The sequence below is a fragment of the Elephas maximus genome, chromosome 24 (assembly GCF_024166365.1).
Source record: "Elephas maximus indicus isolate mEleMax1 chromosome 24, mEleMax1 primary haplotype, whole genome shotgun sequence".
Lineage (NCBI taxonomy): Eukaryota > Metazoa > Chordata > Mammalia > Proboscidea > Elephantidae > Elephas > Elephas maximus.
Genome location: NC_064842.1, coordinates 32,426,550 through 32,498,638, shown reverse-complemented (window position 1 = coordinate 32,498,638; position 72,089 = coordinate 32,426,550). Strand labels below are relative to the sequence as shown.

Here is a 72,089-nt window from a genome sequence, read left to right as displayed (position 1 = left end):
TCATCTGGCCCTAATCCCATTCGCCTAGCCCTACCATACCTTTTCCAACTAAGAAAACTGAACCTCAGAGAGCTGAACGAACTTGCCCAGTCACCCAGATTGTGGCACTGTTACCGGAATAAGGTTCTTGCTTCTCACTAGTCAAGAATGAGCAGGTAAGGCACACAGAGTTTTCCACACAAGCAAAGCTTTATTGAAGAGGCTTGCAAGCAGAAACGAGGAGGGCCTAAAGCAACACATACCCCCATCTCAGAGAACAAAAGATGGGCCTGGGTTTTTTTAAGTTCTTGGGTGGGAAAGGAAACCCTGGTGGCATAGTGGCTAAGTGCTACGGCTGCTAACCAACAGGCTGGCCATTTGAATCCGCCAGGAGCGGAAACTTCGATGGGGCAGTTCTACTCTGTCCTATAGAGTCGCTATGAGTAGAAGCCAGCTCGACGGCACTGGGTTTGGGTTTTGGGTTTTTTGGGTGGGAAAAGATTCATGTTTATTCACAGGCATAGGCGGGGATATGTTAACTACGGTGCATGCGCAGCAGCTTTCCAAGATGGCTTCTGTCCTGGTGGCCTCTGGGGTTCGTAGCAGGACTTATTATGGGGTGTTGCGCCTGTGCAGTCTCTGGCTACTGCTGCAGCCCCTCACTGCCCCTGGTGGAAGGTCACCCAGCAGTAAGAGGTGGATGTTCTGTGCATGTCCCTGGGGCTGTTTTTTTCCAGCTGCTTCTGAAAGACAACTTTAAAGAATTTTGCGGGCTATTTTCTGATACCCTGCCCCACTGTTCTGGGGAATGGCTTTGTTTCTGTGCCCTGGCCCATTTCTTGTTACTTTGTTTGCAGATTTCGGGGCCCCTCAGTTTCCTGTCTTAATAAGTCCCTAGGTTCCACACCAAACCCCCTATTACCTCCCTGACAGTATTGCCTATCTCTGTTTTACTTGTGTCTCCTCTAACTACACCAGTCTCTTTGCTATTCCTCAAACAGGCGCCCTCCGATCTCAGGGCCTTTGCTTCCTGCCTTAGCAGGTTCCAGGATAAAATTCGGGTGAGACTAACCTTCAGATGTCCTAGATATCAAGAAGTTTGTGTGCCCCCTACACCAGTGCTCAACTCCCCAGCACGTGGTTAGCCGTAAACATGACACAAAATCAAATAAATCTGAAGAAACACAACACAATTTTGACCTTTCTCATGGTAATGACTATGATTCTTTTGTTTGTTAAGATTTTAACTATTGAACTCAGTATACCTGGGTAACTGGCTTTACTGATGCATTTAGTAAACACAACCTGTCCTGCAAAGGTGGGTGGATTACCTTTCATCCGTCCATTGCGTTCATCCAAAGCAGGCTTCCTTGGAGGCAGTCCTCCCAGGCTTCAGATTGTGGTCCTTATTACAACTTTTGGTGGCCCTCTACGTATCTCTAGACTTCCTAATTAGCAGAAGTAGCACTAGAAGCTTCATTTTCATTGGAAGAATTGTTTGTCCTCCTTAGCTTCCTTCTGACCATTCCCCTTCTTTCCCTCTCCTCTAATGTATCTTTATGGAGGATGGCAGGGAGACCAAGTATTAAGGGTGCATTCTGAAGAGGTAGTACCTTGTCAGCAATCCGTATGGAAAAAAAAAATGAGCAAGGAAGAGGTATATAAAAGTTTAAAATAGCTCAAATATTAAAACACTATTCCTCCTTCCTTCTGCTAAAGACTTCATGACAGTTTGATCTGGGGCAGGTACTGAGCGCGAAGACTATCCAGGGCTACAGAACTGTGAGGCCACAGGTGGGGGAGGGAAGATAATCCACCTAAGCCCACCATGATGTTAAGCAACCACAGAAAGAGCAGGGGAAAAGAAGCTTTAAGTCCAGACTTCTGAGAGGATGTCACCCTTTGAAGATCCTTTCAAGTACAAAGCACAGGGGGCTGAAATGATTCTGACACAGGTGAGGAAATAAATATCTACAAACACACACATCAGCCAAAGACAGGCACGTGAGGCGCCCAGCAGAGCAAGTTTTTCTAGGCTTAAGCTCTTCTATTTCCCACACCCAACCTCAAAGCATTGAACCATAAAAAACCAAATAAATAAACTCACTCTAGCTTTGTATGTGACTTCCATTCAACACTCTTTGTCACTAGGTAACAAAAGAAAAGTCTGGAACAGTATAGCAAATGCCTTCTAAGTAATGATTTGCTCACTATTGACGTAGGGCCCAGGGAAGGCACCTTCACCTGGAGGGTAGGAGGGCAATAGCACCCTATGCCTCAGCCAGGATGTGGGTCCTGCAGCATTTTTCAAGAAATTGGAATTGTTGTTGTTGTTAGGTGCCATTGAGTCTGTTCCAACTCATGGCAACCCCATGCATAACAGAATGAAACACTGCCCGGTCTTGTGCCATCCTCATAATATTTGCTATGCTTGAGCCTATTATTGCAGCCACTGTGTCAATCCATCTCATTGAGGCTCCTCCTTTTTTGCTGACCCTCCACTTTACCAAGCATGACGTCCTTCTCCAGAGACTGATCCCTCCTGATAACATGACCAAAGTGTATGAGACGAAGTCTCACCATTCTTGCTTCTGAGGAACATTCTTGGCTATACGTCTTCCAAGAGAGATTTGTTTGTTCTTCTGACAGTCTGTGGTATATTCAATATTCTTTGCCAACACCATAATTGGAACACATCAATTCTTCTTTGGTCTTCCTCAATCATTGTCCAGCTTTTGCACGCATGTGAGGCAATTGAAAATACCATGGCTTGGGTCAGGTACACCTTAGTCTTCAAAGTGGCATCTTTGCTTTTTAAAACTTTAAGAATTGACAACTTCTGTCATTTCTCTATTCATCATGATGTTGCTTATTGGTCAAGTTGTGAGGATTTTTGTTTTATATTGAGGTGTAATCTATTTTGAAGGCTGTAGCCTTTGCTTCTCTTCAGTAAATGCTTCAAGTCCTCTTCATTTTCAGCAAGCAAGGTTGTGTCATTTTCATAATGCAGGTTGTTAATGAGTCTTGCTCCAATCCTGATGCTGCGTTGTTCTTCACATAGTCCAGTTTCTGGGATTATTTATTCAGCATATAGATTGAATAAGTATGGTGAAAGGATACAACCCTAACACACACCTTTCCTGATTTTAAACCATGCAGGGTGTCCTTTTCTGTACAAATGACTGCCTATTGGTCTATGTACAGGTTCTGCATCAGCACAATTCAGTGTCCTGAAATTCCAAAGAATTGGCAATAGCACTGAAGTATAATGGTTAAGGAAACCCTGGTGGCATAGTGATTAAGAGCTACGGCTGCTAACCAAAAGGACAGCAGTTCAAACCCACCAGAGTGCTTCTTGGAAACCCTATGGGGCAGTCCTACTCTGTCCTATAGGGTCACTGTGAGTCGGAATCGACTTGACTGCAACGGGTTTTGTTTCTTTTGTTTTTTAATAATGGTTAAGCATTCAGGCACTGGAATTCCAGCCCAGTCACTTGCGATCTTGTTACCTCATTTGTATGCTGGGGATAAAAAGAGTGCCTGCCTCATAGGGTTAATGCAAGGACTGAAGGAAATCTGATGGCGCGTGTAGGGTACATGACATACAATAAACACTTGAATGCTTGCAGCTTAAATGTTTGAGATTATTATCTGTCTTCTTTCCTCCATTCCCAATCAAACTGCATTGATTAAATCAATGTCAACACGATGACTGAACAACCTATCGATTTGGTCAGGTCAGTAAAAATAATCAGTCAAGCTGGTTGCTTGACATTTAGTAGATGAAAGTTGACCTTTTTCCCCTCATATCTCCAGTTATGATGTCATCTAGCTACAGTCTTCAAATTCATGATTTCTGCTGAGATCAGATGAAATGAATCATCTGAAAGCACTTTGTAGGTGGTAAAGAGGGCTGGACAAACAAAAAGTATCATTATGCCTTGATGAGGGAGCTTGAAAGCAATGGTCCAAAGGAGCTTATTTGCTTGCTGAGGCCCCACCTTCCACAAATCTCCCCAGACCAGAGGACCAGCACTTCAAAAGAGCTGGGTCTAAGCAAAAAAAAAAAAAAAAAGAAAGAAAAAGGAGAAGGGAAGGGAGGGTTTGAGAAAATTAGAATATGTTCTCCTTGTAAATAATAACTTGAGAGTTCTTGGTTCTGCTTCAGATGAGCCATGTGCAGGACCTTAAGCAACATCTCTCCTGTAGCCTAGGGAGAACTGTGGGGAAAAACTGAAAGGAAGTTCTGAGGTCTATAAAGCCTTGCTGACTGTGGTCATACCTGACTAGTGGTTATGAGACACTGATCCTAGGCTGGTCACTGCCTGCCTGGGTAAAATTGCCCTAGTCCCTGGGTGGTGCACATGGTTAAAGTGCTCAGCTGCCAACTGAAAGACTGGAGGTCCACATCCACCCAGAAGCACCTTGGAAGTAAGGCCTGGTGATCTACTTCCAAAAAATCAGCCTTTGAAAACCATATGGAGCACAGTTCTACTCTGATACACATGGGGTTGCAATGAGTTTGAGTCAACTGGATGGCAACTGGTTTATAAGGAAGGCAAGTCCACCCGATAGAACTTTGTAGTGAGAATGAATTAATTACACGACTATGAATTATTTCCACCCACAAGATTTTATGATTATTTATGTAAAATGTTAATCCAATAGACTGAGTTTGAAAGGTCACACATATATGTTGACTTGAAATCCAGCTCAGTTACTTGTAGTTCCATGGTTTTAGGCAAGGGAATTATTCCCACTAAACCTTAGTTTTCACGTCTGTTAGTATGTGACCTCTACGAAGCATTTGACTCTTGTTGATAATTATGCTTGAGACCCTTCCAAGTCATGGTGGAACCATTGTGCTAGCCTGCCACCCCCACTCTCCCCATCTCTAATCTCTCTTGACATAGGCCTATTGGACATTTAAGTATGATCATGTTATTGCATCACTTAAAATCAAATCAGAGTCTCTTTTAATGCTAGAGTGAAGCCCACCCATCCCACCACTCCTTGAGGGACCTCTATGTCTTCTTCCAGGAATGTCATCCGTCTTTGCATATCTATGAATGCTACCCATCTTTCAACCTCAGTTGATAAACATTTTCTATGAAGCCTTCACAGATTGATGCTTCTCTCTACCCCCAAATCCTATCCTCCACTCCCACAGCCCGCTCCAGAGGGTTAGAGACTTTTATTTCTGAACCAATATATACCTCTGTCTATAACATCTATCTCAAAGTCCTTCACCGATTGGTTTACAAGTCTGCTTCCCTCGTTAAACTAAGATTTTCTATTGCATTCACTACTTTTTGTATTTTCACCATTTCATAAATGCTCAATAAATGTTTCTTGAATAAATGAATGAATTGATGCATGAATGAGTTTTAATTGACTTCTGGAGCTGAAATAAATTTTTGAAGTCATCCATTTTAAGAAAAAAAAATACAAACTCTCAAAGGTTCAGACTTTCTGTCAGAACATGACCATTTATTCATAAAGTCTATAAATACTTATTGACTTTCCACTGGCTGCTGGCATTGTTTTAGTTGCTTAGAATATATCAGATAAAAAAATAGACAAAAAAAAAAATTCTCTGCCCCCATGAGGCTTGCATTTTAACAAGGGATGAAAATAAACATAAAATAAGCAGATAATAAGCATAGCAAGTAAATCGCTTGGTAGGTTAATGACAACAGGTGCTGTGCAAAATACCAAGCAAGTTAAAGGGAAGAAGAAGTGTAGGGAAGAAGGCAGTTATTATTTTAAGTAGGGTGGTCAGGGTAGGTCTTTTGACAAAAAGACACTACTTGAGCAATGACTTAAGGAGGTATAGAAATGAGCCATGCAGGTATTGGCAGGAGTTGACCCCAGGGAGTGGGACCAGCCAATGCAAAGTCCCATAGTAATTTGGGCCTGGCATGGCCCAGGAGTAGCCAGGAGGCTGTTGCTATTTAAAAAAAAAAAAAAAATTAGCATAGTGCACTTATGAAAATACCTCCTGGAGGATTACAAATGCAGAAGATCCACGTTATTTGAGTAAAAATATGGTACCTGTGATTAGCATTTAAATCATTTGGTTTCAAGTGAAGCAGATTATCCTCCACAATGTGGATGGGCCTCACTCAATCAGTTGAAGGCTTTAAGAGTAAAACTGTAGGTTTCCTGAGGAAGGATGCTGCCTTCAGACTATAGATAGACATTCTTCCAGAATTCCCCTCTCTCCTCTATCACCTGGCCTATTGATCTTGGGACACAAGCCTGCTGCCTGACCTATGGATTTTGGACTTGCTAGTCCCCACAATTCCATGAACCAATTCTCCAAAATAAACCTCTCTCTCTGGTTCTACTTCTCTAGAGAACCTCCAGTGAGATAGGAGGCTATAGAAAGTAATCTAGGTAAGAAATGGTGCATTAGACTAGGTGGTACTGTGGGGGCAATGAAAAGGGGTTAGATACTGAATATATCTAGACAGTAGAGCCAACAAGATTTCTTATTCAATTGAAAGTGGAGCAGAAGGGAGAGAACATTTAGAGACTATGATGTATCAGACACTGTATTAAGTGCTCTGTGTAAATTATCTCAATTAATTCTCTAAACAACTTGAAGAGCTGGAACAAATCAAGGTCTCTTGACTACATGCCACCATGCATTCTATTCTCCTGCAATGTTTCTTTGAACTCATTTTGTTTTCATTTGCAGATTTTGGGGACAACAGATCTCAATGATCAATTTCAGTTTGGCACATGGAGTTGTGAGCGGTATAAGATAAACTTTCCCATCTGCAAAATGGGATGAGAAACTCATAGCTACCATTTGTGGAGTGTGAATGTGTGCCTATTTTTACCCTTCCAAAAAAAATGTTGAGTGTACATTGTTCTTTTCCATGTCACATGTAAGTAAATTGAGGATGGTCATGATGAAGTAATTCACCCAAAGTCACACAGCTGTTAAGTGACAAAGTGGAGATCTGGACCAACATTTGCCTGGTTCTCAGCCCTTGCCTTTCTGCAAGCCCCCACATTTTCCTGAGCTATGCATTGGGTAGGCACGGAGAACTGAAATGGTGAATGAGATGGTGTGCATGAAAGTCTATAGAAACAAGGTAGAAAGACCCTGTGAAAGTGAAAATTCTGTGACAATATGCGTTGTTGCTGTAACTATTACTCTTGTGTAAGACACAAGCCTGCAGGAATCTCCAGCTTGCCATCTGATCTATGGATTTTGAAGTTACTAGCCCCCACAGTTCTGTGAGCCAGTTCTCCAAAATAAACATTTGTCCACATCAGGGAGAAAATGACTGATAATTGTCACTTGTAAAGGTTGCTTGAGTTCTCTCAAGTAAGTTAAATATTTTTTTTCTCCCAACTGGCCAGACCAAGTCTCTTACCAAAATCATCTCTTGGTTCTTTCCTGCTTCTCTGCCTACCCTTTGTCAAACTCTCAGAATTTTCTCAGGCTCTTTTTTCTTCACTGTTTGACCTGAGTCAGCTTAACTCCTTTAAAGGATCTCTCCTCCCAATTCCCAGGGCACCCAACACATTATCATGGAGTGCTAAAGAATGCATATAAATAACACACTGAGTCTGAAGTAATTTTTCTCTCCACCCAAAGTCTCTAAAAGCATAAAAAGATTCCCCTTCAGCCATATACATCTGGACCCCACATGGGCTGGAAGAGCGACATCCACAGTGCAAATCCAGCAGCATGAAATGCAGCCTTAGAAATAACTGGGCTCTATGGCCCCCGGACACCCTTTTAACTCAGTACTGAAGTCACTCCTGATGCTCACCCTTCATCCAAAGATTAGACAGGCCTATAAAACAAACAGTAGCACATGTAGTTCAACCATATATAGAGACTACATGGGCACACCAGCCTAGAAGCAAGGATTAGAAGGCAGATGGGGACAGAAAAGCTGGATGAATGGACATGGGGAACCCTAGGTTGAGAAGGAGAGAGTGTTGACATGTCGTGGGATTGGCAACCAATGTCACAAAACAATACGTATATTATTAATTGTTCAATGAGAAACTAATTTGCTCTATAAACTTTCACCTAAAGTACAATAAAAAAAGAACAGAAATAACTGGGCTCACGGGATAGGGAAGGCTCAACCATTGCCTCACATCACTCATATAGCCTGAGTAAGGGAGTTGGGACTCACAAATGCGACAGTCTTCTATCAGATGTCAATGCCATTCCTGGTCCTCTCCTAATGAGAGAATACCAATACTTTCACCACCAAACCCATCAGCTGCTGCTCTCACAAATGCACATCTGACACAGGTGACAATATGACTATCCATGCCTACAGTCCTTAATGACCCTCTGGCCTGGACCCTGGAAGAGTGAGTGCTGACTCTGATCTGCTACAATGAGCAGTGGAATCTAGTGTTGACCAGAGAGCCCCAAGGAGCTGACCAGGAGGCCTGGAGTGAGAAGTGGTGACTTGTGGGAACCCTGTCCAGATGCTATCCTGCCTTTTACCCTCCCAGCTGTCTGAACCATTTATATCCTCAGACCCCAGCTCTGAATCACTCCAATCTCCTGTAGAACACTCTGGACCAAGAGCCAGGAGCCTAGCAGGGGGGTGAGAAGGGAAGACACTTCATCATCAACTCCTTGCCACGCTGTGTCTGTGTTTATGAATGGGGAAATGAGCAATAATACTCTGAATGACCTAATAATTTGGTCAGAAAGGGCTAAAATTCTGCCTCATGAGTATTCTTTGACCTGGTACAAGAAATTTCACCTGGGAGAGACAGATCAGATAAGTTGAGTTGTCACTAAGAGGTGAAAATGATCAAATAAAACTCAACTGGTCTGCAAGGAGGTCAGGCAGGACTGCGTGACTCGTATGGAGATGGAGGAATTGGGAGTAGATGGGGCCTTGGCTGCTCTCCTTGTTTAGTTTCTGGGGTGACATTCAGCGCAGTAGACTGTGCAAGGGATGGGGAGGGAAGAAAGGTACCACCAGAACTTTGGAAGACCAATAGAGAAGGTGGACTTCACTTCGAGGGGGAAGCTGCTTTGTCTTAACTCTTTGATATAAACACACAAGATGAAAACTTCAACCCTTTCTTCTCCCAGGCAGGCTATTAATATTAATAATAGCAAATATCAATAAACTGAGGAGGCCAATGACATGTGGACATGAGTTTGATGATTGATATGTATAGTCGTAGAGAATTTTTCTTCTAAAATTTTCCTGGGCATTTTTTTCCCCCAAGTTGAATTTATTTCCTATTACCTTATGCAAGGAATCTTTAAGCCATGCAGGCTGATAATTGGTAATTTAACGTACAAAGCCAGGGACTGTTTATTCCAGTGAAAGCTTTGAATTCTCTACTAATCCTAATTGTCAATATGAAACTGGTAAGTGAATTAATGAGGCAGGAAGCTGTGGATGGGCTGTGACATCCCAGGAGGGTATCATCCTCTCCGCCAAATATTTGGATCAGCAACCAGCCGTCAGCCGCAGTGTGATGTAATTACGTTGGAAGAGCTTTGGACAGATGGCTGAGATGTTTCTGTTTATACTGGTAATTCTTTCCTTCTAAAATATATATTTATCTGATTTCAGGCTAAACATATTGAAATGAATAGCCTGTTCATCTTTTTTTTCTTTCCTGGGGCCCCCCTCCCCCTTTTTTTAACCCCTTCTTATCCTGAATTTTTTAAAGAGAACATACATAGATGTAAAGGCCAGAAAGTTAGCTTGTAAACCTGCCGGTAAACCCAATGAACCAACCAGCATAAAGAGAGAGGGCACAAGGGCATTGTCAACCATAATAAGATAATCTCAGAAACAGAGCCTGCTCAAGTTCAAATTTAATATGGATGGGGATTTTTAAAGTAAATTATGCTGGGAAAGAGAATGACCTTAGTTGACCTAACTCCAAAGCAAGAAGTAGGATCTGGCCCAAATTCTAAAAATAGAGAACTCTCCAAGAATAATAATATTATCTTGCTGGGAAAGACGTTTAGCTTAGTTAGTCAGGAAAAAAAAAAAAAAAAAAAGAATGTAAGGCTTTTCTCAGTCTTTCTACCCCGACATTGGGAGCCCTGGGTCTTTACTAGGCCCAGTAAAACCTAAGCCATGAGTAGGAGTAAATGACCACGGATGAACTAAGGCAAGGAGGAACTTGGGGCAGGTGGAGAAATAGCTGCAGGAAGGGTAAATCAAAATTGAGGCCACAGGGATGGATTAGAGTCCTGTAAATAGAGTCCTTTCCAGAACTACTTATAGTTCCCTAAATAGCCCTGCTCAGCAATAGCACCATGTCCTGGTCTTTGCACATGATGTGGCCTCTGGTTGTGTGTCTCCTTGTCCATCCACAAAGTCTGACTTCTTTCCCTAAATGCAGTTCAGTAAGAACCTTCTTCAGAAAACCCCCTTTATTTCTGCTTGAATCAACAACCATTCTTCCCTTTGTGACACAACTGTACCCGATATCTCACCCCTGTCTCAGCCCCAGAGTGGGCTCCTGCTGACTTACTGTCTTGGTGGCAGGGGTCGTTTAACCAGTAGGCAGGGTAAGCACTACAGATTAGTAAGTATGCACAAGTAAGCCCGTGTGTACCTTGCTGCTGGGTAATCCACCCCTGCTTGGAGCAAGTTCTTGGAGTGAGTGCTGTGAGTTTTTTGAGAGCAGGGACCTGATCCTTATTATGTCTGGGTCTCTCATGATGCCAAATTGTAGTGGGCGCTTAGTGAATGGTTACTGAATTTGACTGAATTAAACTTGAATTGAGAGTTAAACCCCTTCTTCAACAGCCTCCATAACTGAAATGCTAGTGTGATGTGTTGAATTTCTTCTTTACCTGGTCTCTGTTAGGCCAGGGGCTAAGGTGCCCCTGCTGTTGTTGGTTGCCAACAAGTAGACTCCAACTCATGGTCACCTTATGTACAACAAAACGACACAATACAGCATCCTCATGATTGCCATCATGTTGGTGTCCATCATTGTGGCTACTGTGCCAATCCATCACACTGAGGGTCACCCCTCCCTTGCTGGACACCAAACATGATGTCCTCTTCTAACAAGGATGATGTGTCCAAGCAAGTGAATCAGACAGTGTTCTGTTGTGATCCATAAGGTGTTTATTGGCTACTTTTCAGAAATAGATTGCCCTAAAACCCAAAAGTAAAGTAAGTCTCTTTCCTTTCAGTCAACTGGGGTATTGAAGAGCCATGAATCACAAACTGCCAGTCTGTGGCTCAAGAATGACTGAAAATGTAGCCCATAAATATTTAAAGGCCAAGTCCTTGATGAATGTGATTACCGGTGTGTGTTAAAGATTTCTTTCTTTCTTTCTTTCTCTTATCCATAGCTGGTCAAAACCTCGGTGAGAAATCTTAGAGATATTTTAAAAATTCTAACTTTTAATTACACAAATTACTCTTTTAGTTCCTAAGTATATTTCATTAAGATCAGACTGAAATTTCGTTTCACTCCCAACCTATCTAGGAGATAAGCATATTTCTCACTGTGGCCTGAGAGGCTGTAGAACGGGGTGGTTGTTAAGGATTCAGACCATGAAGTCCAACTGACCTGAGTTCAAATCCTGACTCTCCCACATGAAAGTATGTAATCTTTCTGTTTCTTTCCTTGTAAATGGAATCACTCTAAAACCAAAAAAAAAAAACAAACCCAGTGCCATCGAGTCGATTCTGATTCATAGCGACCCTACAGGACAGAGTAGAACTGCTCCATAGAGTTTCCGAATCACACTAAGTAAAGCATTTATCCCTAGGCCCAGCACATTGTAAGGCTTCAATTTATGATCATCATTATTTCTACTATCTACTACCAGAAATTCTGGTCTAAGTGGGTAAGCTTAGGCAGTTCGCTGAGCATTTTCATTTATTGCCACCTTGTGAGTAAACTTTACCCTTTGGACTCCTGATGTAACACTTACAGTCCATTAATAATACAACATGGACTGAGCATCTTAGCTACCAAGCTATGTTTTTTTTCACCATCTGGAATTTGATTATGAGATTTATTAGGGAAACAATTACAGAAGACCAGTTCTTCCCTAAAAAAGATTAATGAGTTATCATTTTAAAAGATCTAACTCGTGCCTCACTTGGCAACGGTATTAACTCAACTCTCAGCAGGCAGCAGAGCAGGTTCAGAGTGAGGTGACAAAATGCCAAAGACTTAAAAACCCATTGAAATCTCAAGATCTCCCCAAATAGCTCATTCTGCTTTTTATTATACCAGTTCCAATGAAGACAGGGCATCTCTCTGTTGGTAATACGTAATAAACGTATTTTTATGCCATGAAGTTCAGAAGGGACATACAAGAACATGGAAACAATAATTAAATTAACAAAAGACTTCCCCAGAAATGAAAAGGCTCATGGTTAATGCATTTGCCTGGTCTTGGACAATTATTTTGAGACATATTTCCAGATAAGGTTTACTTTGTTCTAGATCCAGGCATAGGGTTATAAAATAAAGAGAAGACATGGTGAGGCACCTGCTGTCTAAATAATGCTGTGAAACCACCATGAGCATCAGCATGACTCATTATACATGAGACTGCATGAGTAATGCCAAGATTTAGCTAACATCAGGGTTACCTGGTAATCAACATGACATCAGGAAACATATATTCCCCAAATAGAACCAGATACTGTCCTCACTGGCTAAATAAAGGCAGTCACCAGGTTACAAACGTCTGACTTACACATAACCCACAGTTATGAACCAAGCCCTGTAAAGCCTATTATGTTAAAAATTTGAGGTACGTACAATGGTTCATAATAACAAACAGGCTCTACTTTGCGACCCATCAAAAAATTATTATTACTCTATTAGAGATGTTTTAGTGTATCTGGCAATGTTGCTTTAAGTTTTTTATGTATAGAAAAGTACACTATATACTACACACTAAAACAAACACTAGACTTTAGATATGAACCATATCTACTTGTTCGAATTTACATACAAATTCAACTTAAAGACAGACTTAGGAGCGGAACTCTTTGTAATCCAGGGACTGCCTGTGATGACATTAGCGTTAGCCAGCTAAAAACGATATTGTTTATTTCTTTTTCCAGGTTGGATAGTGACAAAAGTGCAACTGATTTTAAAATACCTATTGAAAGAGTGGTATTTTCCTAGAAAAATATATTTCTCTGCTCTGTGGGCTGACAATGATAAGCTCACATTGTCAACTATAATATTTTATATTGTTCCTGGTAACTAACCCATGTGATTGGTTAAGTGCTTAAAATGAATTCCACTAACAAACTAAAATAGCAACCTGTGAAGTAATTTGCTGATTTACATTTTCACCTTTGTGCCATAAAATATAAGCAATCACAAAAGAAGCCAGGAGAATTTAAACAACAAGAATGCAGCTCTTGATAGTTGCCTGGCTATGGAAGTCTATGAAAAATTCAAGCAAAGACGGGTAGTTAGTAATGAAATGGGAATTCAGAGAATTGGACCTTGTTCCAGTTCTTCTTTTATCCAGTTGAGTAACATGAGGTACATTCCAGTAACATCTCTGGCTCTGTTTCTTCATCTGGCAAATGAACAGGATGGACTTCATCAATGGTTTCTGAACTGAGTTTCATATATAAAGAGGTTGTGCATCGAGAAGGAGTTCATGGGGAGAAAGGAGTTGGAGGGATTTCTAGGCACTCTGCAGCATTCAGAGAGGTTTCACCTTTAAATGTGTTCTATATTTGAGTCTCATATAAGGTTTTATGTGACAATATGATTCTGCTGCTTTAAAAGTTTGAAACCATTGAATTAGTAATTTCTAGTTTTTTTTTGTATATATATATATATATATATATACACATACATATTCTGTAATTCTACCAAACTTCATAGCCTGGTTTAGGAGAGGATTGGTGATTAGAAGATTTTAGGGTGATTCTTCTGTCTACCAAACCAAAAAACCAAAGCCAGTGCCATCAAGTCGATTCCGACTCATAATGACCCTATAGGACAGAGTAGAACCGCCCTATAGTTTCCAAGGAGCTCCTGGTGGATTCGAACTGCCAACCCTTTGGTTAGCAGCCATAGCACTTAACCACTACGCCACCAGAGTTTCCCTTCTGTCTACAGTCCTGAGATTTTAATAATGCCTGTCATAATTCTCACTTACAGAAAGGAGGTAATAATAATCATCTATGTACTTCATGGAGTTAGAAGACAAATAATATCAGGAAATAGACGTAAAGTCCTTTGAGAAGTTAAAAGTGTCAGGCAAATGTAAGATATTATCAACAGTCATTAAAGCACTTGACTATGCCAGTCACAATAAGTCTGGAGTCTGGGAATATTAAGCTGGTAGGAAACCAAATAAAAAAGTTCTCATTTTCCAGGATGAATCGGTCTAATGTACCATATGAACCCTAGTGTGTCATTGCCTGTTTGGCCTTCCTTAGCCATGTTGGTCCACTTGACTTAACTATTCAAGTTGTTCTGAGAGCAGTTCCATAGGTGTAGAAGGAAGGGAAAAAGGCAAGGACAAGAGAATGAGAAGCCTCCAGGTGAAAGTGTTTAATTCTCTTTTTGACTTCTGACACTCTTTTGCCTACATTTGGACACATGTGGCTCTTGCACGATCTTAATTTTCATTCCCTCTCCATCTTTACTGATCATGTCCCAAGCTCTGTGACCTTGCTCCAGGCCTACAACCAGACTGCTGACCTTGCTCATCAGTTGAATGTCCCATGAGATCCCCATAACAAGATGCTTGCTTCCATTCTCTTCTGGTTGAGCTTTCTCTCATCTTAGCAGCAGTCACACTTAGTAATCATATTTATAATCATATAAGTAGGATAACCAACTTATCTTGGTTTGCCTAGGATGTCTACAGTTTTAAAACTGGAAGTCCTGTATCTTGGGAACTCCCTCAGTCCCAGGCAAACTAGGATAGTAAAAGTATTAAAAGAAAGCTATTAAGAACAGAGATAGAAATCTATAGATCAAAAGCTTCTGTTTTTTTTTTTTTTTTGAACAAATATCCTGCTTTTTAATATAAACTTTCTGGTTGGAGCTAATTAATGTAGACATAATATAAAAAAAAAATCATTAAGTCTGATTTACTCCAAATATTATACACGCTTTTTTGAGTGGTCAGGAGCTAAAAGAACCAATTCTATTGCTTTGGGGATGCCCTTTCTCGGCCGTCACATATCACAGAAAGCCGGTTGTCATTGATTCAATTCTAACTCATGGCAATCCCATGTGTGTCAGAGTAGAACTGTTTTCCATAGAGTTTTCAATGGCTGACTTTTTGGAAGTAGTGTCAGGCCTTTCTTCTGAGGCAACTTTGGGTGGACTCGAACCCCCAACTTTTTGGTTAGCAGCTGAGAGCGTTAACCCTTTGCACCATGCAGGGACTCCATATACCACACTCACTATGTTTTCCGTACATATTGAGCCTACTGTGCTCAGTAAATGTGTAACTATGTCTATCACCAAATACCAAGCAAAAGCCATATGAAGTATATAATGACAAAGGAATAGTAGACATGAAGAAGTAAAGGTAGGGAGAAGAACATTATTAAAATCATACCAGGTCAGCTATGGCACCACCATCTGCAACACTTAGTCTAAGAGCCGGCTGCTCCAGGGACAAGTGAGGGCAGTGCCAGATACAGGGGGAATAGCTGACTTGTTCTATGGCGTGTGGTGTCTGTGCTTCTCCATTATTCTGTGCTCTGTGGAGAATTAAGAATTTTCCAATCCTTATAAGCTACTTTTTAAACTCTGATTTGTATGAAGGAAGAAATGCATATTTTAGAATGCTCAGTGGATTTCTTACCAAATAGGTGGTAGGCACTTCAAGAATTTCAAATCTATTAATTTTATCTTGAACGTTCTTTGTTCTGAGAGCCTTATTGATCACATAATGAATAAAAATGATAAATCAAAATTTAGATAAATTACGACCTTTTGAGAAAACTTGAGAAACACATTAAAAACTTTAAAAATTTTATATGTTCTAATTCAAATAAATTTTTTAATCTTCCAATATAATGTGAAAAGGCAATTTAAGAATGAGGAAAATTATATAAGAGATTAGTTACAATTTCTAAAATGTTTGAAGCAAAACGTAAGTCACCTGTGTTTGTTATTTTCTGCTATCCCTGTCTTTTTATTCAGTGAGTGGTGAGTGAATGATCAAGAACAAAAGTTCCATTAAGTGTTTATTTTTCTGATTATAAAGAGTATCTTAGAGATTAATATATGTTTTAAAAATTACTAAACCTTTTTTTCCTTTAAGTTTGCCTTAACCATGAGGATAAGAATAAAGCAGAACATCTCTTAAGGGCACAAATAAGGAGTGGATCAAACCACGAAGTGAGAGCCCATGGGGATATAATGTCCCAAACTCCAAAGCGGTCACAGTGATCAGAAGCATTGACAGAGCCTCCGGAAGGGAATCTCTCAAGAGTTGTCCATAGTTACGTGAACTAGGTCCTGTGAATGCCAGATGCAATATAAAAAATGGAGAAGCATAGATTTTTAATTTAAAGCAGAGAGAATGGAAATCCATACTTTGGTAAAGAAGTTGTGGGTAAGAATTAGAGACTGTGAGACAGGTATTTGCAAATTTTTAAACCCTGACTTAAGTTTGCATAATAAAAGATGGTAATAGTAATTTGTTAATATTTTGTGTCATTATTTTAATAAAACTTTGAAGTTCAGCAAAGTCACTTGCTTACCTTTCTTACTTTCCTAAAAATTTTGGAGGCCCGACAAGTTCTTTTAAATAGACATTTACCTGACAGCAAGGAGAAAGAAATGACCACAGCAACGACTCAAACAGCAATTTGGCAGTATTTAAATTTAAAATGTGCATAATTTCAGACCCAGCAAACTCTAGTTCTATGAAATACACCCAAGAGAAACCCTGGACTGTCTTTCTCGGGATGACAGACAAGAACATTCATTGCAGAATCAAACTCAGTAGAGGGCTGGCCAAATTAAGGGTGCTACGTTCATATGATGGGATATAATACAACCATTAAAAACGTTGGAAAGAAATGATACAGTTCTAAAAAAATAAGCAAGCTACTGAGAACTTTGTACAGCACAAAACCATTTGTGTAACATTTTAAAGCATGATAATATTTATATTGTTTATGGCTCCATGTACACGTAGTGTAAAGTTACAAAAGAGAACTAGAAGAACAAACATCAAATTGATAATAGTAGTTTAGGAGAAGAGAAGGTGACTGGCCTTGACATAGGGGACAAAGGAATCTTCAATTTTACTTGTAAATGTTTCTTTCTTTCTTTCTTTTTTTTAATTAGAAAAAAGACAAAGCACACAGGACAAAATAATTGTTAATCTGGGAAGTGAGTGTGTACATGTTAATTTTAGGATTTTCTATACTTTTCTTAAATTTTTAAAGTTTTCAAAATCAAAGGATGTTAGAAAGAAAGGAGAGAAGGAGTGGAGGAAGGAGAGAAGACAGCCTCTGTAGAATTGGTTTGTAAATCAGAAGATCAAGCTGAGAAAGTCGTGGCAAACATCGTGGGAGCACCACGTTTCCTTAAAAACACTCCAAAACAGCAATATAGAATAAATAACAAATGCATAGAAATAATGCCGATAATAAGAATAAATAAAAGGCCTTTGGGAACATTTGCTTGGGGCAAGGCCATGCCGCAGGCTATTCCGTGAATGCAGCGCGGGCCCTGCAGAGGGGCAAGAGTCCTGTGCTCTGGGTACTGTCCTGCAAGCCCTTGGGCCCGGGTCCGGTTTATTCGCCTTGATTTCCATCTCCCCGTGTCTGCGGGCTTGAATTTTAAACCCAAGGCGCAGTCAGACTGGACTCAGCACTTGAAGAAGCACTGTAGTGGTCCTCAGGGACACACCTTGGCTTTAGAGATGCAAATAAAATCCTGAAAGAGAAACAAACCAAATGACTGTCGTTAAAAACATCTCTTCCATCTTTACTGGATGCCTGACCCCACAGAAAGCCTGTTTCTGCGTCTAGGTCATAATGCCCTGGGATGTCGGTAAGCAGCGGCAGGACCGCGCGGTCCCCAGAGGCGTGGGGGCGTGGGGGAGGGGGGGACAGAAGGGGGCACTTTCCCCATCCCTCCCCCCAAAAGCCCAAGATCTGGGGCGCCAGACCAGGCGCAGAATGACGTTCCGAGGCGCCACAAATACGAAAGGAGCCTGACTGAGGCCGCCAACAAGAAGGCGGAAGGCATTTCAGCTGCTGCAGCGCCGCTATCACCGTTTATTCATCTTGAAATTGGGGTGGGGTTGGGGGTGGGGAACGGGGGCAATTTAGAGATTGCCCCTAGGTGCTCAATACCCTCGCTAGGCCTCTGGCGGTCACTGATCTGCAGTGGGCGCTGAGCTCCAGGAAGTCAAGTTCTGAAAGCTCCCAGGGGCTTGCCTTCCTGCTCTCCTATTTGCTCAGTGGCTGACAAATGTCTCCAAGGAATGAAGACGACCCTTGTGTGCCAAGCTGCATTGCCAGTGCAAAGTGAAATCGTGTTCTATTAACCTGAGACCAGAGGAGGGTGCAGAGGCAGGCGGCTGATTCGCTGGAGCAGTGATCTTAATTCGTCACATTTTCCCTCAGAGGAACTGCACCTTAATTGTGACCAGGGTTGCCTAGCTTGGTAGGGTCAGGCCCGCCTCTCTCCCGTTTGTACAGGCTTTTACCTCCCAAACCTGTTATTTCCCGCTGTTGCCACTGAAAACAATATCCAGTCATTACGATTTGATCATTTGTTTCCCACAAGTGCCACCATGTTTATTTTATCCCACACCTGCCTGGAAGGAAGGAGGCCTTTTGTTTGGTTCTGCTGTTCCTGTCTCCCGGTGAGGGCTAACCCTAAACAAAGTCTAGTGTTGAAAGAGGGAGGCAAAACACAGGTTCAAGTGTAAGCATGCACAGATGCTGGAGTTTAAAAAAAACAAACATTTCTTCCTTCTTGCTGAGACGCATCTAAAGTCCTCACATCAGAAGAGCCAGAGAGAGATCCTAAGGCTAAAACCACAGGACATTGAGGTAGGTGTCTCCCACGTGGTTTTGGGTTGGGTCTCTGTGGCAGACACTTGGTCCCTCATGGCCTTTCTGCCCGCACTTTGTCAGTGGACACCTTACAGTGTTTCCTCTGGGAATCAGGGCTTCCCAAGGATTGCTACTATGGAGATAAAGAAACACCAGTTGCCACGGAATTGACCTGGTGACCCCAGGTATATCAGAGTAGAACTGACCTCTACAGGGTTTTTGATGGCTGATTTTTTGGAAGTAGATCACGAGGCCTTTCTTCCAAGGAACCACTGGGTGGACTCAAACCACTGACCTTTGGGTTGGCAGTGGAGTATGCTAACTATTTGAACCACCAGGAACTCCAGAGATAAAGGACGGCATGCCTATTCAATTTCATTTAATTATTTTTTGTCTTAAATAATGCCTTGATCCACCCATGGTATGTATCAAAAAATAAGCATATGAGTAAACTTTTCATAATTTCCTTTAACTACTTAACTACTTGGGAAAAATGTTAGTTGCTCTAAAATGAAGGAAAAAGGAGATCAATACAGAAATTGGCAGTGCCTTTCCTATTTCTTTTTTATTTCATTGCTGTGGTGACAATTCAGTTGACACCAAAGGCTGGGCTATCTCCATGTTGCCACTAAATTACCTGAGGGAAGAAAATTGTACCAAATTAGTCTCACTCAAATTTCTTCTGTTTTTGGCACTTGGCTAACAGCAGCAGTTTGTCACCCTTGCCCCTTGTCCTGCCCCCTCTCCCTGCCACTGTTTAGTGTTGTGAGGGTGAATGTATTTACCAGTATCAGAAATCAGAGACAGAGTGCGTATCTGTGCCTGTATGTGGAACCAGCTGAGGGGGTGACGGTGTTGTTTGCTATCTTTGTTTCATTTGTCCTATTTGGCAGGCTCCCATCCAGTAGTTTTGTATGCTTTCTGCCAAACTCATGTTGGCCAACCTCGGAAAACTTGTGGACCTTAAAAACCATTTTCCTCATAATTTCTTGATTTAGTTTCTATCCATGTACATAAATAAATACTTCTAATTTTATCCAGGAAGTGCTTGATTTCCTTCAGCCTGTACCCTTTAAATGTATTATATACTTTGTTTCCCAGAAAGAAAGGCCATCATCTTTTCTAAGAAAACTTTATAAGGAGAGATTAATATGGTTAAGTAGAAAAAAATTATAAAAAGAACAGGAAGCCCTCTGTGGGGAAATGCGATAATTGTATATCATTTTTGGCACTTGATAAATTTCTGAAAAAAAAAAGTTGTATGTAAACTGTATTAGGTAATGCTTCTAATGTGCTGGCAGGCTCTTGTCTATAAACATCCTATATAAATTGGTTTCAATAAAATATTATAACTACTTCGAAGTGTTCTGTTTTGGCAAAGTGTGTGTATATGAATGCCTGTGGTTTTTAATATGAAGATTCTTACAGGGGATAGAGTAAATAACTTTTGTGGTTTGTAGCATGACTTGGTATGCCTTTCATTCTTTTATTTACCAAATAGCTATTATATATCTAGGGCCTGCCTACCACATACCAGGTGCACTCAATGCCTCTTGTTCTCTCTCCCTAGTGTGCCTTATCTATTTCAGTTTGAAATTTGAGAAAACTGAAATAATGGAGACAGCATTCCATTTCTATTCAGTTATACTTAAAAATTAATTTTACGTGTGGCACAGTGGTGAAAAGCTCAGGCTGCTAACAGAAAGGTTGGCAGTTCAAATCCACCGGCTGCTCCTTGGAGACCATATGGGGGCAGTTCTACTCATTCCTAAAGGCTCGCTGTCAGAATCAACTTATGACGGAGTCCTCGGAACAGAACCCCATCATAAGCTGGGGACTACATAGTTTCTGGAAGCATAGCCAGCAGAATGCTGATAGTGATTGCTGCATAAGTCTTAAACATGGCATAATAAATTCATATATAAAAAAGTGAAGTAAGACAAACTTAACATGATAAACTCTGGGGAAGTGAATAGGGAGGTGTTTGTCAGCAAACTTTTGCTTTCCACTTTTCACACATTTGTATTGTTTAAAAATTTTTATACTAAATATGAAAAGCAGATAGAAACAATTAAAACATTTCAAAAACCAAAACATATTACACACATTTTATTATTTTCTAAAGTACGTCTCTATAATAAAATATGAGAGAAAGACTAATTTAAGCAAATGTGAAGGCAAAGATTTGCCAGAAAACAACCCGTGAGGAAATTAAACTGTCCGGACCACAGGGAACAGACCCAGTGCGCTTAGCGGCTTCCCCAGCTGTGATTTCTGTGATTACAACACTGGGTAACACAAGTGTGTTTGACCAGCAACCCAGTGAATACGTGCTCTTGTTTCCCACTGTTGTGGAATTTGCCGATTCTCACTTTTGGCCTTACAGAGGACTTTGCAAGCTTTGAGCATGAAAAGTGACATTTATGCCTCCCGTTGGAATTTCCATGTACCCAGGACCTCACCAGGCCAGAAGATGAATCATAGCTTCTGAGAATTATGGGAGCCATTTTGGAGATAGCCGCCAAGTAACTAATACTATTAAAAATAGCTCTGACTTCCTGAAAAATGAATTGCTTATTTTAAGAAGACAAGAGTGGCTTGAATCTGTTCTGCTTGCGTTTTTCATCTCCTGGGCATAGTGCCAGTGGATCCAAGAAAGCCCTACTTGTCAGATGGGAGGACCATCTGCACTGGTGATGCTGTGAGAGAGCTGGCATCTCTGGTCAGGGCGAACTGAGGTGAAGCCTGAATTGGCCTGTATGGAATTCCTCCTAGGAGTGGGGTCTTTCGGCCATGCCTGCGTTTCCCTCTTGCTTCCTGGTCCTGAGAGGGTAGTGCAAGTGCAGGAAGAAAGGGTTAACAGCATCAGTCTGCACTTACTTTTGATTTAATGAGAATTCAAAGACGTTAAGCTTCACTAATATTTAATATGGAAACCCTGGTGGTGTAGTGGTTAAGTGCTATGGCTGCTAACCAAAGGGTCGGCAGTTTGAATCTGCCAGGCGCTCTTTGGAAACTCTATGGGGCAGTTCTACTTTTTCCTACAGGGTCGCTATGAGTTGGAATCGACTCGATGGCACTGTGTTTGTTTTTTTTTTTAATATCTAATATTAATATCTAATATGGGAGCCTGGTGGCGCAGTGGTGAAGAGCTACGGCTGCTAACCAAAATGTCTGCAGTTTGAATCCACCAGGCACTCCTTGGAAACTCTATGGGGCAGTTCAACTCTGCCCTGTAGGGTCACTATGAGTCGGAATCCACTGGACTGCAACAGGTAATATCTAATATGCAGATGGGTACCACTTCGGGACTGGTCTGAGTCAGGCAACTGCCCCTTACCTAGGAGTTCACATCACACAGGGGTTAAAGGTGGCCACCTCCCCTGTTTGTTTATATATTCTCTTGTGGTCTACTGAAGTGAACCTATTCTAGCTTAAGTAATCCTGCAAATATTATCTTACAAAATAGAATCTTTGTATTATTTTGCAATGAGATGCGGGAATGAGCATGAAAATAATTTGTGTCTTTTAGAGGTTCACAAGTTACCTCAGGGCAAATAAGTTGGAGTTGAGAAACTTGCTTAATGATGAGCTATACATTTTTTTTATTTACCAAAAGACAAGTGTTCTGCATTTGGAGAGTATTTTATGGTGACATCATTGTCGGTAGCATGCTGACAACCCAGAAGATGTTTTTGAAAGCAAAACAAAACATACGCATACAAAGTGGAGGTGAGAAATTAATCATAAGAAAGGAGATACATTTCAGAAGCAACTCATGTTATAGAGAGCAGTTGCAAAATGGATGTTTGAAAATATTTTTGTTTATATTATATATTTTCCAAAAATTTTGGGTCTTTCCTCAAAAAACCTCATTATCTGTGATGATACCAGACCCAGTTAGATGTACCTGCTTCTATTCTCTCTGACAGCATTCCACTCCGGGGCCCTGCTCCATGGACAGCTGTAACAGCAGCCCACCCCTCATTTCTGACACACCTGCTGTCGCTCTACCCAGGGCAGGTGCCAGCTACAGATGGCCCCGCCCAGCTCCGTGGGAGTCACAGCAGCGCCCAAGTCCAACCCAGTGGCTCCCCAAAAGCAACGGCCTCCCCAATGTCTGCCATAGCCAGGGAACATAACCCAGAAGGCGAGGAGTTAAAATTGTTCAGTTTGTCTTTATCTCATTCTTTTAAATTTTCCTTTTTTTTGATCAATTGTATATACCAAAAAACCAAACCCATTGCCATTGAGTCCACTCCGACTCACCATGGCCCTATAGGACAAAGTACAACTGCCCCATAGGGTTTCCAAAGAGTGGCTGGTGGATTTGAACTGCCCAACCTTTTGGTTAGCAGCCACACCTCTTAACCACTACACTACCAGGGCTCCTTTCTATTAGTAGTGGAAACTTAACCACTCAAACAGTTAACATACTTGGCTGCTAAGTTAAGGGTTGCCTAGTGCCGTCGATTCCGACTCATAGCGACCGTATAGGACAGAGTAGAACTGCCCCATGGAGTTTCCAAGGAGTGCCTGGAGGATTTGAACTGCCGACTGTTTGGTTAGCAGCTGTAGCACTTAACCACTACGCCACCAGGGTTTCCTAACTTAAGGGTAGGCAGTTTGAATCCACCTAGGGGTGCCTCAAAAGAAAGGCCTGGAGATCTACTTCCAAAAAAATCAGCTATAGAAAACCCTGTGGAGCACAGTTTTACTTTGACACACATGGGGTTGCCATGAGTCAGAATCCATTCAGTAGCAACTGGCTCACTGGCAATTAATCTAACAAAATTCTCATTTTTTGATAACTACTTTGATGTTGTTTATTTTTTTCAATATCCTGCATCTAATTTTATTACAAAAAATATTATCTCCCTTGTTTTTTGTCTCTGATGTCCTATGCTTAGGCGGCCTGTGGTTAATCTAGCTCCAAGTTGTCACTTTAAAAAGTAAGCAAAAATTGTTGGGCACCAGTCATGATGTCATGCACCATAGCTTCTTGTTTCTCCTTTCCTGCTTGCTGGCTTCACTCTAAATTTCTGTTCATTCATTAGTGATGCTATATTTCTTACTGTCAAGGTTTTTTCACCCATGCACACTCCTATTTATTGCCATGGATACTCATCGAGTTGGATTCAATGATGACAAATTCCTTGACACTGAGAAGATTAATGATGCAATAATTTTCATGACAAGACAAATATGACGTTAAATTGATTGTACCAATTGTTTCTTTGAGAACTGGTGGAGCATCTTGTTATGTTCCACAATGGAATGTGTAGCTTGGGTGATTACGTTGAGATCGTCTACTCCTGTTATTTTTATAGCCATTGGTACATTAATATTGTCTCTTCGTTTCCTTTAATATTGTTTCTAAGATGCAAACTATAAATGGTTTTCCTAGATTACTATAACCAGTGATTAATGAATGAATTATTAATAAGAATGAGTCACAATGGATATATCTAATGAGTGGACACTCTTGGCTTCCAGAACTACTCAAAGGCTCAACCTAATGTTTCTCTGAACTATATGAGTGCAATACATTATTCCTCATTGGGAAAACGTGCTATGCAATAGTTTTCATTATGTAAGACTTTGGTAGAAAACACATTTTGGTTTTGGATCAAAAAAGGTAAAGCATGGTAAGGAAAAGGCGGCCTAGAGGAGAAAAATAGAAATGTGTATTTGTGTCTAAGTAATCTAGGGAGAAGGAGCCCTGGTAGTGCAGTGGTTGAGCCCATGGTTCAAACCCACCTCCTGCTCTGTAGGAGAAAGATGTGCAGTTTGCTTCCATAAAGATTTACAGCCTTGGAAACCCTGTGGGGCAGTTCTACTCTGTCCTATAGGGTCTCTGTGAGTCAGAATTGACTTGGCGGCAGTGGGTTAATCTATGAAGATGGCCGAGTTTTGAATAAAAACTCTCTCTCTAAGAGGATCCCACTCATGCAGAAGTGACCTGGGAACAGCATTGGATTTGGAGACAGAAAACACAGTTCTTTGATCTGATCCTGACTTTAGCTACCTTGGTCAGTTCACTGACCTCCTGAGCTCCACTTCTTCTCTGGTGGGGCTAATAATGTCAAATTACCAACCATGTGGCTGGTACTGACCTAAGCAGTGTACATATACAGGCATACCTTAGAGATATTGTGGGTTCGGTTCCAGACCACTGCAGTAAAGCAAATATCGCAATAAATCGAGTCACACAAATATTTTGGTTTCCCCATGCATATAAAAGTTGTGTTTACACTATACTGTAGCCTATTAAGTGTGCAATAGCCATATGTCTAAAAAAAAGTATATAAAACCCACCCATTGCCAAAAAAAGTATACACCTTAATTAAAAAATACTTTATTGTTAAAAAATGCTAACCATCATCTGAGCCTTCAGTGAGTCTTAATCTTTTTGCTGGTGGAGGGTCTTGCCTTAATGTTGATGGCTGTTGATTCATCAGGGTGGTAGTTGATGAAGATTGGGGTGGCTGTGACAATTTCGTAAATTAAGACAAGAATGGAGTTTGCTGCGTTGATTGATTCTTCCTTTCACCAAAGATTTATCTGTAGCATGTGATGCTGTTTGATAGTATTTTACCCACAATAGAACTTCTTTCAAAATTGGAGTCAATCCTCTCAAACCCTGCAGCTGCTTTATCAACTAAGTTTATATAATATTCTAAATCCTTTGTTGTCATTTCAACAATGTTCACAGCATCTTCACCAGAAGTAGTTTCCATCTCAAGGAACTATTTTCTTTGCTCATCCATAAAAAGCAACTCCTCATCCGTTAAAATTTTATCATAAGATTGTAGTCACATCTTCAGGCTCTACTTCTAATTCTAGTTGTCTTGCTATTTCCATCACATCTGCAATTATTTCCTCCTCTGAAGTCTTGTACCCTCAAAGTCATCCCTGAGGGTTGGAATCAACCTCTTCCAAGCTCTTATTACTGTTGACATTTTGACCTCCTTCCATGAATCATGAATGTTCTTAATGGCATCTAGAATGGTGAATCCTTTCCAGAAGGTTTTCTATTTACTTTGCCCAGATCCATCAGAGGAATCACTATCTATGGCATCTACAGCCTTATGAAATGTATTTCTTCAATAATAAGACTTGAAAGTCGAAATTACTCCTAAATTCATGGGCTTCAGAACTAATGTTGTGTTAGCAGGCATGAAAACAACATTGTTGTTGCTGTTGTTAGGTGCCGCCGAGTCGATTCCGACTAATAGCGACCCTAGACCAACAGAACGAAACACTGCCTGGTCCTGCGCCATCCTTATAGTTGTTATGTTTGAGCTCATTGTTGCAGCCACTGTGTCAATCCATCTCGTTGAGGGTCTTCCTCTTTTCCGCTGACCCTGTACCCTGCCAAGCATGATGTCCCTCTCCAGGGGCTGATCCCTCCTGACAACACGTCCAAAGTATGTAAGACGCAGTCTCGCCATCCTTGCTTCTAAGGAGCATTCTGGTTGTACTTCTTCTAAGACACATTTGTTCATTCTTTTGGCAGTCCATGGTATATTCGATATTCTTCACCAACGCCACAATTCAAAGGCATCAACTCTTCTTCGGTCTTCCTTAGTCATTGTCCAGCTTTCACATGCATATGATGTGATTGAAAATACCATGGCTTGGGTCAGGCGCACCTTAGTCTTTAGGGTAACAACTTTGCTCTTCAACACTTTGAAGAGGTCCTTTGCAGCAGATTTGCCCAATGCAATGCGTCTTTTCGTTTCTTGACTGCTGCTTCCATGGCTGTCGATTGTGGATCCAAGTCAAATCAAACCCTAGACAACTTCAGTCTTTTCTCCATTTATCATGATGTTCCTCATTGGTCCAGTTGTGAGGATTTTTGTTTTCTTTATGTTGAGGTGTAATCCATACTGAAGGCTGTGGTCTGTGATCTTCATCAGTAAGTGCTTCAAGTCCTCTTCACTTTCAGCAAGCAAGGTTGTGTCATCTGCATAACACAGGTTGTTAATGAGTCTTCCTTCAATCCTGATGCCCCGTTCTTCTTCATATAGTCCAGCTTCTCAGATTATTTGTTCAGCATACAGATTAAATACGTATGGTGAAAGAATACAACCCTGATGCACACCTTTCCTGACTTTAAACCTATCAGTATCCCTTTGTTCTGTCCGAGCAACTGCCTCTTGATCTATGTAAAGGTTCCTAACGAGCACAATTAAGTGTTCTGGAATTCCCATTCTTCGCAGTGTTATCCATAGTTCGTTATGATTCACACAGTCGAATGCCTTTGCATGGTCAATAAAACACAGGCAAACATCCTTCTGGTATTCTCTGGTTTCAGCCAGGATCCATCTGACATCAGCACGTCCCCACCTGAAACCGGCCTGAATTTCTGGCAGCTCCCTGTCGATATACTGCTGCAGCAGTTTTTGAATGATCATCAGCAAAATTTTGTTTGCATGTGATATTAATGATATTGTTCTATAATTTCCAGATTAGGTTGGATCACTTTTCTTGGGAATAGGCATAAATATGGATCTCTTCCAGATCCAGTCAGTTGGCTAGGAAGCTGTCTTCCATATTTCTTGGCATAGATGAGTGAGCACCTCCAGCACTGCATCTGTTTGTTGAAACATCTCAGTTGATATTCCAACAATTCCTGGACCCTTGTCTTTCGCCAATGCCTTCAGAGCAGCTTGGACTTCTTCCTTCAGTACCATCGGTTCCTAATCATAATCCACCTCTTGAAATGGTTGAATATCGACTTAATTCTTTTTGGTATAATGACTCTGTGTATTCCTTCCATTTTCTTTTGATGCTTCCTGCGTCGTTTAATATTTTCCCCATGGAATTCTTCACGATTGCAACTCGAGGCTTGAATTTTTTCTTCAGTTCTTTCAGCTTGAGAAACGCCGAGCGTGTTCTTCCCTTTTGGTTTTCCATCTCCAGCTCTTAGCACGTGTCATTATAATACTTTACTTTGTCTTCTCTAGAGGCCCTTTGAAATCTTCTGTTCAGTTCTTTTACTTCACAAATTCTTCCTTTTGCTTTAGCTGCTCGACACTCAAGAGCAAGTTTCAGAGTCTCCTCTGACATCCATCTTGATCTTTTCTTTCTTTCCTGTCTTTTCAATGACCTCTTGCTTTCTTCATGGATGATGTCCTTGATGTCATTCCACAACTCGTGTGGTCTTTGGTCACTAGTGTTCAATGCGTCAAATCTATTCTTGAGATGGTCTCTAAATTCAGGTGGGATATACTCAAGGTCATATTTTTGCTCTCATGGACTTGCTCTGATTTCCTTCACTTACAGCTTGAACTTGCATATGAGCAATTGATGGTCTGTTCCACAGTCGGCCCCTGGCCTTGTTCTGACTGGTGATATTGAGCTTTTCCATCGTCTCTTTCCACAGATGTAGTCAATTTGATTTCTGTGTGTTCCATCTGGCGAGGTCCACGTGTATAACCCACCCAGTGTCGTCGAGTCGATTCTGACTTGGACTAGTCACCGTTTTTGTTGGTGAAAGAAAGTATTTGCAATGAAGAAGTCATTGGTCTTGCGAAATTCTATCATTCGATCTCTGGCATTGTTTCTATCACCAAGGCCTTATTTTCCAACTACTGATCCTTCTTCCTTGTTTCCAACTTTCGCATTCCAATCGCCAGTAATTATCAATGCATCTCGATTGCGTGTTTGATCAATTTCAGACTGCAGCAGCTGATAAAAATCTTCTATTTCTTCATCTTTGGAGCTAGTGGTTGGTGCGTAAATTTGGATAACGGTCGTATTAACTGGTCTTCCTTGTAGGCGTATGGATATTATCCTATTACTGACAGCGTTGTACTTCAGGATAGATCTTGAAATGTTCTTTTTGACAATGAATGCAACAGCATTCCTCTCCGAGTTGTCATTCCCGGCATGGTAGACTATGTGACCTTCTGATTCAAAATGGCCAATACCAGTCCATTTCAGCTCACTAATGCCTAGGATATTGATGTTTATGCGTTCCGTTTCATTTTTGACCATTTCCAGTTTTCCTAGATTCGTGCTTTGTACATTCCAGGTTCCGATTATTAATGGATGTTTGCAGCTGTTTCTTCTCATTTTGAGTCATGCCACATCAGCAAATGAAGGTCCCGAAAGCTTTACTCCATCCACGTCATTAAGGCTGACTCTACTTTGAGGAGGCAGCTCTTCCCCAGTCATCTTTTGAGTGCCTTCCAACCTAGGGGGCTCATCTTCGAACACTGTATCAGACGATGTTCTGTTGCTACCCAGAAGGTTTTCAATGGCTAATGCTTTTCAGAAGTAGACTTCCGGGTCCTTCTTCCTAGTCTGTCTTAGTCTGGAAGCTCAGCTGAAATCTGTCCTCCATGGGTGACCCTGCTGGTATCTGAATACTGGTGGCATAGCTTCCAGCATCATAGCAACACGCAAGCCCCCACAGTATGACAAACTGACAGACACGTGAGGGAACACATTATCTCCTTGTATCTCCATCAGGAAACCCTCATGGCGTAGTGGTTAAGTGCTATGGCTGCTAACCAAAGAGTTCCTGTTCGAATCTGCCAGGCGCTCCTTAGAAACTCTATGGGGCATTTCTACTCTGTCCTATAGGGTCGCTATTAGTCAGAATGACTTGACGGCACTGGGTTTGGTTTTTTTTTTTTAATATCTCCATCAGAGCTCTTGGGTGACCAGGTACATTGCCAATGAGTGGTAATATTTTGAAAGGAATTTTTTTTCCTAAGAAGTAGGTCTCAACAGTGGGATTAAAATACTCAGTAAACCATGTTGTAAACAGATGTGCTGTCATGCAGGCTTTGTTGTTCCATTTACAGAGCACAGGGCGAGTAGATTCAGCATAATTCCTAAGATCCCTGGATTTTGGGAATGGTAAATGAGCATTGACTTCAACTTAAAGTCACCAGCTGCGTTAGCCCCTAACGAGAGGATCAGCCTCTCCTTTAAAGCTTTGAAGCCAGGCATTGACTTCTCTCTAGATACTATAATAATAGATGACAACTTCTTCCAATATAAGGCTGTTTGGTCTACATTGAAAATGTGTTGTATAGTATAGCCACCTTCATCAATTATCTTAGCTAGATCTTCCGGATAACTTGCTGCGGCTTCTACATAAGCACCGCCTGCCTCACCTTGCACTTTTATGTTATGGAGATGGCTTCTTCCCTTAAACTTCATAAACCAACCTCTGCTAGCTTCAAACTTTTCTTCTGCAGCTTCCTCACCTATCTCAGCTTTCACAGAATCGAAGAGAGTTAGGGCCTTGCTGCGGATTAAGTTTGCCTTAGGAGAATGTTGTGACTGGTTTGATCTTCTAACCAGGCTGCTAAATCTTTCTCCATATCAGCAACAAGGCTGTTTTGCTTTCTTATCATTTGTGTGTTCACTGGAGTAGCACTTTTAATTTCCTCCAAGAACTTTTCCTTTGCATTCACAACGTGACTAACTGTTTGGCACAAGAGGACTAGCTTTTGGTCTATCTCAGCTTTTTACATGACTTTCTCACTAAGCTGAATCATTTCTAGCTTTTGATTTAAAGTGAGAGATGTGCAACTCTTGCTTTCACTTGAACACTTAGAGGCCATTATAGGGATATCAATTGGCCTAATTTCAATATTGAGGCCCGAGAAGAGGGAGAGCGACAGGGGAACCACTGGTCAGTGCGGCAATCAGAACGCACACATTTATCGATTAAGTTCACTATCATCTTATATGGGTTTGTGGTGCCCCAAAACAATTATAATAGTAACATCAAAGATCACTGATCACAGATCACCATAATGGGTATAATAACAATGAAAAAGTCTGAAATATTTCGAGAATTACCACAAAGAGACAAGAAATGAGCACATGCTGTTGGAAAAATGGCGCCAATAGACTTCCTCAACACAGGGGTGTCACAAATTTTCAATTAGTAAAAAAAGTAATTTTCTGTGAAGTACAATAAAATGAGGTATGCTTGTACCACCTCATTTAATCCTGACAATGACCAGATGAGACAGAAACACCTATTTTAAGCGTCTTGAGTTTACTGATGAATAAGCTGAGGCATTGGCAAGTTAAATAACCAAAAACCAAACCAAACCCAGTGCCAATGAGTCTTTTCTGACTCATAGCGACCCTATATGACAGAGTAGAACTGCCCCATAGAGTTTCCAAGGAGCGCCTGGCAGATTTGAACTGCTGGCCCTTTGGTTAGCAGCTGTAGCACTTAACCACTCTACCACCAGGGTTTCCAAGTTAAATAAGGTACCTGAAAAAAAAAAAAAAGTCCCTGAGATCACACAGTAGATAACTGGAAGAGGCAGGATTTGAACCTGAGCAGTTGGATCCCAGACCCTAATTATAATCAGTGTCCTATATATTTTTCTATTAAAATAAAGTGTTTTCAAATATTTTATCTTTCTCCTATGTCTCCTGTATTTAAAGATTTCCTTACCTTCCCTCCAAAACTCAAACACCACGTTGTTATAGACTTGACTCTGGCTAGTGGAGACCCCATGCATGTCAGAGTAGAACTCTGCTTCATAGGGTTTCAATGGCTAGTATGTTTGGAAGTAGATCACTAGGCCTTCCTTCTGAGGTACCTCTGGGTGGACGTGAATCTCTAACCTTTCCATTACAGCCAGGCACATTAACTGTTCCCACAATGGTGAAGGAGAGCAAAAAAGAGTGAAGAAGTAAAGGCAGGGAAACTGAGGAGTCTTATTCATTCAAAGAACCCTATCAAGATTTCTGTACCTTCATCTCTCAGTCCTTCTACATAATCCCGTTTAGGCAATTTTTGGAACTCTTTGGTGAGAAAATAGAAGTTGATATTTTCAAGTAGGAAAACAATGTTAGAGCACCATACCCGTGAATAAACTTAAGAAAAGGAAAAAAAAAAAAGATGGAAAGAAAAAGAGAGACAGAAGAAGAAGGAGGAAGAGGAGAATAAGAAGGTGGCAGGAAGAAAAGAAAACTCCTTGGGCATTTGCTGAGGTTTAGGAAGGCTATTAAGGAGCAGAGGGTTTGTTTAGTTTACATTTGTAGGCACTCAATAAATACTTGTCAAAAAATGGACACCTCTAAAAATCAAATTTTCCCATTCAATAATATATATTTTTTCTCAAGATTGACATATACCTTTGACAGGTGTGTAATTTTCGTAATTCTTTTGATTATTTGAAAGCTTTGCATTTGTCATATTCAAATCTGCCCAAATTTCAGCTCCCCCCGCCCCCAAAATATGAAATTAGAGTTGTAAATGTTTCCAGTCTTGGAATTGTATCCTCTCACTCCTTGGCTAAATGTGACCTTTCTTTGCGTAGGACTTAGCCATCTCTCATTGCTTTCTTGGGAGGCTAAAAATGCAAAGATGAAAACACTTCTAAGGCTAGTTTTCTTGACCTGGGGAGTGAGGTGGAAAAGTCAAGACTATAGAAAAGCTGAGGCATTTTCCAAATGTTTCATCTGTCTTAAGAAGTAAACATATGAGAACATGTTTGTAGAAAATAGTAATATTATTAAATGTGATAAACCACGATAAGCATGATGGAGTCATGGATTTCCGGTGCATGGAGATGTAAAAACGAAGAGGCTATTCTCTAAAAGAGCTTATATCAACTATGAGCTCTGTTTGATCTCTCTGGGAGATCCATCTCTTGAAACTTTTGGTTAGGATACAACCTAATTCTGTGTCTGGGAACTTCCACTTGTCTCCCAGCCATGCTTCGCTTCCTGCTGCCTCATGCTGGGTTCTGTTCCCATTTTACTTTTCCTCACTTGTCTTGATTTCTTTTCAGCTTCATTAACCCCCAGAGTTTTAAACACTTATTTCTACAGCTTACCTATTTTAAATCAACTTCCTACATGCACTCTTGGCCATCTTCAATCCATTTTTCACCCTGCCTTCCATGTCACAATGTTGGAATGCTAACTTGAGCACATTACTCCCCTTATTAATGGTTCCCATTGCATCTGGGATAAATGCATTATTGTTACCGTGGAATACAATGAACTGGGCCCTGGAGCAAGCTGTTTCCTTTGCCTGGAATGTTCTCCCCCTTCCTCCCACTTTCTCCTGGAATTCCCACTCAGCGTGGTACTCACCAACCCAAGAAGGCTTTCTCTGTCTCCCCGGGCTGGGCCAGGTTCAGTCCCCTTGCAAAAGGTTTCAGAACCCATTAAATTATACACTTTGCAACAAGCTGTTGAATGTCTTCTACCAGAAGGTATAGTCCGTAGGGAAGGCCTATTTCTGACCTGTTCACTACTGTGTTTAATACATGGGCACTCAATCCATATTTGAGGAATGTTTGGATAAAACAACTTAATATTTACAAAAAGTGGCTATATTCATTCCTATTTAATCCACTCAAACTTACAATATAGACATATTCATTTTATAAATAATAGAATTGGCATTCAAGAAAGTTAGATGTTGTTTTAAAAAATGACAGAACTGGGACTAGAATTTGTATATTTTAAATTCAAGCCCAATATCTTTTCCACTATTTCACAGTGCCAATCCCCAACGTTTAAGATTTATCAGTTACTCAAATGTATTGTATACATTTTTCCAACAGAAGCTTTTGTGAGTGGCCAGGGATTTTATTACCCATATTATTAGATTATACACCATGATTTCAGCAAAGTGTGTACTTTATCTATGCAAGCATTATCTATTTTATTCAGAATTGCATGCATGGTTTATACTTGCATGAGTAAATACACATTATATATTGGAGATACAGTTTATACATGTACAAAAATATCTTAAACATCCTGTGTATATCCAAAAGATTAACAGTTAGCTTCCAGACCTTTTTAAGTATGCTCAGTGTGGCAGAGGGCCCCTTTTTTACAAGGTAAAAAATGATCGTCTGAGTATGTTTAGACATGCTAGAGGAGGAAGGAGCATCAGAGCCCTTGCCCCAGCTGGGAGGGTTCACGGAGAGGACAGTGGAGCAGCCACCTCATCATAGATCCCTCCATGGACATAGCAGTAACTGAGAATTATCAAAAGTGAAAAGCAGATTGTTGGACTCTTACATTTACAAATAAATTAGTATTTGAGGAAGACTCATGTTTGAGGATGAATTAGATATTTGTTCCAAAAGGAACAACATACACCAAGGCAAACTCAAAACCCAAAAAGTGAGTCATCGTCTAAGTAATAATTCCAGAACAATTGGACTTTCAGGGTAAAGTAATATTAAAGACCTCTTTAAAGTGTTGAAATCAAAGATGTCACTTTGAGAACTAAGGTGTGCCTGACCCAAGCCATGGTGTTTTCAATCATCTCATATGCATTTGAAAGCTGGACAATGCATAAAGAAGACTGAAGAAGATTTGATGGATTTAAATTATCATGTTGGTAAAGAAAATTGAATATACCATGGACTGCCATAAGAATGAACAAATCTGTCTTGGAAGAAAGACAGCCAGAAATGAGGATGGCAAGACTTTTTCTAATGTATGTTGGACACATTATCAGGAGGGACTAGTTCATGGAGAAGGATATCATGCTTGGGAAAGCAGACGGTCATCAACAAAGAGATAGACTGACACAGTGGATGCAACAATGGGCTCAAACGTAGCAACGATTGTGAGGATGGTGCAGGACCAGGCAGTGCTTTGTTCTGTTGTGCATAGGAGCACTATGAGTTTGAACTGGCTCGAAGGCACCTAACAACAACAACAATATTAAATCATTTTGATATCTATTTGAGGACCTAGTTCTGTGCCAGATAGCATGGGTGAAGTGTGAGTTATTAAAGGCACTTCCCACTCAAGGTTTTGATAAAGAATTTCACTAATTTTGCATTTTATTACAAGTGCTTGAACTCAGAAAACACTTTCTCATGCTGGAAAAAAAAAATGCTTATTCTTTATAATGTAAATCTTACCCACTCCAGATTTTGAAATATCCCTTATTTCAGATATTACAGAGTATTCAGACCATGGTATCCAAGTTGCAAAATATAAAAATGAACAACCGATAACTCATCAAAATTGCTGTACTTACTGTGCATTTAAATATAACCTCAAAATTGATAGTGTCATGATCAGCTTTCTGGTAGCTGGAGATGGTATTAAAAAATTCTTAATACAAGAACTTTTGAACAAAAAAGTACTATTCCTTTCCAATGTAAATATTCTTTAGGGTATCCTTGGTATATCTAAGAACGTTCTCCTGCTTGGTCTTTTAAAAGTCTCCAGATTCTGCTACAATTATGGGGGGTGTGGCCTTCAGCTGTTACTGCACGTAACCTGCAGGTTGGGGTAACAATCAGTTCTGAGATGCTCCCTCTTGGTCTTTGTGAGAGCAGCTCATCAAACAGGCAGCCAATGCCTCAATGACAAGCACATGCTTCCTCTTGTATAACTGTTTATGGATGTGCTTTAAAAATATTCAAAGCCAAATCTGGGAGAATTTGAGAAAAAAAAAAAAGGAATAACAATGGGTTATAACCAAAATAAAATAAGAATCTATGAGTTCAAACTGATATAAATAAATAATTTGATGTGCTTTTAAATAAAATATCTCACTAACTCCTGTTCTCAGGAACTGTATCTACCACTTCGCAGTGCTCACAATCATTGCCCACACTTGCTTAGTACCCATTCCAGCCTCTCTCTGTACTATAGAGGTGGAAAAGGGGACTCTGTATTGGCCAGACAACCTTGTAGCTGCTTATCAGAGGCTCTGTCACACATGGCACCCTAGCTGCAAGGACACTGGGCAAATGCAGAGTCTCCTTTTCTAGCCTCTATAATATGGAGAAAGGTCAGAATGGGTATTATATATACTGACTTACAATATTTGCAACAACAGGCAAAACACCTAGAAGAGTGACTGGAGGGTAATAAGCTCTCCATAATTTCTAAAAATATATATATATATATACTATTTTTCCTATTTGTCTGACTTGACCTGTTCCACTGCTACATGCTTCCTATTATCATCAAGGGCCCAAAGACAAAAGGTAGGTTTTTTGTTGTTGTTGTTTGCTTGTGTTGTTTTTAAACAGTAACTATATGAAGAGATGCACAGAAGGGCAGGCAGGAAAGTTGAATCTATAGAGTGTGTATACGAGACCACACACTATACTGGATGTGTTCATATACTGCCTCTTTTAAAATAGGTGAAATGAAATTTTCAGCACCTCACTGGGTTCTTTTGGCTAGACCCAGTTAAGAAAATGCTTAAGACAGAGCTTACTAAAAGAACATAGAGAGTGGTGGAAGTAAGTCTTTCTGTGGCAGCTCCTTGTCTGACTGCTCCTCACAGGGTTAATCTCCAGCTCTCACCTGATTGCAATACTGACATACTCAAGGTCACGGCGAATAATGAAAAGTTGAAATCCAGTCTGCCTCAGAATGGTACTCTGGGTGTGACCTCACAGGGGGTTCAGCTACTCAGCTCTGGCTAAGTAAAGATTACACCTAAGCCTTAATTCAATTTTTGATCGCTAAATGTGAACACAGCAGGAGCAGAAAGTAAATTCATACCATGTATGCTGCAAAGAGCTGGGCCTTGGTTGTTGACTGCTGTTGGAGTACCATCTATTAGCTGTACTTTACCTAGGCCGGAGCTACCCAAATGGTGGGTCAGGAATAGGGACAGTTGTGCTGAGGCTTCGGGACTGTCAAGTGGGCCCTGGGGCAGCTGGAGCCCCTAGAACCAGCTGCCCCAGCCAGGGACAGCCTTGCTGGCTCACCCCAGTGTGTCAAATGAAATATTCCGTGTGGTACCTGATGTGGGAGTATTTGGGAAGCATGCCTATAAATACTTATCTCTTGCTGATTTTTCTCCCCTGCTGAATCAGTTCCACAAAGTCTGCAACCCAGACTTAGACCTCGATTCTTTGAGGGTGTCGAAGAGATCTCAGACCTGGTAAATTCCTGTGGAGGAACAGGCTTGGGAGAAGAGAGTGAGAGAGAAGTGTTACTTCGTTGTTGCTAGCTGTGTTGAGTCAACATCTAACTCACAGCAACCCCACCACAATGGAGCAAAATGCTGCCAGGTCCTGTGCCATCCCCGAGATCAATGGGGACCAGATCGTTGTGACCCGTAGGGGTTTTCCTTGGCTGATTTTTTGGAGTAGGTGACCAGGCCTTTCTTCCTAGTCTGTCTTAGTCTGGAAGTTCCGCTGAAACCTGCTGAACATTATAGGGACACACAAACCCCCGCTGACAGACAGGCAGTGGCTGCGAATGAGCTGCATTGGCTGGGAATGGAACCCAGTCTCCTGCATGGAAGATGTGCTACCTCATACCACACTTAAGATATCTACCCGTTTGGCTAAAGATTGATTAACCCAGAGGAGATGTTTTCTTTTATGATTGCTGAAATCTTTTGTAACATATGCTCCAGGGGAGGAAGTCTATTCTCTAATCATTTTGCTCTAAAATGTACTATCATGCTCCTGTTCGTGCTGCCTTTAATTCTAATTAATTTTACGTTGCTGAGGCTCACCCAGGAATGATTTTTGACTTGATGGTTTCTGGGGTAAAGTGAGTCATGAGTGACCCTACGTTAGGCTTTTGGGCACCTAAGTTCTAGTTGGAGCCACAGGCAAGTTATTTAACTGATCAGTGCTTCAGTTTCCTCACCTGTAATATGTGTTGGACTACTGACCACAATACTTATTTCCAGTTCTAAAATTCCATGAACCAGGATAAAAGCTTAAGAACTTTGTTCATGTGCTAAAACTTTGGACTGAAGAATGGTTTTAAAAATGGCACTAGAACCTTTAATTGAATTTATTATTTTATATTGAATTGGGGCAAATAATAATCCAGGAGGAAATGGTGGCTGTCTGCTTACTCCAAGTGAAGTAATCATTATAAAAAGCATTAATATTTTCCTGTGATTTCCTTCTTGAACAATTGCAAGAAATTAAGGGTTCATTTTAATCATTCAGCACCATGTTTATCACATTATTCATTTTGTATTTAGCATCTAAATTAAGTGAATGCCTTATCACAGGTAAATGCATTTGTTTTACATCTTGTATGACATACTGTGGCATTAGCATTTATAAAATATAAATAGCAATGACATTCGTGTTCATTTTCTTGAGCTCAGAAAGGAGGTAGAGAGAATGAAGTGGAATTCCAATGTACAGCCCTGCCGGGTTGCCTGCCTGCAGCAGTACCACCTGCAAAACTGAGGGCCCTCTTTCCTCACTGCAAGGCTTAAGGCAGAGTTTAATCAGGTCAGCGAGGGCTTATCAATATCTGTGAAGACAGCATTAGCAGAAGTAAGCCAGGCCCTCTCCTCTCGTTGGCCAACCTAAAGTAGCACTGTGCGAGGGGCCACAGGAGCCTGTTCCACCTGCATGACCAGAGGGAGAGCTTGTTGTTAGTTAGTTGCTGTTGAGTTGGCTCCAATGATGCGTGTGTATCTTTTAAGTCCCTGCTTATCATTCCCATGATGGTCTACTTCTGGGCCCTCACAAAAAGCCACTGTGTACTTACTTTGAGGTGAAAAGGGGCCCACTTCTTTTTCTGACAAGCATTTTTTGGGCATCGATTACGTACTGAGCCCACAAAGGTAAGTAAGGTAGGACTCCCTGCTGGAGACCCTCACAGTCAAGTCACACAGAGAGTGGTGGGGGTGTGGCTACAGATGGGAATTAAGGCAAGAGTACAGCAATCCTTCAGGTTATTGGGACATTATCATGTATAAAAATGGGGAGCCAGTGAAAGATTAAGCAATGAAACCAGTTGCCATTGAGCTGACTTGTTTCATGGCGGCCCCATGTGTGTCAGAGTCGAACTGTGTAGATCTCCAGGCCTTTCTTCTTAGGCACTTCTGGGTGGCCTTGAACTTCCAACATTTCAGTTAGCACCCGAGCGTGTTAACCGCTTGCATCACCCAGGGACTTCTAAAACAATGGAGTGACATGGTAAAGGGAGATAACTAGGAATGTCAGGCTCAGAGGGCATCAACTTCTGTGTACTGCAGACTTGTCTGTTTCTGTGTTCCAGGAGTGGAAAGAAGGCTGACTGGGGGTGAGAAAGGTGTGGAAGAGTAATTTATTACAAAGGCACCAAATTATAACAATGACACAAAAGGAAATAGGACAGGGGGTGGCAGCTACTGCTTTGTGCTGTCAGTGTAAATCGAGGTGACGGATTAAGCTGGTGGTCTGCTTTATGTCCAGCTCCGAAGGTGCACAGAGTTTAGGCAGCTGCAGATTCCAAACATCAATTTGAGTAAATCTGAAAAGCAAACATATGTAAGAGATATCACAAACCAATAGCTCTGTCCCTTCAGGGCTGGAACTAGGGTACTCTATGGAGAATCCCAGGGGTTCATCTTTTGAAATCATTTGGGGTGCCCTTCCATAGTTTGGTACAATTCATCAGCCTCCACAGTGGAGAAAGACTGCCTGGTCTCTCATGGGACTGAAATGGCAAGTCTCTGGGTGACAGAGTGTAACTTCACTGTTAGGAGAAGTGAGGGAAGGAGAAGAGACACAAGGATTGTAAAAGAGACTGGTCCCTCCCCAGATACGGAGGAGACAGAAGGGTCCCCTAGGCTCCTAGTTTCTTCTTTATTTTTCCTGGTGCAGCAACTTTGCAAGTGTTATCTTCAAGGTTTATTCTCGTCAGGCAGCATTTGGTTACTTTGGACATAGGTATGCTTAGATAACTAGAAAGCTAGAAAGAAAAGGCATTTTACAGGAAAACAGAGGTTGTGATTTTCCTCAGAGAATGCTGTAGTTAGGAGACAGGGCTAGAATCCAAATCTGACTGCCATTTTCATCCAATTTTGTTGTTGTTAGGTGTCTTCAAGTCAGTTCCAACTCATAGCAACCGCATGTACAACAGAATGAGACAGTGTCTGGTCCTGCGCCATCCTCACAATCGTTGTTAGGCTTGAACCCATTGGTGCAGCCACTGTTGAGGGTCTTCCTCTCTTTCACTGACCCTCTACTTTACCAAGCATGATGTCCTTCTTCAGGGACTAGTCCCTCCTGATAACGTGTTCAAAGTACGTGAGATAAAGCCTCACAAATTTTTTTTTTTTTTTTATCCCCATAGTGTCTTGACCCTTTTATACCAGAAAAAAGAATCATACCTGAAATTCGGCATTGTGCTCCTGCAACCACTAGCCACTGTCCCCACCCCAAGGGTGAAGGGAAGCAGTGGGGAATTGAAAAGAGTTAAGACAAGGAAAGTTGAGAGAGTAAGCAAGCAAGAAAACACCAAAGAAAGTAGCTAGACTGGCTTTCTCTGAGTCCAGTGCTCTCTATAGGTATGCCCCTTACTAAATCTGATAATCATACCCGAGGTACCCAGTCTCCTTTCTGGCCTCCTACTTCAATCTGACGTTTAAACATTTTCATGGACTAGAATCCAGTCAGTGCAATTCTTGGGGAAGAATGTTACTCCAGGAATATTACTCCAAGCCCAAACATGGCTGTCTGACTCCCCTGGGTAGTGGTGGGACCCAGCACGTGAGACCACAGTGAAGATTACGTGAAATAATGCACGCCAGTGCTTAGGATAGTGGTTGCCACGTGGGCAGCATTTGCTAATTAATATTATTCTGTGGTTTGTAGTAGTATTATTTTTTTACTTAGAAAATAGATTGCAATTGATCCTTTATGTAAAAAAAAAAAAATTTTTTTTTTTTTTAATGTAGAGACTCCTTATTTAAAAAATAAAGTCTTTATGGTTGTTATAGAAATTTAAGAAAATGTAGATAACAAAAGGAATAAAATCAGCCGTAATCGTGCACCCAATGATAGTCATTGTAACATTTTGGTATCAAAGTCTCAAAAGTCTTTCTGTTATGTATGCCTTTAGAAAACAGTATGTATTGCTTTACAATTTGTCTTTTTCAGCTAACTCATTCACTCATTCAACAATTATTTATTTAGCAATTACCATGAGTCAGGTTTTCTAGACAAAAACAGCAGCAAATAGGAAGGCCCTGAGACAGACACTTGTGTTGTGAATATCTTGCCCTGTCTCCATGCACTCCCCTGTCTGGATGTAGCATAATTTATTTAACTTATAGGGAACATCCAAGTCAGTCCTGGTTTTCCTTGTCACAAACAATATGGCAATGAAATTCTTGTTTACAAATTCTCGGACACGTCAATTTTTCACGACTGTTTTCTTAGTGCCTGGCAGAATGTCTGGCAGATGGTTAGAGCTCCCTAAATGTTTGTTGAATTAGTAAATAAATCTATCATTATTACCTTAAGGTAATACTAGAAGTGGAATTACTAATTCAAGTAAGAGTTAACACTTACAGAGAAGATTGAAGCCTAGTCCTGTTCTAAACGGTTTATAAATATTAATTAGCTTAATCTTCACAAAACCCCTTTGAACTAGATAAAATTAGGATATCTCCTGTCTGAGTCAGGAAACAGAGGCAGAGATGACTAAGTAACTTGCTCAAGGTCACACAGCTAGTACGTGGCAGAGTGGGCTTCCAATCCAGACCATTTGATTTTGGAATCTGTGCTCTTAACACTTAGATTGGGTTTTAAGACCTGGATTCTCCTCACCAGGACTTCCATGTGGTGTAACTCTAGAGGGTCAGAATGCTTTCACTCCCCTCAAGTCCAATGGGCTCCTTCTGTCCTGTGGCTCTACATTTCCAGGACCTCGGATTCCTCCGATAAATTCTCTGCAGCACCTGCCACTCACAGGGAGGAAAGTGAGGAGGCCGGGCCGGGCCTGGAGTCTGTGTACAACTTCTCAACCACACCCCCTTGCGTGATCTGAGACGTAGGCTATGCCTACCTATTGCAACTGAAACTGGGAAATGAAGATTAGCTGAGTCCAGGTAACACGGGAGGAGTTTTATATAAAAGTTAGTAGTCTTGGCCATGGTCTACTCTTCCAATCACCAAATACTCCTTTTCCTTTTACACATGGAGGAAAATTAACCTCTTCCCTAGGGGGACAGCCCAAAGACTGTCCACACCCTGAAATTCAGGATCTCTGGGCGATGAGCACTTCTCTCTATCAGAACCCTCTGCAGCCCCTTGTGATCCAGCAACCTATGAATTCACAAGGAAGTTATCTGCCCCTCCCCATACCCGACATACAATGGTATATCAGGGACAGAAAAACACAATAAAACTCCCATTCAGAAGCGGCAAAATTGGGAGACAAAGAGTTGTTCATAGCAACTCTAAAATCCTCCTGGTTAGGCATTATATAGGCCCCTACTCTAGAATCTCTGGGTAGTGTAGATGGTTTACATGCTTGGGTGCTAACCAAAAAGTTGGCGATTCAAGTCCACCCCGAGGCTCCTCGGAAGAAAAGCCTGGTGATCCATTTCAGAGAAATCAACCAATGAAAACCCTGTGGCACGCACTTCTACTCTGACACATGTGGGGTCACCATGAGTCAGAATTGACATGATAATTTTGATTTTCATCCTGGAGTAGGGGCGGTTCCTTGATTCTGCTCTTTGGGAGGGAGTCACTTGTCCATTGCTCTCCGTGGCAACATTTAAAATGGGTGTTAATGACTTTACCTTACTTAGAGTCTTCCCAGCTTTAATAGTCCACTTCCTGCTCATGCAAATTTGGGGCTCAAGTATTGTTTTCGACTCAAAAAATAAAAGACCTTTATGGTCAGGACTTCTTGTTTCGATGGCAGCGTAATTTCCTCAAATATTTAGAAGGTTTCCAGTCAGTTCCATGTGCCAGTAGCCTCACTGGGGGTTCTTTCCAGGCAGAGTTCTCAAGCCTTCCTTTTCTATTTGTGTCCTCACCATCAGCTTCCCTCTCTCAACTTTACATTGACTATTTTGATGGAATTAACAACAGCCTTGGGTGATTGGAAAACCCTGGTGGTATAGTGGTTAAATTCTACAGCTGCTAACCAAAAGGTCAGCAGTTTGAATCCACCAGACACTCTTGAGAACTATGGAGCAGTACTACTCTATCCTATAGGGTTGCTATGAGTTGGAAGTGACTTGTTGGCAATGGGTTTTTTTGGGGGGGGCGGGGGGAGGGTGATTGAGTCTCTGCCACAGGCTTTGTTGAACTGAGAAAGTTGACTAGGCCTTTCCAGTCTGATCTCTTATTATTTGAGGTCCTGAAGCTGTCAACTTTGCCACCTTTAAGGCCTTTTATTTGTGGATCATCATATTCCTTCTATCTCTGCTGAAAAACACATCAATTGTTGCCAAAGCTCATCTCTTCCTTGGGATACCCTACTAAAGGCAGCCGGTAGTAGACATAGTAGGTCATTTTAACTCTTCCCCTGGAGCTGTAGGCTCAGTAGGCCCTTCTAAGACATTACAAAAACAGATTTACCAGACATTTTGCCATGACTAACTAGGGCTTGCCAACCTCCTATATCTATTTCCTTCTCTACCTGTCACTTGACCACTAAGCCATCGTTAAGTATTTTCAGTTTTTTGTGACAGTGACACCTGATTTCAGGACACCAGTTTTCAGAATCTGTTAAGGCAATGCTGCCTACCTTATAAAAAAAAAAAAAAAAAAAATTATACAACAGTTAAACCTCCATCGTTTAACACAAACGAATGTTGTTCCGTGTCCATGAAGAATCACAGTGGCAGGAGGGTGAGGAATGAGGGCTTACTCTGCTCAGGCTTTTTTTGTCTAGGGTTTCCTAGGGTCGTGGAGTCCTTGGCTGGGTCTTCTGCATCTGGCTAGCAGACAATGGAAGAGAGCACAGAAGGTCACAGGACTGGCTTGTATGGGCAGGCCTAGGCTCTTCTTCTGCCTATATCCCCATACCCCCATGGCCACGGTCCAGCTGCATGGCCACATCTCTTTTCAAAGAAGGCTGGAAAGTGTAGTCTAGCTGAGTGACCAGGAGGAAAGGAACAAGGGTTTGCTGAACAGCTCACTTGTCTGTATCCCTGGAAGCCATTTTACTCATGTGCTAGGTATCCCCCTTCCGCTGCCCTGACGTGGAAGAACCCTGATGTGGGTACAGGGTTGATTCCCATTTCCTTCTCATCTTCACCAACACTGAGTATCATTTAAAACAAAATCTTTGACAGGCTAAAAGTGGTCTTCGAATGTTTGAATTTTTTTGATTTAACAGTATTTTCATTTGTTTATTGGTCAGTTTTATGTCTTCATTTGTGAATTGCCTGCTTCTGGTTTTTACTCCCTTTTTGTTAGTAATTCTTCTTTTACTAGTTTATTTATGGGCACACTTTATATATTAAAGACATGAAACTTCCTCTCCAAAAATAACTCAAACATTTTTTTCTAGCTTGTCATTTTTTTAAATTAGATTTTGATTTTTTTGGAATTTATTTTGGAATAAGGCACAAGGTAGAGAATAACTGCTTTTTTCTAAATGCTTAATTTTTCCTTCTCAAATCTTAACTCCATTTATTAAGTAACCCGTCTTTCTTTCAAATGTAAATACATCACTTCATCAGTGAGGACTGGGTGAATGTGAGTAGATGTATTGAATATTGAAATGCAACTCTGAAAACATTCCCTGAAGCCTCTGGTTGACACTGTCATTTCAGACTTCAGATAAGAAGATATTACTGTACCCAAACCAAACTAAACCCGTTGCCACTGAGTAAGTTCTAACTCATAGCAACCCTATAGGACAGCGTAGAACTGCCTCATAGGGTTTCCAAGGAGCACCTGGTGGATTTGAACTGCTGACATTTTGGTTAGCAGCCAAACTCTTAACCACTATGCCACCACTTTAAATTCTACTAGGAAGAAATGCCCATGCATAGACAAACAACCTGAAACTATTTAGAGGAGGAGCCCAGAGCCCAGAGCTTCACTTCTAATCGATGTTCCTGGAATGGTTGCTGAAGCTTGACTCCATTGCTCTGATTCCCAGCTACTTACCCATCTCCCAGTTTTGTCCTTGCACCACCAGTTTTGGAGTGATGATCAGTGCTTATTTTCTCATCAAAACCTTGGCTCCCCTGAACAATAATTTTAGCCCCCCCCCCCCCCGCCCCGGGCTTATGAGGTTTCTTGATTTAGCTTGTCTTCAAGATGTTCCTCCTTTGGCCAGATGGCTGTCTTACTCAATTCTGCCTAATCCCACAAAAGGAAATCAGTGACATTTCGGCAGTGACTTGATTTCTAGACCCCCAGTATTACTATTTCTATAGCATAGAAACGTAGTCTGAAACAGCTGTAAGGGAACTTGAAGGCTATGGAGTTCTCACCCCTTATTTGCTGAATGAGGAAACTGAGATGACTTTGCCCAGGGTCACAGAGCTAGTTAATGTCAAGTCTGGGTTCAAACCTTGGACTCTGGTCTCTCAGTTCAGGTTTCTCCCTGAGTCTCTCTCATACTGCATATCCTGAATCAGTTCTTTGGCATAGGAACCTGGCTGAGCCACCAGGAGATGTTGTGTAAACATCTTCATGCCAGCATTATGACCAAGATTTCCTACTCCATTAGAGTCTCCCCTAATAGAAAGAAGGCAATATGCATTAGAATATAATCAATACATGTACATAAAAAGACTGCAGTGGGGATGCTAGGATTTGCCACAGTTATTACTTTATAGTCCTTTAGATCAAAGGGAGGCAATTGGGAAGAAAGGACCAAAATTCAATACTAGGAAATACAAATGAGATGATTTCTACATTTATTCCATGCTATTCATTTTGAGTATCATTAACATTTAAGCTACCTCAAACAAATAAATGTACCAACACAATTTATGAACAAAATTCTGATTAGCTTTTCTATTTTCTTATTCAGAACCTTATTATTAGAAGCCCTAGTGGCATCTTCGTGGATGTGGAAGCGAGACAATGAAACATTTTGTTACAACTCTGAGGATAATGTAGCCCCAGGCTTGGTTTCAGAGGGTCAGTTGGCGATCATTCTCTGGTATAGCCACAGATAGGGGTGCCAAGCCACCATTACAGCTCAATACTCGTGGCAATAGACAGCTGTTTCCAGGAATGTGCCTCTGCCACTCAGAGCACACCTGTCCTGCTTCTGGCTTAACTTTGAACTTCTTTGCTTATAAATGTTCTGGTTCTTTTTTCCCAACCGCAAATCAGGTAAATTATATACAAGCTTACTGGGTTCCACAGCAGTTGCAGCTACTAGAAAGTGGGCTGGTAGAAGGGTATTTATAAGCAGACCTGAAAGAACAAGACATTTGGGGCCATGGTTAACATCATCAGCATGGCCTTTTGGGGTAATCAATAAGAAATAACATGCAATGACAAATATTTTGTTTTACATATACTTACTACAATTAAAAAAAAAAAAGAATATACAGGGGATGGAATTTAGCAGGAGAAGAGTATCTTTCAAGGACTCAGAGATTCTCTGTCCAGAGAAAAGCCAAAGACTGTTGCCAAGGTATTAACATTAAGTCAAAAGATAAACTGTCTATGAAAGGAACTAACCACTAGCTAGTTTGACCCCACGGACTGGCTTTGTGATTGTTACATAGTATTTTCTGCATACTGAACGTCTTAATTCTATGTGAAGAGTGTTCCTGAAACACATTCACAGGGCAGTTACAGTCAGCCCAAAAGTTACAGATTTCACACTTCTTACGACTGGAGACTTTTGGACTTGCTCCTAAAAATGGCAACAGAATAAAGTAATAGGCAGTGGCGGATACATAGGGGAAGCTCAGATAATAAATAACTAGGCTAAAAGAATCTGAAATCCACTGAGCAGAGAGCTGGGCAGGAAACTGCAGTCAAGCCTATAAGGTTATTGTCCTCCCTTTTCCCAGTCAAGCTGAGGCAGGAAAGTTTTTCTATGAGGCGTCTGCTCCAGTTTCCCTGGCCTCAGATAAGATCCAGGAGCAAATAAGAAAAACAATTTAGAGGGAAAGAAATAATATAATAAAAAGATTCAGTTTCCAGAAAGTGTTATTTCTTTATAATTCCTTAACCGGGGAGCACCATATTGATATCTGTGTTTGACCTTGGCCCTTGTGGGGAAGGTTGAGGGGCTGAGCGTCCCGGCCTTCGCAGGACCTGGGTAGCTTGTAGAAGCATTTTGGGGCAAGATTAAAAAACCCAAAGGCCTAGTGAAGAAATGTACCACTGGTTTAAGTATACATAGCTGCTAATGTTATATATGCATGTGTATATGTACAGTTAAGGTATGTATATGTGTGCTTGTCCAAGTAAATGCCACTATAAATAACATTCCAAATACCATAAAATCAAGATTCCAAATTTAGAGCCCCGGTTAAGTAGTGGTTAAGAGCTTGGCTGCTAACCGAGAGATCAGGGGTTCAAATTCACCAGCTGCTCCTTGGAAACCCTATGGGGCAGCTCTACTCTGTCCTATAAAGCCTCTGTGAGTCAGAATCAACCCCACTGCAACGGGTTTTTTTTTTTTTTTTAAGTATTTAATAGGGTCCTTATTTTTGAAATAGGCATCACTACAGGTTTACTTTAAATAGGAATATCCTTTAGTGCATTTAAAAATGTCATGTATTTATATTCAAGGAGCCCTCGTGGTGCAATGGTTAACTACTCAGCTGCTAACTGTCAGGTTGGTGGTCTAAACCCACCCAACAGCTCCGTGGGAGAAAGGTATGGATTTGCTTCCATAAAGATTATAGCCTTGGAAACCCTATGGGGTAGTTCGACTCTGTCACCTGGGGTCACTATGAATTGGAATCAACTCAACAGCACCTAACAACAACATTAACAACAGTGCACCTATTATATTTAATAATTTTCATCAGTACATACGCTCTAGTCCGTGTATAGGTTTTACATGCACACCCAATTACGTGTTAGCAAAAATGATCAATTCAATAATTTATAGTCAAATCCATTTATAACATGATACAGTGACTTTTTGGTGGTGATATGCAGGAGTGATTCACACAAATGAGATTATTTCACTGCCACCATGCCCCATTTGAATAACCTCAGCGGCTCGTCTTCCAGCACTGTATCAATGTCCTGCTGCTATTCGTAAGGCTTTCACTGGCTAATTCTTTTCAGAAGTAGACTGCCGGGTCCTTCTTCCTAGTCTGTCTTAGTCTGGAAGCTCAGCTGAAACCTGTCCTCCATGGGTGACCCTGCTGGTATCTGAATACTGGTGGCATAGCTTCCAGCATCACAGCAACACACAAGCCCCCACAGTACGACAAACTGACAGACACGTGGGGGGATTCGAACAATCAGTAAGAGAGAGTTGAGATATTAAGTAGGACTTTATTGAGATAATAAGTCCAACTGATTCTTTGTGCTCCTAATAAAAGTGCATGTGGCCCCTGGCTGGAAGGCCACAACCTTCACCCAGTCCAGCCACAGGAGTGGCTGCCTTCTGAGAAGGATCAACCCCACTCCTGGGCAGCTGTCTCTAATGAGACTTGAGACCATCAAAAGGCCTACAGTGCCTAAACCAGCTCCATTGCCTTGCCACTGAGCCTGAATTACCACCATTAATTATTCCTTTGGATTAAGACCTTATCACTTCAAGGGCCTTGCTAAAAGTGGCACATTAACCTACTCGCTATTTAAACAAGCTTGCCTCTAACAGGATAGGGACATAGGGAGACCCAGCCTAGGGTGCCTTGCAGGGAGGTGAGAGGAAGCCTGAGAAAGTAAATGGTTGGGGTGGGGGAGGGTCTGAGCATGAAGGGGTGTAACTGAGAGCAGTGAATGTGCCTGCATATAGGGCAGAAGAGGGGGAACCAAAACCAAGGAGGTGAAAAGAAACTATATAAACCCCAACTTTGAACAGGTGCAGAATCCTGGCAGTGGCTACATACGGTCTTAAAAGGTAGGACACAGGAGGTGCACCTTTCATCTCACAGATTTCGTATGAGAATGCATGGACGGTCATGATATCCTTTTAACCACTATGTTTTTTTCAATTATTCAGCTACAGATACACTAAAAATACAGGTAAGCTTCAGTTGGCATTATTTTCCTTCTCGTTTGGCATTTCTTTTGGGGTGTGAGCTGGAGGTAAAGCCACTTTTTAAAACACAGCTTGATTTAAATAAATGTAATTGTTGTCTGCAGTCCCTTGGTGGTTAACACGCTCAGTTGCTAACTGAAGGTTGGCAGTTCAAGTCCACCCAATGACACCTTGAAAGAAAAGTCCTGGAGATCTACTTCCGAAAAATCAGCCATTGAAAACTCTGTTGTCATGGATTGAATTGTGTCCCCCCAAAATATCTGGCAACTTGGCTAGGTCATGATTCCCTTATATGATTGTCTACCATTTTATCTTATGATGTGATTTCCATGTGTGTTGTAAATCCTACCACTATGATGTAATAAGATGGATAAATGGCAGTTATACTGTCAAGATTTACAAGACTAGATAGTGTCCTAAGCCAATCTCTTTTGAGATATAAAAGAGAGAAGTGAGCAGAGAGACAGGGGGAACTCATACTACCAAGAAAGCAGCGCCAGGAGCAGGGTGTTTCCTTTGAACCTGAGGTTCCTGTGCTGAGATGCTCCCAGACCAAGGCAAGACTGATGCATCACGAGGACCTTCCTCCAGAGCTGACAGAGAGAGAAAGCCTCCCCCTAGAGCCGATGCCCTGAATTTGGACTTGTAGCCTACTCAACTGTGTGAGAATAAACTTCTTTTCATTAAAGCCATCCTCTTGTGGTATTTCTGTGATAGAAGCACTAGATGACTAAGACACCTGTGGAGCACAGTTTTAGAATTCTAACACACATGGGGTCACCATGAGTTGGAATTGACCTGAAGGCAACTGATTTTAATGGTTTTTTAACCATTTGAGCATTTAGATGACCCTCAATGTGTGTGTCATTATTTCCCCCAGTGATTGACATCAAACGTGATAAATAGGATCACCACTTCTTTGGACTCCCTCCTTTCCTCTCTTTTCAATCTTTCTACAAAGAGTACTAGACATGTTTTTTCAGAACCTGCCCTAACTTTATTTATTTAAAATAATAATGATAGTAGTAAAGCTACTTTTCTGGTGCTGTTCTAAATGAGCCAATAGTTATCAACCAATTCCCTAAAATCCTCAAGGAATGTGTTACACCTGCTCAGCGAGGTCCTTAGCTGCTCCAAGTGTTCCTGTATCTGCCTCTGCCAGTAGTTATTTTCATAAGGTTTCTATTACCTCCTCATTGCCTGTGTTTTCTTTTTTATTTCTATTGCTAAAGACGGGTTTGAAGAACGAGTTCAATATCTTGGCCATTTCAGACCCATCATTAACTTCATGCCCATCATGATTTATTTGTGAATCTATTTTCACTTCAATATCTCTATTCCCCTGGTGCATTAGTAAAAAGCCTTTCTATTCCTTTAACCCTTTTCCTTTTTTTTCACTTGCATTATCTTTACAATTTCTTTTGCAATCTGCACATGATATTATTTTGTTCTTAATTCTTTTCTCGCCCTCTAATTTCCAGCACGGATTTTCCTTACCAGAAAAATCTCTACAGAATCACAGGGGTCTTTCCAGGTTCTGTGTGATTTCTCTCCATGGTAGAACTGTGATTTTTCTGACATTTAATTATTCTAATTAAATAAATGTTTAGTTTATTTAATCATTTGGCCTCTCTCACAAGTATTGGTTGCTTCTTTGCTCATTTGAAATACAGTACATGCCTGCTTTGAATCTACTTCTTTTAGGGGAAGTTGAACCTATAAATTCTGACCCTTCTACCTGCTCTCCCAGGGAAGCCAGCAATCATGGGACCTCAGCCTCTGCTCCATATGGGGATAGAGGGAAAAAGAGGGCAGCACTGGCCTGAAGGCCATTGCTGGGCCTCTGCCTTCTGACTTTGGAATGAACAGGCCCTCGGGCAGTGTGGACGCTTGTCTGTTGTGTTCTCTGACCCTGTCCTGACCCACTGTCTTATAAAGACACAACATCCACAACTGGTTGGAAGGGTGTAATTTCACTTTGGGTGTCCCTAAGGCAGAATCAAGTAAAATGGAGAAAAATATAGATAAAATCCACTGTTAGCTTCTTCCCTGTCCTCTGGGTATCTCCCTTGGGCATCACCCAGCTCCCAGGTGTTCAGGATCTTTCTCTGGTCCTCTAGTGTGCTTCTACCTTTCAGAAGAGCATTATACCCAGGTTCTCCCTCCTGGGAATGTATACTCTGGGATCATCCCTCTGCTCTGCCACCATTACTACCTAGAGGCAGTGTAGGGAGTGAAACTTAGTTGTCTCTCTGAAGAGACTGACAAACCCACCATAACACTGCCTGATGCCTCTCTGCCTCCTTGGCTGCTTCTTAAACAAATAATGGTGTCTTATACTAACCCCTTCTAGGGAATAACTGGAGTCAAAGATTGGACTCCTAATTTACTCAACAATAAATTCGAAGAAACAAATCAAGCATCAGTAAAAGGCCAGATTAGTGGGGGAGTGAAGAAAGGAAGGATTCTTGCCTGGAAATGATTACAGAAGAGGGAATAAGGAGTTGGGAAAGACAAAAGGAGTAGGGGAGTGGGTGATGCTGTAGGCGTGAATGTTTCTGAAGTACAGCCTGACAGAGATGACTCCCAGCATCCTCTAACTTTGTAAGAGCATCGGTCCCTTAGAATATAGGAGGGAGGCCATGGAAGAGGAGCAAGAACACTGGAGAAAAGCCCCCATGCTCGCCTACCTGCACAGAGACATAGGGTCCTATTACCCATATGAACCCAGAGTTTCTGTTCTTGCCTAACTTGCACCCACTGCGCTCCTTATAGGACCTGCAGCCCCAACACCAAGTGTCCCCCAGAGTTTCCAGGAGCCCATCAAGCACGGTTTCCCGCATGCTCATGAACCAGTCTGTCGCCCAGCGTTGTGTAGGATGTATCTCGTCCTAGCTCTCTTGTTCTCTTCCCTCTTCTTGGCATTGCCTGGGAAGCCTCCCTGAGGCACTTCATCACTGCCATAGCTGATAAAAAAAAAAATAGTACCCCTGAAAGACAAATACTAGGGTAAGGGTGTGGTTCTCAGTATGCCAAAGTCACCACAGGATGCTTGATGGGGGTCGAGTTTCACCGAGGCCCCAAAATCTCTCTGCTTGCTCCCAGAGGGCACAAAGCTTGCCCTCCCAAGGCCTCCTACAGCACTGGTCCTCCTCCTTCCCCACAGGGCCTCCAACCCTCTCAGGGATGTGAATGGACCACCCATGCCCAGACTTGTATACTCTCCTCAGTCCCTGGGGCCAGCCCCAAGAAAAGCTTCCATTTTTTCCTGTTACAAAAGCCCAGTGCACAGGGACAGAAGCAGGTGGGTGACAGATGTGGTTGGCTCCAGCAGCCCCAGAGCTCCTTGCCTGGTCACACAAGGTGGTCCTTTGTTTTGGGTGCGTGCGATGCACTCTGGATACTTCTTCTCATTCATTCTCACAATCCCAGAGATCGAGACTGTGCTGTCCTAATTTTGAAGATGGTAAAACTGTGGCTTACAGATTTGAGTAATTTTCCCAAGATCAAGAAGCTGGTAAGAAGTTAAGCCAATGTCTAGGACTCCGGAAAATGTGCATCCTAAGTTTGAGACCGTAGAAATTCTTTTGTCTCTCTCTGCTGGTGTGTTCTGGCGTACTGTCATGGGAAGGAAATGGGGTTTCCGGTGTGCACATGACTGGGTCCCCACCAAGGATGCCACACAGACTAGAAGTTATTTATTGTTTACTGCAACAAACAGGATGAAGACAATTTGGCTTTTCTGAGACAATGACTGACATCTTGGTGACCTTCCAATCATAGACATAGGTTTACAGTCTAAGATATTTACATGGAAGGTTATGAACTTTGTTATCACTTCAAGGAAGAAAGCCATAAGAGAAGTAATGATAAGAGTAAAGTACCCATTTATTACCAACCTCTTAAATGCCAGGTACTTGGAATCCTCAGAATAATCTTGCAAGGTGGGTCCATTATACAGCTGAAAAAACCTATGTTCAGGGGGCTAAATGCCTTGCCCCACGAGCTGTCTGTCAGTTTGCTGTGCTGTCATGTTGCTGGGATATTGGAAACTATGCCACTGGTATTTCAAATACCAGCAGCATCACTGTGATGATTAAGGTTGTGTGTCAACTTGGCTGAGCCATGATCCTCAGTGGTTTGGCAGTTACGATGCAGTGTAGCTTTTTAATGATGTGATCATCTCCATGATGAGATCTGTTGTGAGCAACCAATTAGTTGAAAGAGAGTTTCCTTGGTGGTATCATCTGCATTAAATATAGGTGGACTTTCTGGCAAGGCTTGCTGGCTTTTGCTCACTCTGGATCCTGCAGCTGGCTCTTGTTCATCTGACCTCTGGTTCTTGGGACTTCACCTAGCAGTTTATTTGCCGTCTTACCTGCCGATATTGGGATTTGTCAGCCTACACAGAATGACCTTCTGATTTTGGATTCCCCAGCATCTGTGGCTACATGAGTCAGGAGAAGTCTGCAGCCCGACTCAAGGACTTGGGACTTTCCAGCCTCTACAACCACGTAAGCCATTTCCTTTATATAAATCTCTCTCTATATTTATTTGTATGTTGCACGGTTTTGCTTCTCTAGAAAACCAAGCCTAAGACATTTGGTTCTGAGAGTGGTTCTAGAGAAACAAAATTGTAAGAATTAGTTTTCTAAATTGGTTCTCAAGACTGGTTAGTCTTAAAGATGCTAATGACTCTGCTTCCAGTAGTAAAGAGGGCACTGCTAATTCATGGCATGAGGTAGCAATAGAAATATGCAACATATCACCACCAATAGATCAAATATTGGTGAGAGGCAAGGCTCTGGGTGATCGCAGTTTGATACCTGTCTACAATTTTGTCATAATGAAAAGTATATAAATCTCTCTTTCTCTCTGTATTTATATTCTGCACTGGTTTGCTTGTCTAGAGATCCCAGGCTAAGACAGTTACCCATGGTGAAAAATTTCAGTGTGTTTCCCAGACTAAGCAGACTAAGAGGACAGGCCACTGTCTACTTCCAAAAATGAGCCAGTGAAAACTCCATGGATCACAATAGAATATTGCCCAGTATTGTGCTGGAAGATGAGCTCCTAGGTTGGGAAAGTCACTCAAAATATACAGTGGCCCCAACAATGGTCGTGAAGACGCCACAGGAAATGGCAACATTTCATGCCTTTGTACATGGGGTTACCATGAATCGGAGCCCACTTGATGACAACTAAAAACAACAACAACAAATGCCTTGCTAAGGCCACACAGTTAATACGGGTTAAGCCTGGATTTGAACCCCAAGCCTGAGTGATCCATTGAACAACACTTTGTTTCCTGCTTTAGTTGTTAAAGTGGCAGGAGTCCATTTAGAAATTCACTGTAGGAAATGAAGGTAAATTATGTATAGTCGCCTAAGAATCGAAGTGAAGGGGAAGAGCCACAGGCTGAGGGTGGAGACCAGGAGAGTGGAGAGGCAGAGGTCTACGTTTAAGCAGTAGGATGAAGGCAGGGAACGAAAAACCAAACCAAACTCATTGCTGGTAAGTTGATTCTGACTCAGTGACCCTATAGGACAGAGTAGGACTGCCCCATAGGGTTTCCAAGTAGCGACTGGTAAATTCAAACTGCTGACCTTTTGGTTAGCAGCCTGAGCTTTTAACCACTATGCCACCAGGGCTCCAAGGAAGGGGATGCATGAAATAGCAATAGTAAGGGTCTGCCTCCTGGGCAGCACCTGAGAGGCACCAATTCATCACTAGAATAAGGCTGGCTAACTCAGGTTTCCCAAGCCCCTCCTTACCTAACTGTATGGAGGCAAATGACTCTCACTCTGACCAAAGTAGGTCAGATCTGGAGGGGAAATTTAAAAACAAACAAGCAAATGAGACAACCAAAATCAGAAAGAAAAATATAAAAAAAAAACAAGAACATTTCTCATTTATGCAGACCTTCGTCTGTTGAGTGTTTCTGTTATATTCACATGCTTTTGTAGTCAGCAAAAAATTGACAGCTGCAGCCAGTTGAATTTTGAAAACAAATAATGCTATGTATTAAGAGGTAGTTTTTTTTTTAATTATTTAAATTTCAAACTTTCGAATATGCCTCCAGAGAAGGCATATTTCAGAAGCTACAGGAAAGACCAAAAAGGAAACAAGAAAGAGAGCAAAGAATGGGGCTTTTTTTTTTTTTTAATCAGATATTTTGCTTTTCATTTGTTAGAACATTGATTCTTCTTTGCCCAGTGAAAGTAAATAATAATGGAAATCTGCTTCTCTGTATTATTAACAGAAACTCAGTTTCTCCTTGGCCCTGCTAAATTTTTATTGAACAAGTATTTAAGGTGCAGTATTTTGAAGTTGTACCAAGCCATGAGCCTGCCTGGGATGTCCCCATGCCTTGGCTGGCCCCAGTTTCGGATAGATATTCAAACCAGCACCTCAAGGGAGTCCCTCTGGCTTGGAGGACAGAGGTGAGGGAAAGAACGGTCAGGACAGGACCAAGCTGGGATCTAGGCAGCACACAAGTCTACTCTAAGAGGGTTTGTGCTTGAGATGGGGTTTCACTGAATCCTGTAACATTTCTAGAGCAGCTCAGGTGTGCCCAGGTAGCCCCGCCTGGAGGGCTCATCTAACTGGACTCTTACAGTGCTCTGCTTCCTCCCCAACAAGAGAAGGCCTCAGAGATTGAGCTTGCTGGCCAGGAGAGAGGAACATTGCCTTGGCCAGCTGAACATCTGGCTGTGAAGCAGAGTTGTCCTTTGAGCAGGGGGAGAAGAAAAGTGGCAAAAGAGCAAGGCAGAGCAAGGGGGCGTTAATGGCGCTGTCAGAGCTCCCACACCTTGGATGCAGCAGAGTGTGGTTGATTTGGCCAACTGGCCAGTGTCCCATCAGAGAGGGCTTCATGCTGAGTGACAATCCCAAAAGCATGAGCTGTGGAGACAATGCTGGGAATGTGAGCAGATGAGGGTTAGAGGAGATTGAACCCAAGTGAATTCCTGCATCAGGAAGCTGTGCAGTGGGACTGCCCCACAGGAGCCAGCATCTGTCCAATGGCCACTCAGGGAAGCAGCTCTACCTGCAGAAGCACCACAGCAGCTGCCGGCTTCCCAGGGACACATGTCCTTTTCCAAATCCCTGTTTCCTCAGTAAACTTTTTCCGCAACTGAACTGTGACCTAGTGGTGGGAGAAGGGAGGGATTGACGACTACATTGGATGTGAAATTGATGTTTGAAACAGGGGTAGGCTTTTTTTGGTTACTGAAAGTGACTGGAATGTTCTGAAATCTGCCCCAAATGTCAGTAAGTGATGGGAAAGAGTGCTGTTGAAGGGAGTGATTAGAAAAAAATAAAACATTTTGCAATTGGAAGTATATTGTATTCAGACAAGTCACTACACTGCTTACCCACAACATATGGGCTATGTCATGGCTTCGTGGGTGGAATTAGAGGTAGAGCTGGGAGAGCTGGGAATACCACAGCAGCCAACACAGAGCCAAAACCCTGTGGTCAGATCCCTGGGTGAGAGAGCGAGGAGGGCCAAGAGTGAGGGGAACGAAAGTGAAGACGCAACTGAGGGGAGGAGTTGGTTAGGATAGCCACTCAGACATGTCAGAGTTAGTGGGCAAATGCACACAGCGCACGCAGGGTGAGACATGGCAGAAGAACATGACAGCCAGGTGCAGGATCTGGGTGCAGATGAAGGGCATTAAAAAGAACTTCTTTGCATGGGGCCTTGCACCTGGACTTCTTTTGAAACCCCAAAACTCAATCCCCACAGGAACCTTGATTCATCTTCAAGGCACAAGCCTTTCAATTTTGGTCAATGAGAGCAACAGTAGTAAACAACAGCAGCCAATGATTATTGCACGGTTACCATTTCATCCCATTTAACCTTCATGCCAACCGTATGAACTAAGGATCATGATTACCATTCCCATTTTGCTGATGAAAAACTGCAGCCCAGAGAGTGGGACCCAGGTAACTTTCCACCAAAAGTTACCCTTCCCCATTCTGTAGTTGAGTTGTTGCTGAGAAGTGAGTGCTTGGTGGAAGGCAGCCTTTCCCATCTCTCCTGGCATCTAAATGTGCCTGAGAGTTCTGAGGCCCTGGGGAATTGTGTGGTACCAAGATGGAGGGAGACTGGGTCCCCAAATTACTGTGTAGAGGCTGCAGTCCTCCAACCCGGAGCACTTAGACTGAAACGAGAATGTAATTGAAAATTTACCTTCTATTACCCTAAGCTACCGAGATTTTGAGGTGTATATGTTACAGTAGCTAATATTATCTTCAACTCATGCCAAGAACTGATAAAACTTAGCCAAGGGCATGGAGCCAGCAAGTGGAAGGACAGGAAGATAAGTTCAGATCTGCCTAACTCCAGAGCAGAACCTAGACTACTCAGCTGCACTGCCTTTCGGTGCAGGTGCCATCTATGACTACCCTTATTCTGCCCAGACAGCCTCCGTGTCTGTCCTTGCATCTAATACTACCATGACACCCCAGGTGCTGACTTAACCATGGAGCAGATAGAGGCTAATTCTTTTGAGTCGTTGACATCTCCACTAGCATCAGAATCCTAGCTGCAGACCTGACACCAACCCTACATGCAGGTGCTCTCTGGAGCACATGGCTCTAGGGACCTAACACGAGGTCCTATCAGGTGTGATCAGCAGATCATAGGAAAGGGTCCTGAGAGAAGAACACTATTCCACCAGATCTGCCATGCTAACTCAAGGGAATTTCTATTTGGAAATACAAGTGGGTGAAGAAATAGTGCCACATTATTAGACTCCAACTTCCAACTGAGTGTGGGAGCTTTCTGGAGGGCTTTGAAGTTTGCTATTTGATGTGGAATTAGCAGCCCAGTAGCAGTGGCAATGGCAGCTGACCTTGACTGAGGGCTTGGTGTGTGTCTGCACAGCCTTGTCTCATTTAATCCTCACAACTAGCTTATGAGTTAGGGGCTACTGTTAAGTCCATTTTATAAGCAAGGAAACTGTGATTCAGAGGGGCTAAATAACATGCTCAGGGGTACACAAGTGAAAAACAACAGGTCCAGGAGTCCAGCTGAAATCTATCTGACTCCAGAAAGTGTGCTGTTAATCGCTGGCCTCCACATGTTTTGGATTGTACACCCCTAAAAAAAAAACAAAACTGAGCAAATTTAAAAATAAATCCTGTACATGTGCTGCTGTCACTATGTGCACTACATATTATTGTTAGTTGCTGTTGAGTTGGCTCTAACCATGGACACCTCGTATACAGCAGAATGAAATGTTGCCTGGTCCTGTGCCATTTTCAGATCTTTGGTATACTTGAGTCCATTGCTGCCTTTCAATGTGTATTTCAAGTGCCTTCCAACCTAGGGGCTTATCTTCTGGCATTATATTGAACAATATTCTATTGTGATCCCCAGGATTTTTATTGGTTAATTTTTGGAAGTAGATCACCAAGTCTTCCTTCCTACTCTCTCTTAATCTGGAAACTCTTCTGAAACCTGTCCACTACAGGTAATCCTACTAGTATTTGAAATACCAAGGGTACAGCTTCCAGCATGACATCAACATGACAAATTGCCAGATGAGTGGTGGACATTATATATTAAAAATATATATTAGTAAAGCTTAATTCATTCTGTACATGTTAAGGTAGAAAAAAGAAGACCTTGTGGCTCAGTGGTTAAGGGCTCAGCTGCTAATTGAGAGATCTGTGGTTCAAACCCAGCAGTTGCTCTGCAGGAGAAAGATGTGACAGTCTGCTTCCATAAAGATTACAGTGTTGGGAAGAACAACACTCAATTCAGTGGAGGTCAGCACAACTGGACTAACAAAAGCAAAGAAGTTTCTTGAATAAACTGAATGCTTTGAAGGTCAGTGAAGCAGAGACAGGGGTTTGGGGACCATGGTTTCTGGGGACATCTAAGTTAATTGGTGTAATAAAATCTATTAAGAAAACATTCTGCATTCCACATTGAAGAGTGGCGTCTGGGGTCATAAACGCTACCAAGTGGCCATCTAAGATGCATCAGTGAGTCTCAACCCACCTGGATCAAAGGAGAATGAAGAACACCAAGGACACAAGGTGATAATGAGTCCAAGAGACAGAAAGGGCTACATGAACCAGAGACTACATCATCCTGAGACCAGAAGAACTGGATGGTACCTGGCTATAGCCAATGACTGCCCTGACAGGGAACACAACAGAGAATCCCTGAGGGAGCAGGAGATCAGTGGAATGCAGACCATGAATTCCCATAAAAAGACCAGACTTAATGGTCTGACTGAGACTAGAAGGACCCCGGTGGTCATGGCCTCCAGACCTTCTGTTGGCCCATGACAGGAACCATTCCCGAAGCCAACTCGTCAGACATGGATTAGACTCAACAATGGGTTGGAGAGGGATGCTGGTGAGGTGTGAGTTACTTGGATCAGGTGGACACTTGAGACTATGTTGGCATCTCCTGCCTGGAGGGGAGATGGGAGGGTAGAGGGGCTTAGAAGCTGGCAAAATGGACACAAAAAGAGAGAGTGGAAGGAGGGAATGGCCTGTTTCATGGAGGGGAGAGTAATTGGGAATAGGTAGCAAGGTGTATATAAGTCTTTAAGTGAGAGACTGACTTGATTTGTAAACTTTCACTTAAAGCACAATAAAAATTATTTAAAAAAAAAAGATTACAGTGTTGGAAACCCTATGGGGCTCTGTCTTATAGGGTTGCTGTGAGTTGGAATAGACTCAATGGCAACTGGTCTGGTTTTTTTTTTTTTTTTGTTTAGGCAGAAATATGAGTAAATATCTAGTATTTCTTCCTCATCCTGGGGATTGCCTTGAGTATCCTTGGTGTGGGGGGGTACCCTCCCCTTTGGAATCACTGCCCGAAAGCCTCCAGATACCAGGCCCTGGTCTGCCTTAAGCTTTAATGACCAGAGTCCTTTTCTCTAGATGGGCAGCCCTGCTTCAGAGAGGACTCCGAGGGCATGTGGGGAGGCAGGGGAAGCCCTGTCCTATGTTTTGTCAACAGTGTCTGTTTCATTGTAAATGACAGCACGGTTCTGGAGATTGGCACTTTCAAAAGCCTGGTGAGTCTCAGATGTCTATTGGAAAGGCATGCTTTTTCTGTAGAAATACCCAAGCGTGGTGAAAGTGGTGGGTGCTGAGTCCCCAGCAGAGATCTGAGGGCTGGAGAAACATGGACTCCTAAGCTGCAGTTAGAGCGCTGGCAGCTCAGTTCGGCATCGACAGAATGGGGAGCCATGTACATGTTCCACAGGGTAATAAAATACCCCAATAATCCTGCTTCCATTAGGTCAAAAACCTGCATTTTGTCCAGCATGGCATGGAGTCAGTGCTTGTGGAGATGAGCCAGTGCCATCTGGACCTTCTCGGTGTGCAGAGCCTCTTCCGAGAGCGTGTCAGGATGTTGGCGAGGCAGGCGGTCCACAGCGGCCCAGCAAGTCTTGGAAGACATCATTCATAAAATATTGAAGCCCTGAGGATGCAAAGCACAGACCAAATGGCAATGGCAGGCTCTGTAGAGGGAGGGTGCAATGGAACAGAGTTTTTCATTCATCCCCGACTCTGTCCAGCACAGACCGGACACCGCCTGGGGCCTTGCTGGTGTGGACCCAAGCCGTGGGAGCTGATCTGATGGTTCTGAAATGAACAGATGCCAACATTGATTGTAGATGGTCATTTTGTTAAGGGTTTCAAAGCGTTTTAAAGCATGGTTCCACATCTCTTTGTAACAAATATACTGGGGTCTCAGCCAAGAAAAGGATGGAGATAAATCTTTGTCCTGAGCTGTTTTCTATGAACTCAGAAAGAGCGCTGGCACAAAAAAAGACCCTACTTCTGACCATGTCCAGGATTTCAGGTTAATAGAACAATCCTCTGGGGAAAGTAGAATGTAGGGTGGGAAGAGTAATGGGCAGGAAAGGGGGACATAATATGACGTTAGATTTACGAAGCGACACACCCTAACGTGATAATCGCAGTGAGATGCTGGCTATCTTTCCTCTGTGGAGTGATGACAGGGACAGCCAGGACTATTATGGGCTCTACTGGGAGTCCATCCATAGTGAGAGGGCCTGAGAGACATGATTCACTTTCTTAGCTAGGTGATCATCTCTGCTGGCTGGTCCCCTTCTTACAGTACCTGCCAGACCACTTTTCTCTGAGTCCTTTGCAGCCCCAGCCGGATGGACAAAAGAAGAAGGGGAGCCTGCCTCCAGGTCCCACGCTGGAAAATGCATCTGGCCCCACCACCACCATCAAGATTGGCCAATCAAATCCTCTTTGTTGGAATTTGGAATTAGGACCAAGGGACTTTTATGATTTCCCTCTTAAGTCTTGAAATATGAAGTAATTTGACACCAAGGCTGGGCAGCCAGGTTTGATCCAATCACAAAGAGAAATCAGCATTCTGTTTGCAGAGTAGAGAAGTATAAAGAAGAACTGGGTAGAGACACACAGGTGAGCTAAGCAGTCCTGAAGACGACGGATTAGAAACCTCTTTTCTTGAATCTCCAGATGCTTGTTCTGGCCTCGTGTGGGTCCTGCTGTGCATCCTGCCTGTGAGCTACCCTTGTAGCCATCCAATAAGCCCCCTTTGACTTTAGCTAGTGGGACTGGAGCTCTAGTTCTTGTGACAAGTTCTATGCTCTTGAGCCCTGTGAGCTATCCTTGTAGCTTTCCAACAAGTCCCCTTTGATCTTAGCTAGTAGGACTGGAGCTCTAGTTCTTATGCCAAGTTCTATGCTCTTGAGCCCTGGGAGCTATCCTTGTAGCTTTCCAACAAGTCCCCTTTGACCTTAGCTAGTGGGACTGGAGCTCTAGTTCTTGTAGCAAGTGATCCTGAACTGAGACAGAAGGTTAACCATTGTAATTCCAGAGTCCTGCCAAAGTAGCTTAGGGATTCTGAGGCCCCAAGGTCATATCTAGCTTTTCTCCTACCTTCCCTTAACCTTCCCTTAGCACACATTAATTGAGTGCTCCACATGCCAACACTGAGGTTAGTGCTGGAGACACAGGATCAAGACATGCACACACATACACATGTTGCTGCATACACATGCTTTCTCTCAATGCTCCTTTAAGTTTCTAAAGAATGAGAAAGTAATAGGATCCTTTCCCTTTAATCAGCTGGCATCAGTGTTCATGCTTCAGTGACATTGTTTTGTACGTGTCTTCAACATCTGTGGTGGCAGTGCCCCCAAAAGGGGTGTGAACTGGGAAGTGGGTGGAAGTGACAACAATAGCATTTATTTATATGCTTCTTCTTTAAACAGGTGGATCTGGGGGGAAATATTTTGAGCTCAATTTAATGCAGAGCTAAGCGGGAATAATTTGCTTCCTTTTGCTTCCTCAGATGTATGGTTTGCAGAGGGAACTTCAGAGGCTCCTTGGGATTGCTCACATTTGCCAGCTAAAGCAGAAAAACGAACACAAGATATTTACCTGGGCATGGCTTTTGACCCATGGTGCTGCCCTGCAAGTCCATTACGTGGATGAAGGAATGGATGGCAGCGAGACCCACTTCAGACATGCTGCTTCCCCTCAGCAGAGGTTCTTTGTCCCATCTGTGCATCAGGATCTCCTGGAGCACGGGTTTTAAATGCTGCTTCCCCTCCCCATTCCAGGATTCTGATGCTTGTTTCTGGAATCAGAACATTCCGGAATGGTCCCCGCATTTTCCTCCTCCAGGTGATTCTGATTACACGCTCTATGAGAAACACTGGTGGAGTCAGTTTTTCCTGTGCCCAAGAATTGGGTTGAAAAAGGCTCCAGGTTCAACTATTCAATGTATTTTTTCAAAGTTCAGGTTTGAGTCCCTCTACTTTTCAGAACACAGTAGAGGCTGCTGGGTAGAATTGCCCTCCTCTCTCTAACTAAAGCAGAGACTCCATGCCCATCACCTCTGGCCCTGATGTGGGAAGAGCTTGTGGCTTGCTGCCACTCCACGTGTCTAGAGGATGCAGGCAGCCACAGTGAAATCCCTGAGCAGGGGTTGCCTGAAGTGTAGGGTGTGTCTTGGGTCTGCTGCCGAATTAGCTAGCCTGTACCTGTCCCTGCAACCATTTTCTGCCTGTGGTGTTGGGGTCACTTGCAATGTCAGCTAAGCCTCTCAGGTGACTGGGCTCCTCTTTTGTTTAGTGACCAAATCCCATCTTAGGTCAGGGCTCTCTGAGTGAATCCCACTTGGTTTCTCAGCTCCAGTTTCTCTTTTGCTAATCTACTCATTCCCCAAGGCTGGGATTTTCTCTTGCTCTTCTTGTTGCCAGAGCTCGTCTCTGGGGCCTGAGGGTCTTCCTCCTGTGGACAGAGCTTGTTGGTATTGTGTTCCAGCCTGTCTGCTGGGTGTTCCCTTCTACCAGTACTTGAGTATCCTGTTGCCATGCTTTGCCTACCTGGTAATGTCACCTTGTGGGTCCTCCAATTTTGACCACCTGTCTGGACTGCTCCCTTATGCAATCACTGCATCTCTGGAATCACACTCCACCTGTCTTGCCTCCCTTCCTACCATCTTCCTCCTGGGCCTGTTCCTACATGCTCCCAGCCAAGTGGGAGTATTGAGTTTCTAGCTCCTGGTTGCTCCTCTCCAAGCTCGTCTAACGTTCTAGTTCTGACAGATTGAAAGCCAATTATGGATGTCACCTCCTAAGAGTAAAATTGTTCCTGGTTTAGCTTCTGAACGGGGTTGAAATCTCAAAATCAGGACTTTTGGTTAGCACATTTGGACCACTTCTGCTTTAAGCAAAATGTAAGACCCCGTGAAAGAAAGAAAAAAATGAGTATTGAGGAGTAGGGAGCAGTGAATAGAAATGATGAGAATACTGGATTTTCCCCCAAAACTCTTTCATTGTACCCTGGAATGTCTTTCCTTTGAACAAACTCTATTTATGAAAGCTTATATGCAAGGGGATCCTTGGGCAGCAAGCCCATTGCTGTCAGGGAAATGCTGAGTTAACTGGCGCCCCTGGAGAAGGAGGCATGGGAGACAGGTTTTGGGGGGAAATAAGTTTGCATTTGAGTCCTCCCATGGAGCGCATGTCTTTTTTTTTTTTTTTTTTTGCATGCCTTTTTAATGACATGAAGGGACTCTCTTTGAAGGAAAGGAATTCTTCTGTGTTCACTTTATTCAACACCACTTCAGCTTGCTGCTTGTGCCTCTATTGAATATTCCATTGCTAACACATAAGTAGCCTGTAGGATGCACCCACTCTGCTGAGTATTTTAAGAATTACTAAACATTTCTAGCATCTTCTACCACCTGCCATCATGCCTGCACTGTGTTAACCATATTACATCTATAACCTCATATCTATCTCCATAACTCTCAAGGTTGCATGGTGTGGTCCACATTTTACAGGTGGGGACACTGGGGTTTAAGTGTGGGTAAATAATTTGTCCAAAGTCACCTGGCTTGTCAAGGGCAGAGTTGGGATGGAATTTTCTCTTCTTTTTCCATGCAGCCCTGTTGATTGTTCAGTTATTTTCCAGCGTCATTTAAGCCTCTTAAAAACAGAAACTGTTTTATCTATCTTATGTTGTTGGAAAAGAAATTACATCTCAGGATTCTCAACCACAGAGCCTTGTTTAAAAATGTATTCATTCTCTTTGTTGTTGTTGTTAGTTACCACTGAGTTGACTTTGACTCATGTTGATCCCATGTACAACAGAATGAAACATTGCCCGGTCCTGTGCCACATTTACGACCACTGGTATGCTTAAGTCCATTGTTGTAATTGCTAAATATTTTGAGGGCTTTCCAACAGGGTGACCATTTTCCAGCACTCTATTGGACAATGTTCTGTTGTGATCCAGAGATTTTCATTGGCTAATTTTCTGAACTGTATCTCCAGGTCTTTCTTCCTAGTCTATCTTAGTCTGGAAGCTCTGCTGAAACCTGTCCACCATGAGTGGCCCTGCCCGTATTTGAAATACAGTGGCAGCCACCACAGTACAACAAACTGACAGATGGGTGGTGGACTTACTCTCTTACAAGTAGTCATTTCTAAGCTTAAGCTAAACAGAGCCCTTGAGTGTACAGGGAGAAGTTCCAGGTAGAGTACGGGGCAGGGACTGGGGAGAGCTAGGCATAGAGAATGAGGGGAGGGAGGGCACTCAACACTGTCTAATCTTGTAGATCTCATCAATACAACTGCCACTAATCCGTCTCATTACATCATAGTGATAGGATTTACAACACACAGGGAAATCATATCAGACGACAAAATGGTAGACAATCATACAATACTGGGAATCATGACCAAGCCAAGTTGCCAGATATTTTGGGGGGACACAATTCAATCCATGACAACATTCCATTTTGGAATTACCTAAGTGTAGGCTGAGGAAATTATGCAGATGAGCACAAATCATTGTGATTCTGCATACATATGTTTGGGATGCCTTTACTATTTATACCTGATGGTCACAATTGATACAGTTCAACTGGAGGTCACTAATCTAGTTGGAATCAAGGAATTTGGTTGTTTGACCCAGATACAACTGCAGTTTTAATCTTGTGATAATATAACCTGAGAAACTTTCAATGGCTCCCCTTTGTTTACTCACTTAAGTTTAATCCTTGCATTTATTATGCCAGGCCCTCTATCCTCTATTGTGAAACTGTTTTCTGTTTTCTCTTACAATTTCCCTTACATATGTAGTCTACTCAAGACAAACTGGATTGTTAGTGATTTTCCAAACAGATTTCATGTTCCTAATGCACATCCACCAGAACTACCATCTCAATACTTATTTTCTTCATGCTGTGCTCTCTGCCTTGAATAACTTTACCCACCATCTCTCCATGCTGAAATCCAATCTATTTTCCAAGCTCAAAAACACAGGCTTCTTTCTCTAATTTAGCATTTATTCAATAAATCTTTAGAGGGTGCTTACTTTGTTTTTGGCACTAGGGGCACAAAGCTGAATGAGCCCCAGGGTTTGGGCTTAAAAAAAAAAAGGATATTAAAATACAATAGAAAAGAAAGAGACACAGTGAATAACCTGACTCAATGTGTCTCAGAGAATATTAGTTGGAAAAAATATTCCTTTAGCAATATCCAATTATTTTTACTCTGATGCACACAATGCCACTTTTGATTCAAATTTTATCTCCTCTCAGACCTCCTCCTGGGAGGCAGTGGTGGCTCAGGTCAATGGCCAGCATCGGTTCCTAATCTGATTTCCCAATATAAGTTAATAAATTGGTATTTTGATATGAAAATATTGGGCCCTCTTTACTGCCAGAGAAGCATGATGATGAAGTTCTATATCTTCTGAACTAGATACTTGTCTTTGAAACTCGGTGATCCCACCAACAAGCCTAGAATCTCATGGAGACTTCAGCCTAGGTATAGCACCCCCTTAAGGCAATTCCTCCAGGTATAAAGACCTAAATAAGCCTTTGCAACTTACTGCCACTATAGTCCCTGGGTGGTACAAACAGTTCAGTGCTCACTACTAACCGAAAAGTTGGCGGTTGGAACCCACCCAGAGGCTCCCCGGGAGCTAGGCCCCGTGATCTGTTTCTGAATGGTCACAGCCTTGAAAGCACTATGGAGCAGTTCTACTTTGCTCTATTGGGTTGCCATGAGTCAGAATCAACTTGACAGTAACAAACAACAAGGGATATATGAAATCAATATGTGGAAAATTAAGATTCCCAGGCAACATGAGTATCCCAGACCCAGTTATCAGTAAAAACCTCTGTAATGTGAGCAAGAAAAATTCTGGCATCACCAACAAGGCATAGAGGGCGTGCTATCTAATTACCTTGGAAATTAAGGGGAGGTACTTTCATCGGTCTTTCAGCTTGCTGCTCAGATCTCTGCATGAGTCACAATTCCAACAGAGCAAATGCCCACGATTTCATTTCAGAGTCCCTGGCTTACACCAGTCTCTTCTTAACTTGCTTTATTGCTGCCCTTGGCAGAAGTGCCCAGCCTGCCACCACTTCACACATACTTTATAAAATCAAAGTCAAACTGATCTTCTGTTAACATTCTTGGTTTGGTTTTGGCTGCAGAAAAAAATATACTTGAAAAGAAAAGAACATATAGCCTGCCAAAACACAGTATCTCCCCTACTAAAATCCGGAATCACAAAAACAATGTGGCCTAAAGTGGAGCCCTGGTGAACTAATGTGAATGCTGTGCTTTGAGAAAAATCACACTTTAGACTTTGGCTTTATTAAATTTCCTATTTAACTTTGATCCATAAAGCATTCTGACAAAAGGACAAGGGTTTGGGACCCCAGTAACCAACTTAAGATGGTAATGCGTCATTTACTCGGAATAATAGAATTCTTCTAATGGGATTCCTCATTATAAACCTATTCCCTCTTTTCCTCCATGATTCCATCAGACAGTCATAGCAATCACACAGCCAGAGATTCCCCTATGTCACAGTCTTTAAATGATGATCCTCCTAGCTATTGGCCAAGCCAGCCATGCTGGTGTCTACAGTGATTTTCGGAGTGTGCAATGAAGGGGAGGGAGCACTACTGTTAGATTGTCTGCAACCAGCAAGACCTGTATCACTGGGCACAGGGAATGAGGAGCATAGAGAAAGCTGGACCTTCCCTTCACTTCCATATTAGACAGCTCAGATAATCAGATATTAGAAGTTTGACAAACATCTCAAGTAAATATCAAATAGGATTAAGACTCTGTTTTGGTCAGATTTTTCTAGAGAAACAGAACCAATGATATATATATATATGAATATATATATATATATATAAGATTTACAGCCTTGGAAACCTTATGGGACAGTTCTACTGTGTCTTTTAGGGTCGCTATGAGTCAGAATTGACTCAGTGGCAATGTTTTTTTTTCATATACGTATATATACCCAATATATGTGTGTGTATTATATAGAGAGACAGAGAGGAACACATACAGAGAGGGAAAGAGTTTTGCTTCAAAGAATCTGTTCAAGTGATTTTGGGGGCTGGCAAGTCTAAAATCTGTAGGTTAGGCAGCAGGCTGGAGGCTTCTGCAGGCTTGGGTCCCAAGGTCTGTAGGTTGCCAAAAAACTAAACCCATTGCCATCGAGTTGATTCCTACTCATAGCAACCTTACAGGACAGAGTAGAACTGCCCATAGGGTTTCCAAGGAGCACCTGGTGGATTTGAACTGCCGACCTTTTGGTTAGCAGCTGTAACTCTTAACCACGGTGCCATCAGGGTTTCTGGCCTGTAGGTTAGGTGACGGGAAAAGCGCAGAGTTGAGAGAGAGAAAGAAAGAGAGTTCTGCCAAAATATCTATTTATGGACTGAAGGCAGACCACACCTTAAGGAAACTCCCCTTTCAACTGCTTTATTGATTACGTTATATTAGATTACATTATGGGAAGTGATTACAGTACATGATATTACATTACATCACACTACATTATATTATGGAACAATAACTAGTCTGGTACTTGCCTAGTATTTGGCCAAACCACTGGGAATCATAGATTAGTGAAGCTGACACATAGAATTAACTATCACTGACTCATAGCAAGAATGGCTAATTCCTGCTGTGTGTACAATACCTTCTCGGAGGAGGTGGACCCTAGAATTGAACTGAAATTGTGGAATGATAATGTGGCATTATGAATGGAGGTGAAAGAGGTTATGGAAACCTTAGGAGAATGTATGTGGATCAGACTAGACAGTAAAGAATTGATGAGGAAAATTAATCAGAAATCAGATGGAGTGCAATGATAGTAACAAACTAACACATAGTGCCTACTATGTGCCAGGCACTGCTCCAAGAGCCTCAAATATATTTAATTAATTTAGTCCTCAGAGCAACCCTATAAGGTATGTGCAATTCATATTCCTTTTTCTGAGGAGAAAACTGGGGTCAGAGGTGTAAAGTGATTTGCCTAAGGGCAGACAGCTGTTAAGTGGCAAAGCTGGGATTTGAACCTGGGCAGTCTCCCATTGCAGTGTGTGCTCTTAACTCCCGCATTATACAGCCTGTGAGACAGCCAAGAGGAGGAAAGCTTCAAAGGAGCATTTAGAGTAGACAGTGGACCTGAATCCAGGATGTCCCACAAGACCATAGAGGGCAAGGATGAAGGAAGCAGCTGAAGCATTCCAGCTGCTAAGACCCTTGGCATGACTAAGGAGGAGAAAGCTCACAGGACTGAGGGTCTGTGAGAGCCCAGACTGACACACAGATGGGAGTCCATTCATTAGGAAGATTTGCAAGGTAAAGGAAGAAAGAACTTGGTAAAAAGGTTGATGTAGAAGTTTAGAAATTTTCACATTAGGCGCCCTGGGAAAAGAGAGGACAGGGAAAGAATTTGAATGACTAGGTGGGCAAAGTAGAAGTGATTCAGATCTCATCTTGTATGTTTTCTAAACTTCTGTAAGAATCATAAGGAAAACATTCTAGAGAGATAAGTCTTTTTTTTTTTCAAATTTTATATATGGAGGTAGTCTCTGGGTGGTGGAGAAAGAGAGCACCTCCTACGCCAGGTGCTTTTATAGGCAGAATCCCCTTGCCTATGCACCTGGGGCTAGGGGGTGGGGCGGGTGTCTCAGGATCATAGGAACAAAGAAGCTTCCCTGGCAGGTGCCAACTGTTGTGTCAGAGTCCCCCTTACCAGTGCCCGCTGGCTGCCCAGTGTCTCTAGGCATAGAAGGGTTTCTCAGGCCAGTGAAGACAGAGAGCATTTCCTTGAGGACAGGCTCTTTTTGTAGCAGAACACCCTGGCTGGTGTCACCTGGCTATCTGGTATCTCTAGGTGAAGGGAGACAGTCTCAGGCCTTGCAAAGAAAGAAAGCATGTCTCCTGTCCATGTACTGTCACCAGAGCTTCCAACTGATCTCATATGCTGGTGCTGCTGGGATCATATGATGTTGTCAGCAGAACTCTTCATCTCAGTGGGCCAGAGAACCCATCCCTTACATAGATACATCAGGTGGCCCTTTCTGGGATGCTCCTGCCCCCTCAACCAGAACTGGCACAAAGAGTAGGAACCATAGTAAAGCAAAACAACATTACAGGGCTCTGAAAAGTCAACTGTTACTGGAACCACAGCCCACAAAAGTAGACCAGGACCTGGGTGCTAAACTTGATCAAAGTGATTGCACGCTAAAATAAAAGATTTAAGTAGGACTCAGAGCAAAAATCTTAGACATTTTGTCTAACATAACAGACAAAATGAATATAATAAAAAATCACTTGTCATGGCATGAAACAGGAAATCACAATGTGAATGAGAAAAAGTAATCAACTGATAGCAACACTGAGGTGACCCAGCTGATGAAATTTTCCAAGAAGGATTAAGAATTTTAAAGAAGCAATTATAAAAATGCTTCAACAAGTAATTACAAAGTATCTTGAAAAAATAGAAAATCTCAGCAAAAAAAAAAAAAGCTAGAAAAAAAGTTTAAATTATCCAATTGAGAAATGCAATAACAAATGAAACACTCATTGAATGGGCTCAATTATAGAATAAAGATGACAAATGGTGGAATTCATGTACTTGAGGACAGATCAATAGAATTTATTTAAAATGAGCAACAGAGAGAAAATTGACTAAAAAAAAGAAAAAATGAACTGAGTCCGTAGACCTCTGAGACAACAAGAACAGAACTAACATTTATATCATGAGTCCCAGAAGGAGAGAAGAAAGAGGAAATGGGACTGAAAAAGTGTTCAAAGAAATAATGGCTTCAAACGTCACAATTTTAGTGAAAGACATTAACCTGCAGATTCAAGAAGCTGAGAGAACCTTGGGATACACCCAAGGAAATCCATGCTAAGACATATCATAATTAAAATTGGGAAAACTAAAGACAAAGAACAAATCTTGAAAATAGCCAGAGAGATAAGACATTACCTGTGAAGGAATACCAATTTGAATGACAGCAGATTTCCCATCTGAAACCATGAAGACCAAAAGGAAGTAGTGCAACATTTCTCAAGCGCTAAAGGAAAAAATACTGTCAACCTCAAATTCTATATCTGGCAAAACTAAGCTTCGGGAATGAAGGGGAAATAAACACATTCTTAGATGAAAGAAAACAAAAAGAATTTTCTCTAGTGGACCTACTCTTAAATGATGGTTAAAGTTCTTCAGAGAAATGATAAAGGAAAGAATCTTGGAGCATCATGAAGGAAGAAAGAACAATAAAAACAGTATAAATTGAGGTGCATACCCTAAACTCTCTTTCTTCTCATGAATTTTTTAAATCATGTGATGACAGAAGTAAAAATTATATCATCTGCTACTCCAGACAATGATATTTAAAAGAGAAAGTAATGAGACTAAATGAAAATAAGGTTTCTACACTTACTTGAAGTAGTAAAATAGAGAGAGAGGTACTCTGAAAAAAAGAGATAAACTCTTGTTTATTTTCTAGTTAAAATGGAATCCAAAAAATATTCAAGTAACCCACAGGGAGGCAAGAAAAGAGAAAGAGAAAAACAAGATCTAGAGGAAACAAACAGATGTAAATAATAAAATGGCATACTTAAGCTCTAACATATCAATAGTTATCTTAAAAGTGAAAGTTACAATTAAAATCAAATGTTATAATCAAAAGGCAGGCATTGAGATAGTGTATAAAAAACATAACTCAGCTGTACACCATATACAAGAAACTAACTTCGACTCAATGACATAAGTAGATTGATTGTAAAAGTTTGAAAAAGACATGCCATGCAAACATGAAAAAAAAAAAAAAGAAAAGGCAGGAATGCCTACATTAGACTTCAGGGAAATGAAGTTACTAGAGACAAAGAGCGACATTGCATACTGATAAGAGTGTCAACCCACCAGGAAGACATAACAATCATAAATGTATATTCACCAAATAACAGGCTCACAAAATACATTAAAAAAAAAAAAATTGGTAGAGCTGAAAGGAAAAATAGACAAATCCACAATAACACTTGAAGACTTTAGCACCACCTTCTCAGCAACTAATAGAACTATTAGAAAATCAACAAGGATGTAGACCTGAATGCCACAATCAACCAACAGGATCTAATTAACACATATAGGACACAACAACAGCAGAATACATATTTTTTTTTAAGCACCCATGAAGCATTCACCAAGTTAGTCCATATCCTTGGCTATAAAACAAACCTCGACAAATTTAAAAGAATTAAAATCATAAAGAATATGCTCTTATACCATAATGGAATCAAACTAGAAATCAATAACAGGAAGACAATAGAAAAAATATCTAAACACATGGAAATTAAACAACACACTTCTAAATAATCCATGAGT

At 41.8% G+C, this 72,089-nt stretch overlaps 1 long non-coding RNA gene across 1 annotated transcript; it reads left to right on the top strand.

Annotated features, from left to right (window-relative positions):
• Positions 1–18,877: 18,877 nt before the first annotated feature.
• Positions 18,878–63,968, top strand: LOC126066902 (uncharacterized). Its single transcript, XR_007515283.1, has 3 exons — positions 18,878–19,001; positions 53,305–53,380; positions 62,203–63,968. It is a non-coding gene; the product is annotated as an uncharacterized LOC126066902 (long non-coding RNA).
• Positions 63,969–72,089: the final 8,121 nt, after the last annotated feature.